The following is a 72089-nucleotide window of genomic DNA, read 5'->3' on the forward strand; positions in this document are numbered from 1 at the left end:
CTCTACATTTCAGAAGATTTAAAAATGTGGGCCCTTGGGCACATGAGAATATATTCCATTTCAATCATCTAATTAGAATGCTGGTGTCTCTTTTTTTCCCATTTTGATCACATTGTTATTAAACCCAATTATAACAAAGACTGCTTTATTCAGAGAAATAAATCATTCCAGACACTTAGCCTCTCTACTGTGAGATCAAGTAATCTAGGACTAATGATTATATCTGTTCACTACCATCTTATGACCAGCTCCATTACAAACTCCTCTTCAGACACAGGGATGAGGATGTCTGATTATCTACTCAACAAACATTTACTGAATGCAACTAAGTGCTCCGAACCTAATGATGCCAAAAAGAGTAAGAAGCAGTCCCCATGTTTTAGAGTGTAGAGTGTAACAGATGAGACCAAGAAGCTACCAGGAAATTTATAGATCAGCATTAAAAATGGCATGAGAGAAGCTTATGTGCTCTGGATACTATGTGGCCAGATGGAAGGATAATTAACTCAAATGGTGGGACAGAGCAGGGGAAAAAGACAGAAGAAGTAGGAATTGAATCCTTCAGGGCAAGTCAACGATTAGCAATGGGATGAGGAATAAAAGGAAAGGAGATGAAAAGAAAAAAAAAATTGAGGATCCTGAGCAAAAGCTGGAGGTAGGAGAAAATGAGGAACCAGACACATTGAGGAAACTCAAAGTAATTTGGTAATCTGGTATGGCTAGAGTACAGAGCAAGAAAGACATGGAAGTGATGGGGCTAGACTCCTAGATGAACACTACATTATGGAGGCATATATGCCAAACTACGTATTTGGTGTTTAGCTGAAGGTACCTTTTTCTTTAATATCTCTACATCACTGAGTCTCTCCCCACCTTATTTATGTCATAATAGACACATGGAGGTTGTTGAATCCAGAGATATTATGTCCAAGCATAATTTAATATTGTCCTTTCCAACCTTGAAGTATTATTTATTTAATCATTCTTCAAAAATAGCTGCTTTGCTAATACATATTTGCTAATTACAGTAGTTGAAGATAAATAATGTTTTGACTTGATGATGTGCAAATGCTCAACTTCTTCCATGATCATTTGCATTCTTTAGGTCAATAGTTGCTTTATTATTTCTCTATTTTTAGATTTATAGGCTTTAGTTTTCTTCTTGAGGATAGACTTAAAATGAGTTCACCCTTAGAAAGTGTTTTAATTGACATTAAATTTTATGTTCTACTCCATTTATTACCAGATATTTCTTAGAGTCGGTTTTCTTTTCCTCTAGCTAAACTGTATTTCTACGAGCAATGGGAGAGGCTTCCTACTGTTTATCTTTTTATTATTGCCTTATTTTTTGCATAACATTCATTCATCCAAACTCTTCCCTTATCATTGAATCTGATATAACAATGCACTGAGCTAGGTTTAGCCCCTTTTGACTCTAATCTTATTTCTGCAAATAACTAGCTATTTGATCCTAAACAATTTACCCTTCTCTTCATCTGTAAAACAAGAGGGTTAGACTAGATAACTCCAAATGCCCTTTTCCCTGAGAGGTTTTATTCTCATGGCTAAACATGCGTATATATGATGGTCCTCATCATGGTTCTTTCCTCTGCAATCTCATGTGTACATTTTGTCATTCATAATACTGTACACCTTGTTTTCTCTCCTTGTCTATAGATTGAGGCTGCTTGAGGGGCTTGTACTGAGTCATCTATTTCCTTAAGTTACCATCAGAAACACTGCTCAATTTTCTCAGCTGGTAGGGGCTACTCAGTGACCGTCAAAACAAAGGCATAGTAGGAGTTATTGTTTGTGCTTTTGTGGCCTTTGTTGTGTGCTTTGGATGTTTCTGTTTTGTTATAAAGTCTAGAAGAGAATGTTCTGTTTCCAAGTCATATGATCCTGTCGCTTCTGTTATCAGCTCTCAAATATTCAGGAAAGCCTGGCTCACCTTGACTCCAAGGTTATAATAGTCTAGCCTACTGCCATGACCCAAATGGTGTGGCTTTAAGGAATGAAACCTGAGGTGTAATTGAGCTAAGTCATATACAAGTGTAAAAAGAGAACCTACTGTGCATTCCAAATATCAACATTGTAGAGTTTAGATGACATCCTCATTAAATGATCTACATCTTTGCTTTCTTCAGTTTGCTTCTCTGAGGAACTTTCATACTGTTTTCCACGGTGGCTGCACAAAATTTCATTCCCACCAACAGTGCACAAGGTGTCCTTTCTCTCCATATCCTTGCCAACACTTGGTATTTCTTGTCTTTGTGATTCTAGTCATTCTGATAAATGTTAGGTGATACGTGATTTTGATTTGCATTTCCCTGATCATTAGTAATGCTGAACAGCATCTTTTCATGTAACTGTTGGCCATCACAGATCTTCTTTGGAAAAATGTCTATTCAGGTCCTCTGCCCATATTTTAATTGGATTATTTGTTTAATCAGTTGTGTTTCTATACACTAATAATGAAGTAGCAAGAAAGAAACTACTGGGGCACCTGGGTCTCTCAGTGGGTTAAAGCCTCTGCCTTCAACTCAGATCATGATCCCAGGGTCCTGGGATCAAGCCCCACATCAGGCTCTCTGCTCAGCAGGAAGTCTGCTTCCTCCTCACTCTCTGCCTGTCTCTCTGCCTACTTGTGATCTCTGTCAAATAAATGAATAAAATCTTTAAAAAAAAAAAAGGAAAAGAAACTACTAAAACAGTTTCATTTATAATTGCACCAAAAAAAGAATACCTAAGAATAAACTTAACCAATGAGGTAAAATACCTGTACTCTGAAAATTATAAAATATTGATAAAGAAGTAGAAAATGACACAAACGAATGGAGAGATATTCCATGCTCATGGAATGGGAGAACAAATACTGTTAAAATGTCCATACTACCCAAAGCAATCTACAGATTTGATGCAACCTTATCAAAATACCAACAACATCTTTCATAGAAATAGAACAAATAATACTAAAATTTGTATGGAAACACAAAAGACCTCAAATACCTAAAGCAATCTTGAGAAAGAACAAAGCCTGAGGTGTCATAATTTCAGATTTTAAGATAAACTACAAATCTGCAGTATTCAAAACAGCATGGTATTTGCATAATAATAAACACATAGGTTAATGGAACAAAACAGAGAGCCCAGAAATAAACACATGCTTTTATGGTCAATTAATCTACCACAAAGGAGGCAAGAATAGACAACAGGGGCAAGACAGTCTCTTCAATAAAAGGTGTTGGGAAAACTGGACAGATACATGTAAAAGAATGAAACTGGACCACTTTCTAACACCATACATGTGGATTAGAAACCTAAACATTGAGACGTGAAGCCATAAAACTCCTAGAAGAAAATTTAAAATTTTGGCAATAATTTATTTGACATTTACCTTAGCAACATTCTTCTAGATATGTCTTCTAAGGCATAGAAAAAAAAATTAAAAATAAACGATTAGGACTACACCAAAATAAAAAGCTTCTGCACAGTCAAGGAAACTAGCCACAAAACAAAAAGGCAATCTACTGAATAGAAGGAGACATTTGCAAATGATATATGCAATAAGGGGTAATATTCAAAATATGTAAGTAACTTATATAACTCAACACCAAAAACCACAAACAATCGAAGTAAAAATGGGTAGTTATTGTTGTTGTTTAATCTTACCAGTCTTTAACTTATTGTATGACAGACAGTCCAGAGCAGAAGGAATTAATTACATGGGCCCAGCCAACAGAACAGACTCCGGCTCTCTGTACATCTTGTCATGTGTGTTTGGTTGACACCATGCTGTCAACTGCTGAGAGTGCTACCAACTGGCAACCCTCCCCTGCCAGTCTTCTCCAGGAATTTCCCTTAGCTGATGAAAGCTGCTTGTTCAATTATCATGACTCCTTCCCAGGGAAAGCCTGCCTCCAACATCTGGTCCTTGTGGGAATATGAAGTTCCACCTCTTCCTCCCAACTCCAGACACCTGTGCAGCCCTCTCTCAGCCTGAGGTCCATATAAGATTCATGGGGACTTTTGTTGTGACCATATCAGGACCCAGTGTTTCCCTCTGCCCAGGCTAGTTTCCTCTCTTTTCCTACAAGTGTCAATCACAAATTCTTCCATTCTAAATGACATTTCACTGTTTACTTCCTAGAAAACTCACCCTGCAGCAAGACAACAGGAATGAAAAAGCCACAGATAAAGGGAAAACAGATAAGCTGTTTCCCTGAGAGGCCAAGCTTTGAGCATAGTCTGTTAATTCTCCACATTAACTAGCAGGCTGCATCACCATGTATAAAAACTAGGGGTGTCCCACATACTCATGATACAGCACATCCCCACGACTCACCTGATTCCAAGCCAGCTCTGGGGAGGCCCAGGCCCACAGCCAGTGTCCCACATCAGATACACTCAGTCCATCGAAATTGGAACTTGGAGATGTAGGGAAGTTTAATGCCCCAAGCAGCAACCTTGCACCAGGAGAGGATGAGTGAGTTGGTGGATGAATGGATAGTCTAACCTTTCCATCCTCTGGTGGGATAAATGTGAGACAAGGTTTACATTCTTTAAGTAATTAAACAGCAATTCAGTACCACTGAGCTTTTGTCTCCACATTATTTGTGTGCTAGGGCTGTAGTCACAAAATGCCAGAGACTAGGGGGCTTATACAACAGAAATTTTCTTTCTCACAGTTCTGGAGGCTGGAAGTCTAAGACCAAGGTGTCAGCGGACGTGGTTTCTTCTGAAGCCTCTCTCCTTGCTTACAGAAGGCCAACTTCTCTCTATGCCCTCACGTGGTCTTTCCTTTGTGCATGAACACATCTGGGCCCTAATCTCCTCTTCTTATAAAAATACTACTCATATTAGATAATGGCTCATCCACATTACCTTGTTTTATCTTAATTAATTCTTCCAAGGTTTTATCTGCAAATCAGTCACTTTCTGAGGTATCAGAAGTTTAGACTTAGAAATATGAATGTGGGGGCACATGGGTGGTTCAGTCAGTTAAGTGTCTGCCTTCAGTTTAGGTCATGATCCCAGAGTCCTGGGATGGAGCCCCAAGTTGGACTTTCTGCTAAGCAGGGAGCCTGCTTCTCCCTCTCCTCTCTGCTCCTGCTTTCTCTTACTATCTCTGTCACTATCTCTGTCTCACTCTCAGATAAATAAATTAAATCTTTAAAAAAAAAAAAGAAATATGAATTTGGGGGTGGGGGACACAATTTAGCCCATAACACCTGAGGAACTGAATGCATACTGTATCAGCATTTCCCTCTTCTGTCTCACTTTTCCCCTCTCATATCTCTGCTTCTGTGGATCACCTCCTAAACTAAGAAACCTCATCTTTGTTTCAAGGTCAGTTTTCAAAGGAGCCCAATCAACTCTCTCTTTGGTTGAAGAGACCAAATTAATAATTCCTTGGGGAAGTTAGGGAAAGGTTAGATATACACGGGTCTTGTTTGAGAAATACATAAACCTCCTCTATAAACACTGTATCATCAATGGAGCCCATCCCTTCGAATCGAATTTTCCAGGCACTCTAACCTAAAGATGAGAAACTGAGACAATCAGATAAGGTAAAGGAACACACACAAATTCACTGACTGCCTCAACCCCGTCAGCAAAATTAACTTTGGTGCAGTATATACAGACATGTAAATGTCTGGACAAGAAAGGAGAGAATGTATATACAGCAGCATAAGCACAACCTGTGAGACTCCCCTGTGGGACAGAGCAAAGCACCTGCAACAATACCAAACATAGAGCCATCCAGGAAGTTTATGAGACTTTTCCCAAAATAGAAAAGTAGGATTTATTACCTATTGACTCCAGAATATTTTTCTCTTTACTATGAATTCTTCTCATTTGAATTTTGAAATGATAGATATGTTTTCAAGCCAAATACTATGGATTTTTAAATCACCCTTTATTCTGCCATGAATTTATAGTTTATTTAAATTCTATAAGCTATTAGCCTAAAAGTAGCTATATTACCTCTAAAAAGCTTACCTAAGTCCAATCTTTAGGATATTCTTCTGACCATTATCAATGACCTATGGGTGTGTATCAGTTAATGAAGACTGAAGCAAAGAAAACAAAACCTAAATAATCATAATAGTTGCATTTTATGATAAATGACCTAACTTGTCCCATCCTTCTAAAGGACATAAATGCAAAGAGCTGTAACTTAAGGAGCTTCTCCTCTGTATCAATCTCTTTAAATCGTTACCACATTTAGTATCTCCAAAACCTTGTTCTCCATGTTTTTAATATAAGGAAAGGGATTTGGAAAATACCACTCAACTATTAAATGACACAAATGGGACTTGAACCCAAACCTGGTTCTAAATCTTTTTACTTCCAGTGATTCTAAATTTGGGTTGAGCATTAAATTTAATTGGGAAGCTTTTAACAGTTACAGGTGCCACCACAGGCAAAAAGTATTTGAGATGGATCAGAGTTCTAAATGTGATAGCTAAAAATAATCAAGCTTTTTAAAAGAAAACATAAAAGACTATACTCATTACCACTGCATAGATTTCATAAGCAAGACTCAAAATACACTGATCAATAAAGAAAAGAATAACAAATTGGGCTTTATTCTTTTGAGGAAGAGAGTGGAAATGTAGGCTACAAACTAGAAAGAGGTATTTCCAACATGTATATCAAAAAACATCCAGTTGGATCCAGACAATAAGCATTTGAAAAGGTGCTTGTCCTAATCATCAGAAAAAAATAAATAAATAAAATAAAATAAAATAAAGCCACTGCATACCTACTTGAATGACCAAAATAGAAAAATCTGACAAATATCAAGGGTTGAAAATACCATAGGAAAAACAGGGGCTCTCTTACATTGCTGATAGGAGTGTTAAATTCTGAAATCACTTTAAGAAACTCTTTTTAAGTATCTTTGAAAGTTAAATATGAACATATCCTAATGATAAGAGTCCCTAATGATGCAGCACTCATCATTCCACTTATAAATACACACCCAACAGATGCAAGTGAGACTTCCACCAAAAAACATACACAAGAATGTCCGTCATAGCTGTATTCATAATAACTAAAACTGTAAATAATCCAAATGTTCATCAACAGTCAAATGGACAAGCAAAAGTCATGTACTAGATTACTACATAGCAATGCAAAAGAAGAAACTACTGATACATTAAATAACTTCTACTTCACAGATAAAGTATTGAGTGAAAGAGGTCAGACACAAAAGAGTACTCATTATATGAGTCCATTTATATAAAGTTTTAAACAGGCAAAATAATCTATTGTGAAATAAATTATCCTTGGAGGAGGGGGAGTTTAGTGACTGAGAAGGATCACAGATGGGTTTTCTGGGATCTAGAAATCCTAATTTAATCTTAGTCTTAGCAATGTTTACACAGTATGTGTATGTATGTATTTTTATATTACCTACATGTATATGCTTAAAAAATCGTGACTTTATACTCAAGATTTACACACCTCTACTGTATGTAAATTATAGTGTTATCTTAAAAAAAAGGTAGAGCTGCTGGATGTCTTCTTTAGGCCTATAGAATCAGAAGTAGGGCTGAGGGAGAAGATATATATATATATATATATATATATATATATATATATATGTTTTTTTTTTTTTTTAAGAGTTCCCTGGGTTATCCAGGTGATTCAGATACATGTCTTTGTTTCAAATCACTTTATCACCAGATTCAGATAATTTAACCACTGGGCAAAAAAAAAAAAAAAAAAGAAAAAAAGAAAAAAAAATCATTCCTCCTTGTGTACAAGTTCTGGCTGTGCAAATAACAAGCTGGGTAACCTTGGATAATGCACCACAAAAAGAATGCTCTGGACTAAATGAGTTCTCAGGTCCCTTCCCATGTTAATGGAAATTCTGTGACATAAATCCATACTAACTGACAGGCATGCACAAATAAACCGAGTACTAAAACTTAAAGGAAGAAGGTGTTGCCCAATACGATATAATAGCAATTCTGGCTGCCCAGAAGTATTTTACATACTGTCTTCAGAAATTCAATCTTCTTCATTATGCTCAGGTACTGGTTGAATGGCAAATTCTCTCAAGATGGCAACACATTAAGATGTTATCAGTCATTAACACATCATTATGGATGTGACAACAGATCATTTTCAATTTGATGGTTACCTAAAATTCTACCTTTAAGAACAGGATATAGAAGTAAAGGCAGTTTGGTGTTTGGTATAAAGAACACAGAACAGAGGGACGCCTGGGTAGCCCAGTCAGTTAAATGTCTGCCTTTGGCTCAGGTCATGATCTCAAGGTCTGAGGTCCTGGGATTAAACCCCGCTTCAGGGTTCCTGCTCAGCAGGGAGCCTGCTTCTCCCTCTACCCCTCCCACAAGCATGCTCTGTCTCTCTCTTTCAAATAAATAAAATTTTTAAAAAAGAACACAGAACTGTGAAACAGGAATGTACTTTCTATTCACACTTATACCACTAATTAACCTTTCCTCTAGACCTCAGACCATCCACCCGTAAAATGGGAGGATTAGAATAGATAACCCCTACGTGTCATGAGGAGTATATAATTCTGTGACTCTTCTTAGGCCCTGAAATGGGGAAGATGAAAGGTAATCTTCAGCTCTGAATGAAGACACCGAGTTTCCTTGTCACTTTGAGGGAGAGAGTCACAAAAACTAAGGATGGTGGCAGGAGGCTGATGAAGAACACTGAGATCATGTTTGTTGTGGTTGTTGTTATTGCTTTAAAGGCAGGTTTGAGCCCTTAGGTAAGAGCTGGTGTCATTGTATTACCTCTGTGTATGGGCCGGCATGGTGTTTGCCACTTACAGAATACTGGCTATCTTGTGTGGTACAGAGAGGTGGGGAAAGGAATACACTGGCTTTGTTCTTAGGACAATGCATGCAGGATGTCTTTATAAGCTACTACAAAAGTGCAGAGATCAGAATCAACTGACTCACCTCCAGAAGCACAGGGTCCTAATGAGCAACAGTTCCCTATTCTTTGCCCCTTAAACTGCTACTTGTGCTCATCCCCTCAAAAACCCCTGGGGCTGGGACTGCCAGGGAGAAACCAGGCATCTGAGAAAGAGCTGTAGTACCGGATGGGAGCATCTAGGCCTTCAGTGGTAGACAACTCAAATGAGGGGAGTCAAGTAGCCAAACAGAAGTACTGCTGGGGGAGGGGGGTGGTATCTGGGAGGGCTCAAGAGGGATAACAAAGGAGTTTATAAGGGCCCTCCCATGTGTGAAAGGGAAATTGGAACTCAGTCACATGAGAACCATTCAACTCTTCACACTGGATTAGCGCCAATTATGCCTGTTTTCCTAATGAGATTGGAGAGGACAACATTTAAAATGGGGCAGCCCACTCAAAGCTGGCAGTGTTAAACTTTGACTTTCTTACTCCAAACAGGCAATCTCAGGACAGTGGCCAGGAGGTCAGATTTTGATAACTGAAAGAATTATAGAGAATTTCACATGTTTCACATATTTCACAATGTACTTTCTTTTGGTCTCAGGAAGTCAGCCCCTACTTCATTTTTCATGGCCTCTTCCAGGAGTAAATACAGCTAACCCAGGAGTCACTAGGCCAGGAAATGCAATCATGTGCACCTATGTTTCCAGGGAACTGAATGGAAACATACAATTTCAAGTAGTCCAGGAAATCGCCATTCAGCTAATAAAGATAACAGGTTGCTACTGATCTCCGCCAGATAGGGGGCTCATCTGAAACTGTAAGTTGGGGAGAGTCTTTCTTTTTAGAAACCTGCCTCATTCTCATCTGCTTTTAATTGTCTCCTCCCCCCCTTCCTTCCCTCTCTCTTCTTCTGTCCTCTTCCTTTTCTTTTTAAGCTCCAGATCTCCCTCCACAACCTTAAAGAAATATTTAGCTTATACTTGTAATGAGCCTCAGGAAGCTCACTGGGGCCCTGCTTGAACATTGGCTGTAATTTAGGGTGAGTTATGTTTCAATTACCTCTACGTTATAGCATACTGGTGAGGGCAGGCATTCTGTCATGTCGGGGATACAGGCAAGAGAAAATACGGAGGCCCCCATTATAGGAGGTGATGGAGCAGTTTTAATAATATTGGGGGGAAATGGAACATAAATGCCTTTCCAGCTACACCATTACTGCACATTAGCAATACCACGTGGCCAAAGTGAGGCAGGAGGAGGACGCAGGGAGAACAGGGTTACAGGTAAGGTGGCTCCTGGAGTTTGTTCTCTGTGTTTAGAAAGAGACAAAAAGTCTTATAAAAACCTTAAAATATTTGTTTTTTTTTCTGTGAATAACGATCTTGCCAAAGATATAAAACACAAACTTTCTAATGATAAAAAAATATCTAATTTCAAGCAAGTTTTTCTGTTTCGTGTGCGAAGGATAACTCTCACATGTGCCCTCATTCTCCCTCCCATCCCCACTCCCTCATTTCCTCAGCCTCTTTGTTTTCTTGACACAAATAGCAGTCATTGCTCAGAGAATGTGCTGGATTAGGCTGCTTTGTAATTCAAACCTTTTATTCAGCTTCCCCTTATGTACTAAAGAGGAAAATATGTATTGGCTATATAGCCTTGTTATAAATGTTTCCAATTGCGAATGGAAGGGTGGTTTCTCCCCCTCAACAAACCTTTCCAAACCATGACTCCATTTATCAGTTACAACGGAATTTAGCTAATGCTAATTTCCACCTTTTACTTTTATTCAAATGGGTGGGGGGAAGCATCTATAAGTATTTTTCTTGGCACGACTGGTTCCTTTAAAAAGAGGAAGTAGCAAAGATGAGCAGTCACAGCCTGATGATGATCTGTACTTTGAGGACTAGTGGTGTGTTAGGTGTTGAGCTTGATGAAATACAGTATGAAAGATGAGAACGAAGTCACCATCAAGCAAGCTGCTCCTTTTAGAAAGCTGTTTACCTTTGTTCAGTTAAAACAAATACAGTCCTTCACAGGTGCCTCCTATTTAACCAATTTTGGAATGCGTTCAGTAACTAAATAGTTTATATGGTTGGTCTAACTTTCCTCTAATCAAAATGACAGGGGAAGCCTAAAATAAAAAGGACAATATGAAACATAGAAAAATGCACAGAAAATACACTGGGAAATTTAAAAAAAAAATTTTTTTTTAAATCAACTGGCATTGGGAAAGATGCACACTAAAGAAAGACATCCATGTATGTGTGCTTAATGACCTTTTTCTCTTTGTAGATGTAATTCAAACTTGGAGAAAATTTGAAAATTTAATATAAATATGAAAAAGCACCCCAGTTATTATTTCAATAGTTTCTACCTTTTTAAAATGATTCTAGTTAATGTTTGATAAATTCATTCATTCAAACAATTATTCACTGACCATTTACTATGAAATGAGCACCACTTTGCTCAATATGAAATGAAAATATCTATCGAACCCAAGTGTGGTAAATTCCCTCCTGGAGTTTACATCCTACCGGCAGTGTTAAAAATAAGACAACAGGGGCACCTGGGTGACTCAGTGGGTTAAAGCCTCTGCCTTCGGCTCAGGTCATGAGCTCAGGGTCCTGGGATCGAGCCCCACATCGGGCTCTCTGTTTAGCAGGGAGCTTGCTTCCCTTCTCTCTCTCTGCCTGCCTCTCTGACTACTTGTGATCTCAGTCTGTTAAATAAATGAATAAATAAATTTTAAAAAAAAATAAGACAACAGCCCCAAACACAGTTGCAAAGACTAAGTCCCACATCATCAAACCAAGGCTTGATTTAGTTCAAGTTCTGGATCTCCCAGAAATAGAATCTTAGAGCATTCCATCATGAATCACCTGGTCAGCAATAGTTAGGTCATCTGCCTAACTAACAGACACCTGTTATCTCCTAGAAGAAAGTAACTGCAATAACCAACCTACTTTCTTGCCTAGTGTAGCTTCCTTGTTCCCTCTCCCTTCTGCCCATAAAAGGCTTCCATCTTATGCTGCTCCTAAGAGCTTCTTTCTAGCTCCTAAATTGAATGCTGCCCAATTCAAACAGATTTTTGTGCAAGTAAACTTAAAATTTTTATATGCCTTCGTTTATCTTTTAACCGCAGAACAAGGTAATACATCAAATACTTGCAGTTTGTGATGCATTTGAGGAAGCAACATGTTGTGTCATAACACAACAGTAGAGATACAACTTTAGAAAAGTCTTCAGCCGGGCATCTGGGTGGCTCAGTTGGTTAAGCATCTGCCTTTGGCTCGGATCATGAACTCAGGGTCCTGGATCCAGTCCCACAACCAGCTCCCTCCTCAACAGGGAGCCTGCTTCTCCCTCTGCCTCTGCCCCTCCCACTGGCTAGTGCTCACTCTCAAATAAATAAATGAAATCTTAGGAAAAAAAAAAGAAAGTCTTCAGGATCATAATTCATATGTGATTTTATATCCCACTTCATTCATTTAACAGTGCTATGAATGTTCTTGTATCACTAAGTAGTCTTTCGAAACATTTTAAATAGCTACGTAGTCTGTCCTTTAAGCAAAACTTAATTTATCTACTGATCTTTTTGTGTGTGTGTTTTTCTTCCATGGCTTTAATGCTTAGAAACAATTTTTTTGTCAGAATACCTATTAAATAATCCCCTATATTTTCTTCTGTTTTTGTTGTCTTTGTTATATTTAATGTTTTAAATTCATCTGATATTTATTTTGATGCAATTGATAGAAAAAATAAAGTTTTCCACATAAACAACGTGAAAACAATAATTCCTGAATCACACATAGCTTCTTTATTATTTTATGATCCACTATTTGCTGCATATCAAGTATTTAAATATATTTGAGTTTATTCTAGGATTAGAAATTCTGTTGTCCTGTCTGTAAATAGTTAACCTCAAAGTGTTTAAAATTTCTTAAGCTATATAATCAATTTTTTTTTAAATTTTATTTTTTATAAACATATATTTTTATCCCCAGGGGTACAGGTCTGTGAATTGCCAGGTTTACACACTTCACAGCACTCACCATAGCACATACCCTCCCCAATATCCATAACCCCACCCCCCCTCTCCCAACCCCCCTCCCCCCATTAACCCTCAGTTTGTTTTGTGAGATTAAGAGTCACTTATGGTTTGTCTCCCTCCCAATCCCATCTTGTTTCATTTACTCTTCTCCTACCCCCTTAACCCCCCATGTTGCATCTCCTCTCCCTCATATCAGGGAGATCATATGATAGTTGTCTTTCTCCGATTGACTTATTTCGCTAAGCATGATAGCCTCTAGTTCCATCCACGTCATCGCAAATGGCAAGATTTCATTTCTTTTGATGGCTGCATAGTATTTCATTGTGTGTAGGGTTAGGTTGTGTACCTGAGACCTTTCTTGTTTCTTGAGAAAGGCTTGTAGTGCTATATATTTTCCTCTCAGGACTGCCTTTGTTGTGTCCCACAGATTCTGAACCATTGTGTTTTCATTATCATTTGTTTTCATGAATTTTTTCAATTCTTCTTTAATTTCTTGGTTGACCCATTCATTCTTTAGAAGGATGCTGTTTAGTCTCCATGTATTTGGGTTCTTTCCAAATTTCCTCTTGTTATTGAGTTCTAGCTTCAGAGCATTGTGGTCTGAAAATATGCAGGGAATGATCCCAATCTTTTGATACCGGTTGAGACCTGATTTAGGATCAAGAATGTGATCTATTCTGGAGAATCTTCCATGTGCACTAGAGAAGAATGTGTATTCTGTTGCTTTGGGATGAAATGTTCTGAATAGATCTGTGATGTCCATCTGGTCCAGTGTGTCATTTAAGGCCTTGATTTCCTTGTTGATCTTTTGCTTGGATGATCTGTCCATTTCAGTGAGGGGAGTGTTAAAATCCCCTACTATTATTGTATTCTTGTCGATGTGTTTCTTTGATTTTGTTATTAATTGGTTTATATAGTTGGCTGCTCCCACGTTAGGGGCATAGATATTTAAAATTGTTAGATCTTCTTGTTGGACAGTTCCTTTGAGTATGATATAGTGTCCTTCCTCATCTCTTATTATAGTCTTTGGCTTAAAATCTAATTGATCTGATATAAGGATTGCCACTCCTGCTTTCTTCTGATGTCCATTAGCATGGTAAATTCTTTTCCACCCCCTCACTTTAAACCTGGAGGTGTCTTCGGGTTTAAGATGAGTTTCTTGTAGGCAACATATAGATGGGTTTTGTTTTTTGATCCATTCTGATACCCTGTGTCTTTTGATTGGGGCATTTAGCCCATTAACATTCAGGGTAACTATTGAGAGATATGAATTTAGTGCCATTGTATTGCCTGTAAGGTGACTGTTATTGTATATTGTCTCTGTTCCTTTCTGATCTACTACTTTTAGGCTCTTTCTTTGCTTAGAGGACTCCTTTCAATATTTCCTGTAGAGCTGGTTTGGTATTTGCAAATTCTTTCAGTTTTTGTTTGTCCTGGAAGCTTTTAATCTCTCCTTCTATTTTCAATGATAGCCTAGCTGGATATAGTATTCTTGGCTGCATGTTTTTCTCATTTAGTACTCTGAATATATCATGCCAGCTCTTTCTGGCCTGCCAGGTCTCTGTGGATAAGTCTGCTGCCAATCTAATATTTTTACCATTGTACGTTACAGACTTCTTTTCCCGGGCTGCTTTCAGGATTTTCTCTTTGTCACTAAGACTTGTAAATTTTACTATTAGGTGACGGGGTGTGGACCTATTCTTATTGATTTTGAGGGGGGTTCTCTGAACCTCCTGGGTTTTGATGCTTGTTCCCTTTGCCATATTGGGGAAATTCTCTCCAATAATTCTCTCCAACATACCTTCTGCTCCCCTCTCTGTTTCCTCTTCTTCTGGAATCCCAATTATTCTAATGTTGTTTCGTCTTATGGTGTCACTTATCTCTCGAATTCTCCCCTCGTGGTCCAGTAGCTGTTTGTCCCTCTTTTGCTCAGCTTCTTTATTCTCTGTCATTTGGTCTTCTATATCGCTAATTCTTTCTTCTGCCTCATTTATCCTAGCAGTGAGAGCCTCCATTTTTGATTGCACCTCATTAATAGCTTTTTTGATTTCAACTTGGTTAGATTTTAGTTCTTTTATTTCTCCAGAAAGGGCTTTTATATCTCCCGAGAGTGTTGCTTTAATATCTTCCATGCCTTTTTCAAGCCCGGCTAGAACCTTGAGAATCGTCATTCTGAACTCTAGATCTGACATATTACCAATGTCTGTATTGATTAGGTCCCTAGCCTTTGGTACTGCTTCTTGTTCTTTTTTTGTTGTGAATTTTTCCGCCTTGTCATTTGTCCAGATAAGAGTATATGAAGGAGCAAGTAAAATACTAAAAGGGTGGCAACAACCCCAGGAAAATATGCTTTAGCCAAATCAGAAGAGATCCCAAATCGTGAGGGGGGAGAAAGGGGATAAAAAGGGGCTCAGAAAGGGAAAAAAAACTATTAAAAATGAAAGCCGATAAAGAAAAAATATAAAAAGGAAAAATAATATATATATATATTAGATAAACTATTTAAAAAACGTTAAAAAAGAAAACGGTAAAAGTTAAAAAAATTTAGCAGAAGAAGCGAAAAAAAATTGAAAAAGAAAAAAAAATTAAATTAACTGCAAGGCTAAAGAATCATGGGGAGAACGCCATGAGTTCCGTGCTTTGCTTTCTTCTCCTCTGGAATTCTGCCGCTCTCCTTGGTATTGAAACTGCACTCCTTGGTAGGTGAACTTGGTCCTGGCTGGGTTTCTCATTGATCTTCTGGGGGAGGGGCCTGTTGTAGTGATTCTCAAGTGTCTTTGCCCCAGGCGGAGTTGCACCGCCCTTACCCGGTGCCAGGATGAGTAATCCGCTCGGGTTCGCTTTCGGGAGCTTTTGTTCCCTGAGTGCTTTCCGTAGAGTTCCGGAGGGCGGGAATGAAGATGGCGGCCTCCCAGTCTCCGGCCTGGAGAAGCCGAGAGCCCGGGGCCCCACTCCTCAGTGCACTCTCAGAGAACAGCGCCCAATGACTCCCGTCACCCTGGCCCCCAGCCGCGCTCCGAGCTGACCGAGCCTGCGACCGGTTCAAGGTAACCCCGAGCTGAGAGTCACTCCTCGGCTCTGTCTCTGTAGCCGGCTTCCCCGTTCTAATACCTGTAAGCTCTGCGACACTCAGAGACCCCCAATCCTTCTGTGACCCTGTGGGACCTGAGGCCGCGCTGACCCCGCCTGGGCTTCACCCCGGTGAAGCCTCCTGAGCGATGTCCCTCAGCGGAACAGACTTTTAAAAGTCCTGATTTTGTGCTCCGTTGCTCTGCCGCTTGCCGAGAGCCGGCCCCTCCCCCTGCGGTCTATCTTCCAGTCGCTTTGGATTCACTTCTCCGCCAGTCCTACCTTTCAGAAAGTGATTGATTTTCTGTTTCTAGAATTGCTGTTCTTCTTCTCTTCAATCTCCCGTTGGATTTGTAGGTGTTTGCAATCTTTAAATAAGCTATCTAGCTGATCTCCTGCTACCTGAAGTAGTCTCAGCCTGCTACTTCTCCGCCATCTTGACTCCTCCCCCTATATAATCAATTTTAATGTGAAGTAAGACGAATACTCTACCTCATTTTCCAATTTTTGTCAGCTGTATTCCTACCAGTTTATTTTATAAGTAAATTTTAGAAATATGTTTTCAAGACTAACTACAAAAAGAACAAATATGTAGAATTAAATCCTCATTACTGATGGATTGCATATATGCAAATTCACTTATTCACTAAGATTTATTTGTAGCTCCAAAATCAATTCTCCAAGTGCTTTCAGGGTTCTTTATAGACATGAGTAGAGTCACAAAAAACTTGGCTTGCCCAACACACATGATCCCAGCTAAAGTTGAATAAGACACTGCTTCTTGTGTCAGCTCTCATACTGTAAACAAGTACCTCTCTGTGCCCTATTAACTGTCATGTTTTTCACATTTTTGTGCTTTTTGCAAATAATTTCATTGTTTAAAATGGTCCCCAATGGTGCCTACTTCATTAAAGCCATGATGTATATTACAGAGAAAAATAAATGTGTTAGATAAGCTTGGTTCAAAAGCACAAATGACAGTGCTATTGGCGAAGAGTTCAATATTAATGGATCAACAATATATATTAAATAAGGTGTCTTTAAACAAAACCAGACATAAAATTATCATGTTCTGTTTGGTTGGTGAAAAAGTTGTGACCAGAGGCTCTCAGGAACCTAATCATACATTTTCCCCTAGGAACAATGGTTCAGAATTCTCTATCAGTGTTCATAGCAACTTTATATCATAACTATCACAAATAATGAGATGAATTATATTCTTATAGTTATTGCTTTAAATCAAGGTAGATTGATTTAGAGAAGGATTCATTTCTTTAAAACGAACTTCTCATGAATAAGTCACCAGAATAAAAGATACAGACAGCATAAGGAATATAGACAATAATATTGTAATAGCATTGTGTGGTGACAGCTGGCTACACTTGTCATGAGTGTAACATAATGTATAAAGAAGGTGAATCACTATGCTATACACCTGAAACGAAAGTAACAAGTGTCAGTTATACTCAATAAAATTTTTTTAAATAAAAGAACTCTCATCCAGAAATATATTATGTTTCACAACTTCTTTCATAATGCCCTACTCATTTGATTATATTCATTCCCAGGGATTGTATTTTTATTATTTGTTACTGCGAATGGAACTTTTTTTCTCTTTCCCTTATCTTCAAAGGAGTTACTCCTGGTTTATAGAAGAGCTATTAGTTCCCCTAAAATTATTTTGTATCCATCCAATCCAGTCACTTTGCAAAAGTCTTATCAATTATTATAACTCAAAGCTGATATTTCTCCACAACAAAATACTATGCAAAAAAATACTAATTATAACCCCATCCCAATCATTTTAATTTGTTTCTGATTTTTCATCTTGTTTCACCGGAAAGAACTTTTAGAGCAGGCAACTTCCTCCTGCTTTTGATTAAAATGGGACTATTTAGGGGGGCCCTGCTGGCTCAGTCAGTGGAGCACGTAATTCTTGATCTCAGGGTTGTGAGTTTGAGTCCCACATTGGGTGTAGAGATTGCTTAAAAATAAAAAATCTTTCTAAAAAATGGGACTGGGGCACCTGGCTGGCTCAGTTGGTTAAGCATCTGCCTTTGGTTCAGGCCATAATATAAGGGTCTTGGATTGAGCCCAATGTCATGCTCCCTGCTCAGCAGGGAGTCTGCTTGTCTTCTCCCTCTACCCCTCCCTCTGCTTGTGCTCTGACTCTCTCTCTCTCTCTTTTAAATAAATAAATAAATAAATAAATAAATAAATAAACCTTTAATAAATAAATAAATAAAATGGGACTATTTTATGGTCTCGAATTCAAGTATAAATTGGATCTTGATTAACATGTTAAGAAATGTTTTTGGGGCATCTGAGTGGCTCAGTTAAGCATCTGCCTTTGGCTCTGGTCAGGATCCCCAGGTTCTGGGGTGGAGTCCTGTATCAGGCTCCCTGCTCAGCGAGGAGTCTGCTTCTCCCTCTCCCTCTGTCCCTCCCTGCTGCTCCTGTTCTCTCTCAAATAAATAAAATATTTTAAAAAAGAAAGTTTTCTGGGGCACCTGGTGGCTCAGTAGGTTAAGTGTCTGCTTTCAGCTCAGGTCATGATCCCAGGGTCCTGGGATGGAGCCCCACATCACGCTCCCTGCTCAGCAGGGAGTCTGCTTCTCCCGCTGCCCCTCCCACTTTCTCTCTCTCTCTCTGAAATTAAAAAAATAAATAAAATCTTAAAAAGTTTTCAAAGTATTGTGATGGAATGGATGCTAAATATAATCAGAAGCCTATTTAATACTTAAGATAATCATTATCCCCTTTGGTCTCTTGATCCAATTAATTGATCTCTTAATATTAATTCACCATTACATTCTACATATAAATGTCACAGTGTATTTATAGATTATATTTAAGGTATATTTGGATTCAATTTATTCATAAATTATTTAGGTTTTGCCTCTCTATATAAATGGGTTTTTATTTAAAGATTAAAAATACAGGTAACTATGTGGTACAGATATATACATCTATCTTTTTTCTGCTTTTACTATTAGATTTGTTACCTGAATTTGATAACTTATTACATTAAGTCAGTAACTTTATATGTTTTTCTACATTCTAGTCCCTAAAACTTTTAAAAAACTGTCATACATATAAACATTGAAAGCTGAAATGTTAAAAATATATTTTTATAATAAATTTTTAATTTGCTTAATTTTTAATGAGATCAGGCTTTTTCCTAGGCAACTACGATAATTAACAGTTTTTGGAAAATTGTTCATTGCATTTATATTTTCAAATTTATAAGCATAGTGCTATGGTTTGAATGCATACCCCAAAATTCATATGCTGAAAAACCTTATGCCCAAGGTGATGGTTTTAAGAGGTGGGGCCTTTCGGAAGTGATTAGGTCATGACAGCAGAGCCCTCATGATGGGATTAGTGTCTTTATAAAAATGACTACAGAGAGAGCTCCTGCCCCTCCACCATGTGAGGCCAGGAGGAGAAGTGGGCAGTCTGCAACCCAGAAAGGGTTCTTCACAAGAACACACCAATGCTGGCACCACGATTTTGAACTCCCACCTTCCAGAACCACAGGAAATGAACTTCTATTGTTGATAAGCCACCCACTCTACGGTATTTTGTTACAGGAGCCTGACTGGACTAAGGAACCTTATACCGCATATAGAACCATTTGCTCATTCTAAAAATTCTTTTCTCTTTTTAAACTTCCTTTCCCATGTCTAATTTTCATTTTATTTTACCTTTGCTATTATTATTAATCTTGCCAGAATATGTCTAGTTTTTGTTTTTAAAATGACCAATTTAGGGCGACAATCAGGAATTCTCCTAAGAATGGTTGAGGACATTCTTTAATAAAGGAGTGGGTGTGGATGGGAAGATAAAAGTCTAAGACTGAGCACAGCCTAATGTTAGGGGGTCATGAAATTAGCACTTGGAGTCAGGAGAAGCTGGCAAGCTCACTTCTCTGGAGGCATGGAGACAACAGATGAAGCATGACATTCAGTTATGAAACAGGAGTGGGCATCTGTAATAGTGATAAATAGTGTGCCACGTTAAAAGCTTCAGCAAAAGAGGAAGGACCAACATTACGCAGTCTTAAATTATTCTAGAAGGAATTCATGAAAAGAATTACAGATCAAGGCAGGAAGGGCTTTCCAGGAGGCTATTAAAGTCCTGGCCAAAAGGATGAGTAGGAAGAAAAAGATAAAAGACTCCACAGTTCTGGGAAAAATGCGCTGCTTATCCGAAAAGAACACGTTCATCCGACAAGCATGAAAGTATTTGTGGGGATGTCTGGACCGCAGTAGCTTTCCCCCAAATCTGGATATTCTTCTTTGGGTTCCCAAAGAAAAAGTTGGTAGGAAACAACTTCTCCAACAGAACTTTGAGAAGTTGTGTCCAATACAATCAGTGTCCTAAACATGCTGGGACAGGAAAGAGAAAGAAAGAGAAATGTACTCAGAAGTTTTATGTAACAATGAAGAAGGACATGGGAAATACTGAAAGTTTAATGGGAGGAAAAAATGAAGTACTTTACTGATTTAATAGGTTTGGGGAATCTACATGTAATTTCATGTTGAGCTGCCCTGAGGTGATTACCAGGCACAAGTATGGGTAGAAGGAGGTGAGAAGTTAAGAATAAGAAAATAAAATAAAAAGTTATAATAGGGGCATCTGGGTGGCTCAGTCATTAAATATCTGCCTTTAGCTCAGGTCATGATCCCAGGGTCCTGGATTGAGCCCGCCTCAGACTCCCTGCTCAGCGGGGAGTCTGCTTCTCCCTCTCCCACTCCCCCTGCTTGTGTGCCCTCTCTCACTGTCTCTATCTCTCTCTGTGTGTCATAAATAAAATCCTTAAAAAAAGAAAAAGTTATAATAATAATAATGTCCCATTATTATTCCATAGGTATCATTTTGGGATGATTGTGATGTTACAGACCAAGTGCTATTTTACATGCCTTCTCTAGTGTCACTGTCCCAATAATAACTGAAGGTAGATTCTACTACTCACACTTTAGAAAAGGAAACTGAGGCTTGATGAATTAAAATAAAAATAACCTGTTTGAGTCCCCACAGAGTATGACTGGAAGAAGCAGTGTCCAGCTATGCCCAAGGCTTTTAGCTCCAGATCCTGAGTTCTTAATCACCATTTTACACTGAATCATTCAGATCAGGCAGTAATTTAGAGGAGGAAAGAGGAAACAGATAAACTATCTTCAGGAGATAAAAGATAGGATTGAGACCTCAAGCCACATGCATGAACAGAAGAGAAAGAAGGGCTGTGAACTAGTCTCCATACAGCTACAAATGAATGAAACCCAGAGAAGCCTTAGAAATTAGTCTTTTCAGTTTTATCATTGCAAAAGAGTGAAATTCCATATTCATCCTATCAGAGTAAAAGGAAAAATAACTACCTTTATATACATCCATAAGATCAAGTAATATGATACATAAAAAGAATACAATAGACATTAAAGATACTAACTCATCCATATATTCATTTATTAAACAAATATGTATTAAGCATTTACTATTGGGCAGACCCAATTCCAGGAGTTGTGGTTTTAACAGCAACTATGAAGACTTATGTGACCTTCAGGGAGTTTACAGAATAGTGGAAGAGTAAGACACCAATCAATAACCACACAAATAAATATATGATTACAAACTGGCTTACGTGTAATAGAAGAACAGTATCAACCCTATAAAAAGGAGCCCTGACTGAGTCTGGCAGGTCAGAGGATTCTTTCCAAGGGAAGTGGCATTTGGGCCACAAATAGGAATTCCCAGAGAAAATGAAAAGCCCAGATGTGCTAAGCAGCAGACCAGCCTGAAGAAATCCTGCAGCAGGGGAAGCATTGCAGGTATACGAGAAAAGAAACCATGTGGTTGGTGCAGAGTGAAGAGGAGAGCAGCTGGGGTGAGACAGTAGTTCACATGGGGCCTTGTAGGCCATGCGAAGGAATCTGCTTTCTGTTCCAAGAGAAATGAGAAGCAATTGGAAAGTTTTCATGAGAACAATGTGTTCAGGCTGAGCATTAAAAAGATCTGTGTTGCGTCAATGTGGAGACAGGACAGAAGGAGAGCCCAAGTGGGTGTTGGAGTCCCAGGAATGTGTGCTGTGAGAGCAGGAGAGATGACAGCAGCTCCAACCGGAGGGATGGCTGTGCTGGCAGAAAGGGAGGAAGCGACAGATCGCAGAAACACTGTGAAGAGAAATTCAGCGGAACTTGGTTTAGCTACAAGGGTGAGGCTATAAGAACAGGACATGCCAAAGAAGACTAGTGTTATGGTTTTAAAACTGAATAAGTGATGACGCCATTCATCGAGGTAAAGAGCAGTTTATTGAATACTTACCATGAGCTAAGGACCCTGCTTTTTGTGTCTTTATTTTTGTTTGTTTTTGCCTCAGATGTACAGAACAGTATCATTTCCATAAAACATCATGTTAGGCACATAACGGCATTTAAGCCTTACCATCGACTCCCTGTTGCCCGCCCCCCCCCCCCCAAATCACTGTAAGGTAGGCAATGTTATCACCCATATTTTATAGATGAGGAATTAAAACTGTGAGGGAGTGAAACTTGCTCAAAGTCACACAGCTTGTGGATTGTGGCGATCTGTCTTACTCAACACTGCCTTAACAATTACACTCTATACATGCATATGATTAAAAGCAAGCTGATTGCTCCTGGTTTGACCCACAATTGAGAGGTCAAGAGGAGGGAAATCAAAAGCAATCATGTGGTCATATAGCAGATGGGAATGGTGTAATTTGGGCCACAGAAAGCAAACTGAACATTATAAACCAAAAATAAGTAAACAAATAGGTATTTTTAATAAAACAAAATGAGTTTCTTACCCTTAAACTAATTTGTAGTCAACTTTTATAGTAATTTTAGAAATTTTTACAAAGTTTTTAATAAATACATCAGAATCCATGCTTTGAGTGATTTATTACTTCCCTAAAGTCTCACTTGAAAAAAAAATCTGTTGATATCAAAATATGGATGTTTTGTGACACATGGAGAAAAAAAAATACAAACAGGTTCTAATGGTTCCAGGAGATATTTTCCAAAGTCTGTTTTACTTAAAAATTGTATCTACATATTTATGTATTATTTTCTCCCTAGATTTTCCTTCCCTTCCACCTCTCACTGGTCTCAACCAGAGCCTATATTCCCAAGAGTCTTCCCTGGGTAAAAGTCTGAAAGTCTGCTTATTGCTATCACAATTACCCAGCAAATAAGGAGAAATTGAGGGCCTTTTTCCCACCATTTTCCCCCTTCTCTCATGAGGAAATCAAGCCCTGCCAGCGCTGGTTCACTTCTCCCTAGTCTAAGGCAGGACACTGCAAGGCAATATATTTTCATCAAGGCTCAAGCGCGATCATGCTCTAGAGGATTGGGGTTTAATGTAATTTATGGGGAGCCACTTCCAAAGGAGATCAGGGAACCTCCAGTTTAATTGAGGTGATCTGGAAGGCTTGGCATCTGTCAATAAGCAAAGAGACTGGTGATGCATGAACAGAAATAGGAATTGCTCTGCTTACCCTCCTTATTCTCAGGGCCTTTTCTCTGAAGCTCCTAGCTTTGGTTTTTTCTACTGATTTTCTGCTCTTGTTTTCTTTTTTAATTTGTATGTGATTCTCTTCTATTCTTTATCAAACATGTATACATGGGGAAGCTAACTTTTTTCTGGGAGTGGGAGCCACCCCCTTTCACACAAAAGTCCCAATGGGAACAGATGGGAAGGGGCTTGGTAACACGGTGCTAGTACCCTCAGCAACTGAAAAGCAGCTCTGATTATGTATGTGGTATTAATTAATTAATTCAGAAAATATTAATTGAGTACTTACTATAGGCTAGACACTATTGCAAGTCTGTAGGATATAAAAGTCAATAAAACAGATTATATTCCAGTGAGGGATTAAATAGAAGCAAAATTTAAAAAAAAATAAAATATATAGCATATTCTTTGATGATAAGTGCTGTACATAAAAATAAAGCAGGAAAGATGGTTGGGCAAAATGGGGTAGGAACACCAATTTTAAATACTGTGGCTGGGACTGTCCCAGTGAAGGTATTTGAGCAAAGATCTCTGGCAGTGGCTAGGTAAGGGGAGAGTGTCCCAAACAGAGGGAATTGGTGCAAAGGTCCTGAGGCAGGAGAATAACAGGAATAACAAGGAGTCCAATGTGAATGGAGTTAAGAGTAAGTGAGGTGGTAGAATATGAGATGTGTGAAGTTGGGGTGCAGATCACAGAGATTCTTGTGGGCCACTTAGGACTTTTTGACTTTTATTTGAGATGAAAACCATTTCATGTTTTGAGCACAGAAGAGATGGAAACCAATTTATGCTTTGAGTGTAGAAGTGACACAATTTGACTTAAGGTAGAACAGAATAAACAGAGAATATTTTCAAGGTAAACTGAGAATATTTATTGAGGTTGAAGAGTATTTGGAATTTTCTTTGTGCCAGATACTGTGTAAGAAACAAACTTGCATAAGAAAGTGCTCACTTTTTCAAGGAGTTGTCCTCTCTCAAAAGAGATGAAATACTTGAAAAGCAGTCAGTGCTGCAGAGAGATGAAAGATTACAATCCTAAGTTAAAGTTTTTGAACCATTAAGAAGAAGCCTAACGGGAATCTTCCAGAAGTTTCAGCAGAGAAGAAGGAACAGAGCCCAGACTTCAAGGAGTGAAGAAGTGAGTAGACAGTGGAAAAGGATTCAGCAAATTCGGTCATTACGCCCATGATTTCTTTGATAGTCCTCCCCACAAAAGCAGGTTCTTAAACTTCTTCCATTGAATGTGGAATAGACTTAGGGACTCCATTTTAGCAAATAGAATATGGATGAAGTGGTAGGAGGTCAATTCTGAGATCAGGTTACTAAAAGACTGCATTTCCCATCTTGGGTGCGCTTTCTTACTTGCCTACCTACGCTTACTCTTTTCTCCTTCTTCTCTCTCACTCTGATGAAAGCCACTTCCTGAGCCACCCTACAGAGAGACAGTGTGGGGCTGAAGTGAAAGCTGCTAACAGCAGCCACAAGTCTCTCAGAGCTCTCCACAAGCCGAACTTCATATCCCCATTGCACTGTTGCACCAAAGTGTCTTACGAATGTTATCCCAGAAACTGGAGGAGGTAAATTTTAAAGCCAAGACAAAATTTGCATTATAGGTTTGTCTTTCAGAGACAAAATGAGTCTTTTTTCCCCCCAATTCAAGAAATTCCACCTGCTTTCCTGCCCCCTGAACAATAGCAGTTGGTAGTAAAAAGCAAAACCCATCCCAGGTTGTTCTGAAGCTATCTCTTTACCTGAGAAAATATCTGTATCATAACAGAAATAACACTTTCAAAGCTTCTTCTTATTTCAGATTAATATTTTTTTCAGAAAGTGACACATCTTTTAAGGAAGTCAAAGTACAGATAAGAAAACTTAAGAGTTAGCCATATCATTTCATCCAATGATAATCATTTTTTAACATTAAGCAAGCATCATCCCAGATAGAAAAGTGGATATAAAGTTGGATGAGAGATGGATAGATAGAGATAAAGTAATTCCATTAAAATGGTGTCACACTAAAACACGCCACTTTTTAATTTGTAATAAAAACAAGTAAAGAAAAAGACACAAGTAAAACTGAAGGACTTACTGGAATTTTCATAAATATCTAATTTTTAAGATAGGAGGTTTTTCCCCCTAAAAGATAAAACCAAATTCAAGATGGAAATAAAGGGAGAAATATTAAGAAGTTGGAGTCATTATGGGTCTTCTGGACTAAATCTGCCAAATTTAGTCAATGTTGATTGATTACTTGTTCTGAAAAATGGGGAAATTAGCACTCCCACCCACCTGCCCTGCCCCATCTCCAGATTTTTATTATGTTATTTTAATAATACCAAGTTATACATCATTTGCCTTCTGTTCTGAAATGTATTACCAGCTTCCTCCTAGTTCTGTATTAATGTGGACTCAGTATTTACACCAATATATTTACCACAACATTTCCATTCTGAGCTTTTTAAAAATTTATATTTCAATTGGCTGTATTTCATCAAGTACTTCTTAAAAATGATATAGTCCCTGAGTTCTTGCATGTTTAGGGATGTCTGCTTCGTTTTATACCTAAACAATAATTTTAATGGTTATAAAATCCATAGATCACACTTTTCCCACCTCAGAACTTGATAAATTCTTTCCTTCCTTCACTTCTGTTCCTTTTTTTTTTTCTGCTCTTTTCTTTTTTTTTTTTATTTTTGGCATTTAATGTTGTTTTAGAGAAATCTGAAGCCTATAGATAACTTGTTTTTCTTTCTTTCAAAATCTATTTGCCTAAGGAAATTTTTCTTTATCATCAAAGAGAATCTATTAAAATTGATGAACACTATCAGAGCACATATAAAGTATGAACAGGGCTTCCCATATTAAGCATGAGCAAGATAAAAATATTTTGTATGGAAAACATCTGAATATTAATAATAATAATAATAAAAGTGAAAGACGTGATGAAGGCAGATTGAGAACCCAATTTGTAAGGCAGCATAACTCAAGGAGTAAATAGTGAAGTTGGCCATATCTACACTTTGTTGTTCTTTCCCATGTTCTGTCATTTTTGGCACTTTTGCTACATTTTATTCACATGACCCTAAAACTAAAACATGGTTTAAAAACACAAGTTGTAAGTCTAGTCATTTTGCCATTGTGTTTAGAGATGTTGCAAAATTTGGCAAAGATAAAGCTGTCCCCGTGCCTTCTTGGGCTCTGACAGCCAAAGATGAGCACTGCCTATATTTCAGTCACCAGCCCTGAGTGACTTTATAAATATATTTATGTTATATGTAATATGTATAATATGTAATATATATATATAAACATATATTTATAATATACATATTACATTGTATTATAATATGTACATGACATAATACAGTACATATAACATATAAGTGTAAAATATATTTATTTACAAAGCACCTGGAGATGCTGACTCACTCTACAGAAAAGAAACAAACCATCCCCATGCATAGAGGGCCACAACCAGGCCAGACTTAGAAAGAAACAAGGTGAATACAGAGTGCAAATTGACAGTCCAGCCAGAGCCCTCCACTCTGGTGACTCTGTCACTAACGCTCGTGCATGCAGCCCAGGGATAAGAGCCAGCTAGTCCCAGTGCAGCACCACTGTTCATGGCCAGAATCTGTTGTGAATGGGCAATGCCTATGCTATCTTAAGAAATTATTAAATATTCTGAAGAGCCCCCTGTATTCATTTTCTATTGCTATGTAACAAATCATCCTAAGCTTACCAGCTTTAAACAATGCCCGTTTACTAACTGCCGTTCTATAGTTAAGAAGTTCAGGTGAGCTCAAATGTGTTCTTTGCTTAGGGTTTCACAAGGTTTAAATCCAAGTGTCAGTCAGGCTGGGCTCTCCTCTGAAACTCTGGTTTCTCTTCCAAGCACATACTGGCTGTTGGCAAAATTCAGTTCCTCAGGATATAGGACCATGGTTCCCATTTTCTTGCTGACTGCCTGACAGGGGTTGTTCTCAGCTCTCAGAGGCCACCTTCTTGTTCTAGCCATGTGACCCTCTCACAACATGGCCAGTTACTTCCCTAAAGCCAGCAAGAGAATCTCTAGTAGAAATATCTCTATCTCTAGTAGGTGTGTATTTATGTGTAAGGTAGTGTAACACAAGAGATCCACACTCAAGGGGAGGGGATAATACGAGGCACATATAACAGTACAAGAGAATTTTGGAAGATTTCAGAATTCTGCCTGTCACACCCTCTGCTATTTTGGTTGTTTTGATTCCTTGCCTGCTTAGAATCGTAGGATCATTGGAACCATTCCTGTTTAGCTGGACTTCTATGTCTGACCCTTCCCTGACCAGCTCTGCTCTGCACACTGACCACTCACAGGCATAAACATGACATTTACTTGGCACATGTAACAAATAAAATTATGTCTAAAAACAATATCAAATATCTGGGGGAAAGACCAAAGAAAATGAGCAGTATGTGAAAATGCATACCACTCTACTTCACTATGATGGCTATAATTAACAAAAAGAAAGGAAGTAACAAGAGTTGGCAAGGACATGGAGAAAGTGGAGGCCTCGTACATGGTTGATGGGAATGTAAAGTGGTACAGCCACCGTGGAAAAGGGTTTGGCAGTGCTCCAAAATGTTAAACATAGACTTGCCCTATGACCTAACGATTCTACTCTTAGGTATATACTCAAAAAATTGAAAACTGATACTCCAGCAAATACACATATACCCATGTTCACAGTGGCAGTAATCACACTCACCCAAGATGGAGACACTCCAGATGTCCATTAGTGGATGAATAGGTACACAAATGACAGTTATTACAGTTTATTCACACAAGAATACTACTGATAAATGTTACTGCATGGATGGACTTTGGAAACATCATGCTAAGTGAAAAAATTCAGACACCAAAGACTACAAATCGTATGACTTCACTTACATGAAATATTCAGAAAGGGAAAATTAGAAACAGAAAGCAGATTGGTGATTGCTAGAGGCTACAGGGAGGATTTGGGGAGCAACAGCTTAATGGACACAGGACTTCCTTTGGAGTGATTACAGTTTTTTAGAATTAGATACAGGGAGTAGTTACACAACATTGTGAATTTACTAAATGCAGCTGAATTGGTCACTTTAAAATGGTTAAGCTGATGTTATGTGAATTTCATGTCCATAACAAAATGAAAACCAAAAATTGAAAAAAGAAATATCCATTGCGGGGGGGAAATCAAGTCAGTGAAAAAATTCTTCATAATTTTTGAACTGTTTCTCTTCCGGTGCTTCTTTTCCTAATTGGGCTGAAAAGGAGTAGAGCCACATAGGAATCTGCCATGTAGGTAACAGAAATGAAAGGATAAAGTGTTTGCTAATAAACTTTCTTGTCCGTGATGAACAGCAAGAGAAATTCTGGTAGGCATGTGAGCCTGTGCTGTTGCAACACATACAAGCAGCAAGCTTTTATACTTCTCTACATTTAACATAAACATGATTCAGTATAAGCGAAGTCCCAGAAGAACCAAGATGAAGAGAACCATGGAAGTTCCAAGGTGAGTTTTAAGAACACACCCAAGAATGGAGTGAAAACAGAAATAAAGGGCAATTGAAACTGGAGAAAAGACAACCAGCTGTGCCTAATGGTGGCATTTCTGTTATTCTCTGACATGTCCTACTTTAGCCAAATGTAATATGCAAATAGACTGACACTTATATTTCTATTTTAATGATGCTTTTTAATGGGGAAAAAATAATTTTGGCCAGATTACTCCTCTTTATTTATGCTGACACCTTTAATCCACTTTTATGTATTAAAGTTGGATTTTCCTTAATTAGTTGAGGCATTTCAAGATATCAACGCGGAAATGAGCGTTTCCACCAACAATCCTGTTTCGGCAATGTCACTTTGTATTTCTACCACAAAGTCTGAAAACAACTGCAAGGATATATCCTAATAATTGCACTTCACTTCACACAGGCTGAAGGAGTGCTTGGGAGATACCACAGAGCTTGATGAGGTACAGAGTGGAGAAGGCATCCTAGTGGCCGAGCCCCACACCCCTTTCCAAGACCCACCGTCAAAGTAGCTCCACTCTGAATCTACCTTCTACATTATGATTCCTGACAAGATGGTACTTGGCAAAGGATTGAAAAATTCAACATGTAATTTATAAAAATGAGTGGAAAAATATAAAAATGTACATTTTGGCGATAAGACTCTTTCATAAAATTAGTAATATAGAGACATATAGTGTGAGATACAGTGAAAGCAGTGGCTCTTAGTCTCAACTGGTTACTCATTAATTAAGTTAAATTGATCAACTGGGAGTGAAGCCAATGAAAGAAGTTTTTTTTTTTCTTTTTAATGTATAATGCACTGAAAATATTTCCATGAAGATTATACCTGGAAGACAAGGTCAAATGACAAATTTTATAATGTTTTGTAACTCTGAGAAGCAAAATCAGCCATAAAACATGCAAGTTTGTTAAAAAGTTTGATGGGCTGAAGTTGAACAACATAGTCTCAGAATGCATTATGCACAAAACTAAAGGACTAACTTCCTGTTTCTCAGCCAGATGAGAGAAAGCATAACCCCTACATCTTGCCTCAGTTATCCAGCTGACCCACCTGACACTACTATCCTTCTTGTGTCAATCATGCTACTAATAAGCCAAGAACCCGAGGAAAGTTTTCTACAATACTTGGCTTTTGCCTACTCAGCACCAAAATTCTTTTTTTCTTAAGGAAGCTTGGTGCTCAACATGCACCTTGAACTCCTGACCCCAAGACCCCAAGATCAAGAGTCGTATGCTCTACCTTATGAGCCAGCTGGGTGCCCCAGCACCCAAATTTTTGTGCTATCTTGCACTATTCCCTACATTTTATTAAGTCTTCTAAGGCAGAGACCACTGCCTACGTGTCTGGGTCCCCACACTGCCCCACCAAGTATTGAGCACAAGCCTGGTTCTGAATGAATGACCACTGACCATGAAACACAGTGGACAGTGTGCTGATGTCAGTGATCCTGGTCACAATGACCATGGTAATGGAAAGCACAAACCTCAAAATGGAAAGTCCCAGGTGAACTCTTGCTATCAACTTGAATAGAGACAAAATGCTGAATATGTATGAACGCTCAACCTGACATCCGCAGGAAACCCACAAACTTGAGCAAAAAATAAATCTCTCTGAAAGAACAAACATGTGATGCTACAAGGATTAAAACCTTTATCCCTAAAAGTCCCAAAGCAGTCACAAACAATACAAGTGACCAAGTGCTGAAAGCACAATTTGCTGCTGAGAGCAAAGATTTAGGACTAGGGAGAAACTCTGGCCAGATTTAAATAATGACAGAAGGATCAAAAATAAGAGAAGGTAAAGGATCAATCGATCAGCTAGCACGTTGATCCGCAATGCAGAATGGAAAAGATGCCAACAGCTAACTTTGAGTCCGGTTATTATAAAAACAGCACTTGCAGCCATCAAAAGAAACAAAATCTTGCAATTTGCAATGACATGGATGGAACTAGAGGGTATTATGCTGAGCAAAATAAGTCATTCAGAGAAAGACAATTATCATATGATCTCTCTGATATAAGGAATTTGAGAGGCAGGGAGGGGGCTTGTGGAGGGTAGAGAGGGAAAAAATGAAACAAGATGGGATTGGGAGACAAGCCATAAGAGACTCTTAATCTCACGAAACAAACTGAGGGTTGCTGGGGGGTAGGGTGAGCGATAGAGTGGTTGGGTTATGGACATTGGGGAGGGTATGTGCTATGCTGAGTGCTGTGAAGTGTGTAAGCCTGATGATTCACAGACCTGCACCCCTGAAACAAATAATACATTATATGTTAATTAAAAGAGAGAGAGAGAGAGTGCATTGGGTTTAAGTTTCCATGACAAGTGTTATTCTGAAGGTTACTCTGAAGTGTAAAAGGTAACATCAGGCAGACAGCTTTAAAAATATAAAACTTGGCTTAAGCAGATGAGGTAGAGTGTTTGGTCTTCACTAATATTTGATTTCTACTGGGTTCAAATATGAGACTGTTATACATTTTCCTGTGGTTGATCTTTGAATTATAAAATGTGCATGTGTCCAAGTATATGCCTTCATTTAGAAACCTGTTTGGGGAAATTTTTTTTGTTTGAGTAATTTTAAGTCTGGACACAAATATTTATGCATTATTATACAACAAAATTTATAGAATGTTCCCTTAGATATTCCCATAAGACTTCTAAATATGGAGTCAAAGAAAATAATTAAAGAGACCTTCATGTTAAGCTAGTAGCAGGTTAGAATAATGATACAAGTCCTTTTCATTACTAATTTTAGAGCTCTTATTATGGACCAAAGTGAATTGTTTTAAATGAATTGTTTTATATAACCATCACAGTAACATGGGGAGGTAAGTAGTTATTACCCCTGTGTTACAGATGAGGCATGTAGATTTACAGTAGCTAAGTAACTTGCTAATAATTAGCTAATTAGAAGGTAAATCTGAGTTTGGACTCAAACTTTCTAATTTTGGAACTCATACTTCTAACCATGGGGCCATCCTGGAAGTCAGAGAGAAAGATCTTCACTAATACCAGGAGAATACATTTACCTTATATTTGTCATTTTTATTTTAAAAGATATATATCTTTAGTGATGTAATTTTAAAGGCCAGATGTATTAAAGCTAGATTTTATAAGCACAGAGTCTTCTCTCTCTCTCTCTCTCACTCTCTCATACACATACACACACACACACACACACACACACACAGAGGCAATGAGAGAAACAGGAATCCCTATATGTAAATCCATTCTACAAAAGGATTTTCAAGCCTAATCACTTAGTGAGCCTACATAACCATTTGGACCATAAAATCCTCCCCATCCCCTCACTCTGCATATCTCATATTTCTGATTTTCTTTCAAATACCAGAACTCAATTCTTGCTTCATGACTATGTTTGGAACTTCACTGCTATGTTTTTGGCCCTCCTACACAACCAAGAATGGTGGGCTGGAGCCTTTTTCATTGATAATCTCATTTGTCATGGCTCCTACTTGGAGCAATGCTGTCCCTAAAAAGCAACCTGGTCATTTCTTTTTCTATAGCCTCTAACACTCTAGATTTTCTAGATTTCCCTTTTTTTTTTTTTTAAAGATTTTTATTTATTTATTTGACAGACAGAGATCACAAGCAGGCAGAGAGGCAGGCGGAGAGAGAGGAGGAAGCAGGCTCCCTGCCTAGCAGAGAGCCCGACGCAGGGCTCAATCCCAGGATCCTGGGATCATGACCTGAGCGGAAGGCAGAGGCTTTAACCCACTGAGCCACCCAGGCGCCCCTAGATTTCCCTTTTTTAAAATTTTTTTTTATTATTTATTTATTTATTTATTTATTTATTTATTTAAGATTTTATTTATTTATTTGACCGAGAGAAATCACAAGTAGGCAGAGAGGCAGGCAGAGAGAGAGGAGGAAGCAGGCTCCCCGCTGAGCAGAAAGCCCGATGTGGGGCTCGAACCCAGGACCTGGGATCATGACCTGAGCCGAAGGCAGCGGCTTAACCCACTGAGCCACCCAGGCGCCCCATCCCTTTTTTTTTTTTTAAAGATTTTTATTTATTTATTTGACAGACAGAGATCACAAGCAGGCAGAGAGGCAGGCGGAGAGAGAGGAGGAAGCAGGCTCCCTGCCTAGCAGAGAGCCCGACGCAGGGCTCAATCCCAGGATCCTGGGATCATGACCTGAGCGGAAGGCAGAGGCTTTAACCCACTGAGCCACCCAGGCGCCCCTAGATTTCCCTTTTTATACGAGCCCTTTTCTCTAGTCTCTTTAAAATCCCTTTCCAAATTCACCTTCAGAGAACTGTCACCAATGATAGTTCCATGACTCATTTTATTTTATTTACCTTTCGCAGTCCTAAATTGTGTGTCCTGTGTAACAGGATGCTCTGACTGGGTTTGCTCCTTTTTGATTTCTGGTTCTTGACTGGCATAAAGACACCAGGTGAGTCTGGCCAGACTCCTTCTTTTCTGTCACAGTTAAGGACCATGGCTACCAGTGGGGTTATCTATGGCCAGTTCCCTGCTTCTCCTCCAGTGACAGACTCTGTCACTAACATCCCACAGGATACTCAGAGTTGTCTTTGGAGCCTTCAGGCATGGACTGCTATAGGGCTTTCTCCCCTTCCATGCCTGACCCCCACCTTCTTGCCACTCTGTGACTTTCCGATTTAAAACCAAAGTCAGAGCTTACTTTCAGATGAGCCACTTGTGGCTCTCACACTGAGACCACTGGCACTGAAGGACTTTTCCCTTTCCCCTCTTTTCTTATCTTTGTTCTCTTAGTTAGATTACAGTTTTCAGAGTCTCCTCTTACATCTCCCCTCATGGTGCGTGTTTACGTCCATGCGTACTTACATACTTACATGCACAGGTGCACACACACCTTCTCCCCTGGTGTGGGTATGGGGAGAGTGTGGAAAGATGCCCGCCCCCAGGATTCTCGCTGTCCACACCTAATCTCTTTGAAATGTAGAGAACTGAGAAGTTTCCTTTGATATTCATTTGAGTGTCTTTATATCTTGGTTCCTTTTTGCTTTTACATCTTTTATTCATGTGCACTCTAAATACTCCCATTAAATTATATAATCATCGAGGATAGGGACAGCATCTGTGATTCCAGTTGGGGCTTTTTTCCTCTACTTCTCAGGCTGTGGCTCTCATGCTGAGCTCTCCTGACTTCCTTTGTCTGGGCAACTTTAAATATCCAGAGGAATTGTGAGCCTGGCCTCCAGACAAGGCGCACAAGTGAAAAGAATGGGGACGCTCAAATGACAAGGACCCCATTTGGAAGGAGGGATGATCTGGACTATGGGTCCTCTCAGATTTAAGTGACTTAACACTGACACCTACCTTGGAAATACCCCTCTTCTAGTCATTAAAACCATGCTCAGAGCCCTAGATGGTAGGATCTAGTCCTGCCTTAGTCACTTCCCAGCCCTACACCCTGAAGCAGATTATTTAACATCTCAGGGACTCAGTTTCCCCATCTGTAAAATGTGAATAATAAGGATGCTACTTCAGATCTAAATCAGATCATGTGAGTTTATGACCCATATTAGGTGTCCCAAAAATGTCAGAGATTTTTACAATTCATGGATCCTAGAATTTATGGGTCTTTTTGCCACTCTCCAAGACCTTAAAGGTAGTTAAGAAGTATTCCAAACAGTGACTTTATCATTATAGAGATTTTATCACAAACAATCTAGAAATGCACAATGAAACTCATGAGTAGAATATGGTCAAGTTTACATGGTAAGCAGCCTTTCTGGCAATTCAGCAATAAAAATGCTCTAAAGGGGGTCAGGGTACCATATGAAAAGAAAAAAAAAATCCCTTTAAAATAACGATTTCATCTTTTGTTCTGGCCTATCTCAGGGTAAAGAAAAGCCAATTCGGAAAGTCCCTGGAGCTAAGCAAATTTCTCCACCATCAGTTCCTGGGCTGTGTCAGCAAAGCCAGGTCGGCCCACAGGGAACTGGAGCCCAGAACTCTCCAGAAGGCTGCTCTGCTTCTGCAGGAGACCTCAGCAGAGGGCATCAAGACCACCGCCAGGCCCGCCCTCTTTGGCATGGAAACCTGGGCTCTGCTTCTGTGGGGCAACCTCCCTCCTTTCCTTGTTCTTTCCCTCCTTTGCTCCCTCCTGGATATTAAGCTTATACTGTGGTTTCATTCACTTTATCATCTCATTTGCTTTCTGATCTGATCCCGGGCTGCCATGTGGCTGATCAAAGGCAGATGTGAGCTCTCATCTTCACAAAGAAGCCCCTGTATTCAAACAAACATGTTAATTTATCTCTTCTTGCCTGCAGTTACCTTCCCTTTCTCCCTCCTACCATTTCTCACTATATTCATTCACTCCCTATGCACCCTCCCGCTATTTACACTTTCTTTCTCCTCCCTTTTTATGACCTTTTTATTCTCATTTGTTTTTAAGACTCTTTGCCTTCTCCAGCTCATATTCTATTGTCGTTTAAAATAATAAAATGGCTTTTACCTCCCCTCTCATCCTTCTTATATTTGAAAGAAAAAAAAAAAAATCACAGTTCTGTTTTTTTTTTTTTTAAACCTAAGACATGCTCTTATTTTCAGCAGCCTAATTTGTTTCTAATAGGGGCATATGTTATAAAATTCCAGTGCTGCCTCTTCTTGCCTGCCTTCCCCCCTTCTTCCATCATTCCTGCCTCTCTACTCTCCCACTCCTTGTCTGTCCCTCCTGCAGGCATGCGTCCTTCTCCATTGTCTTTCCTTCCTTCTATCACTCTGTTCTTTTTCTGTCCCTTCCCTCTAGGACAAAGTCGCCCTTTGGCTATTTCTCCAAATTCTGCCATGCCACTGCTTCCCTCTCTGCTGACTTTATGCTGAGTTGTTACTTTCAAGGTTATGAAATTCAGTAAATCCTTGATAGTTTGCCCTAATTTGGAGAGAAGGTCAATCGGAAATAATAAGCCCTTAACGGAATATTTTACAAATGGTTGAAGGATATTAAGTGGATACAATACAACTGTTGACAAAGAATCAAGAAAGCCATTCGCAGAACCACCAATAACAATTTGCTGAGTTCCCAGGGCTGTGGGTGGTTCAGAGGTGAGCAAGGCTTGCCCCCTGCCCTCGGGGAGTTTAAAATACTCTACAGAAAATACAGCAGGCTTGTATGTGACTGTAATAAAGGCAGAATGTGTGAGAAGCTGATTCATTTGACAAATATTAACCCCTACACTGAGGTCAGAGCTGTGGAAAACTGGAAAGAGAATCCATATGATCTTTGCCCTCACATCACTTAGACTCTATGGAGGATCAATTTACAGTTAAATGATGACCCTGCAAAGCAAACAAACAAACAAACAAAACCCTAAAGACTTAGGATAATAAGCAGTTCCTGAAGAAAGTGATCCATGTAAGTAGGAAGGTAGGGACTGTGTCATACAAGGATGCCTTAGCCTTTGAAAGTCGGCACAGAGATCAAAGCAATGCAAGAACCACATGGAAAACTGGGTTTGTCTTCATGGCAACTTTCGTTCACTGTGAGACTGCGGGAACCCTTAGTTGAGGATTCTAGGTCTGAGTCTAGGCTTGCTGAGATAGTATGTGAGCTGTTATACTCTGATGAGTTAGCAGTCTTCCCTTTGGACTCAAGCAGGGGAAGTAGAGTCATATGTGCCTGCATGTGACTTCATGCACCAGGGAGACAGCAATGCACAAGCAAGGTTCAGACATAGGAAAGTGGCTGGGACTTTAAGAGGGGAAAGGGAGTGACCCAATGTGGCTGTTGGAGAGACTGCGAAGGGAGGCAGTGGAGGTGACACTAGGAAGGCAAGTGCCACATCGTGGAGGACACCAAAAGCCATGTATAAAGACTGAACACATATGATTTTTGAGCCGAAGAGGACAGAACCAAATTTGTGCCAAGTCTATGGGAAAGGAGAAATATTAGATGAAGAGAGACCAATCAGAAGGTTGCTACAGTAACTCAGCAAGTGATAATAAGAACTCATCTATTAAGTATGATGGTAGTGGATAGAGGGATTTGATTTAAGCAATGCATCTATGATAGCATCTCTTCAAGAGAAAGGGAAGGAAGAATCAAAAGTTAAATGAAATTGGCTAGAATGGTGATGATGCCAGTAACTATGAAAGGGAGGACAGGAGCAGGAGTTTTTAGGAGAGACGCTGATAGATTTGGTTTCATTCATACTGAATTTGGGATATTGGTGGATAAAGAAGCGATAGAAGAAAGCAGAGAAGAGGATTAGACCACCTGCACACATTTTGGGGGCAAAATTATATATGCTCAGAAGCTGAAAATCCATACCTTCATTCAGCAAATATTTACGGAGCCCCTATTATTTGCCAGAGAGAAATAACTATTGGCCCTAGAAAGTAGGATCTTGATAAAACGTCAATGGCTGGAAAAGCGAGCAGGAAAAGTTGACAAATACCTACTATGAGCCAGTTGATTCCACCAGAAAGGAAACCATCTCAACGTGTTCCAGAGGCTGTGAAAGATAAAACTAAATAGGGAAAGAATAAGAGGAAAAAGACGGGAGGAGGCCCAAAGGGTTTAAAGAATGAAGCAATTCATTAACAAATAGGTAAGAATCAGTTGTGCTTAGCAAATGTATTATTTAAATGCAAATGATGCTGCTAATTGTCTTCACTCAAGTAGGCTAAAGAGGAGGCCTCTCCTGCCTAAGAAGGCAAGCAACCAGGGGGACCTGGTTTTGTAATTACTCTGCCACTTACTAGTAATATTCCTTGGGCAAGTTACTTAATAACTGAGTCTCTGTTTCCTTCTCTACAAAACAAGAAAAGTACATTTACTTCATTGTGTTATTGTGAGGATTAAAATTAATGTATATATAATGCCTAGAACAATAAATGGCAGCTATTATCATATATATTTTTTTTAATTTGTTAGTCTAACACTTCTTTCCCTGCTTTGAGTCAAGTTCTGTTACCAAGTTTCTATATGAGTAAACTATTTGCACATCCTAACAAATAGTATCTAGTAACAGAGCTTTGTTGATCTGATGATAATACGTCCTCTACACTGCTAGTCCCTGACCCTGTCCACCTGGCAATAATTCTGTACTACAAAAGCATCATTATGCAGTTTCATTAGAGGAGAAGATGGGGAGAGTGAGTTGAGCCAGAGCAGAATCATTCTTTGTTTTCAAATTAAGTAACAATCGTTCAACAATTCTCACTCTGCTCTACCTCAGAAAGTCAAATCAAATTCTCATAGAAAAATTTCTGAGCCCTTATATTATCCATCACCTGTACTTCCAACCCCCACCTTCACCAACTGAATGTACTCCATGTACCCTCCCCATATTCTTGAAATCAGCTCACAGCATCCTAACATTCATGGCACCCCCTCTTTCTCATGGTCCCTTTAAAGGGTTCTCTTGAATTAGTTCCTGTGTCCCACTCCTATTCTGCTACCCTGTTCAAGACCATTGTTACTTTGAACTAAATACTAGGCTACAGTCTGTTCTCCATTCCAGTCTGCCCTTCACACTACAAAGGAGATCTAATTATGTCATTCTGTCACTTGCTAACTTCCATTAGCTCTGTGCATTGCCCAGAGGATAAAATCTATACATTTTAGTTGAGCTTGATGGCCCTTTATATTCCCAACCTAGCTTTCCAGTCTATCATTTGCTCCAGTTTCCCAAATATGTAATATTATTTACTAACTCAAGTCACTGCACATATTCCCCTCACATGTAACACCTTTCCACAACTTGTTTGATATACAAACTCCTACTTATCCTTTAAAACCCAGTTTAAGAGGCACCTGAGTGGCTCAATTGATTAAACATCCTACCCTTGGTTCTGGTTCAGGCCATAATCTCAGGTTTTGGGAACCAGCCCTGCATGGAGCTCCATGCTCAGTGGGAAGTCTGCTTGAAGATTCTCTCCCTCTGCCCCTCCCCCCACTCATTCATGTACATGCACGAGCACTGTCTCTCTCTCCCTCTCTCTCTAAAATAAATAAATAAATCCAGGGGTGCCTGCATGGCTCAGTCAGTTAAGCATCTGCCTTCAGCTCAGCCCATGATCCTAAGGTCCTAGGATCAAGCCCGACGTCGGGCTCCCTGCTCAGTGGGGAGCCTGCTTCTTCCTCTCCCTCTGCTTGTGCTTGTTCTCTCTCTTTCTCTCTATCAAATAAATAAATAAAATCTTTTTAAAAATTAATAAATAAATCTTTAAAAAAATAGATAAAACCAAGCTTAAATGTAACTATTAGTAATAGAGATTGATGATAGTTCTAGAATACTATAGTTCCATCCTTACTTAGCCAATCTTTGAGAGGTTCTTAAGGAAACTACCATGTAAGTTAAGGTCAAGCAAAAGGACAGTTTATAACTTGGCTTTGGCCTAAAACCCTAAGGGAAACCCCTGGGTTGGCTACCCTGAACAAGGCTGTTTTGAACTCAATTATTTCACTTGGACAGCATAGCTGACTTTTTTGGTAGGATTTCACTTTAGTTTCTAGCTGCCTTTCTAAGAGTCTGAGAGAAAGGGAAGGGTGGGAGTTCTCTTTTCTAAAGCAGTAAGGTCATGAGCCCTTACTTATCCTCACAATCTCACAGGACAATATAGGGCTATTAACCCTAATAGAGGTTCATGTTTTATACTTGACACACTAAGACTTCATCCTATAGGAAACCTAATCCAACAAATGTCCCTGATCATGACAAATCTATAGCAGCTCTCCTTCTCCTGAGGATGAAGTGATATGCCGAGAAGATAACAACAGAAACTTCCCTGGAGATTTCTTCCCTCTTTATACTCCCCACTGCCCTGTATGTATGAATTGCTCTTTCTTTCATCTAAGTTCCTTTAGTAACCTGTTCATCCTGCTCTGATAGTATGCATATTTTCTATAATCATTTTTAAATATATATCTTTCCCACTCAACTATCATTTTTAAGAAGGCAGGAAGAGTATTTATCTTATAGCTCTACATATCTAGTGCCTAACATAGGGAAACCACTAGCTCATATGGTGCCTTAATACAACTTCCTCCCAGTGGATGTGGCCTGTGCTTCACAAGGAGACTGTGGACTCTATTTTAGTTCCCCTACCCTTATAGTCAGGACACCTGGTATAGGCCACAACTTGGACAACTGTATCCAGAACCCTATAACAGCACATAAGAGGAACTCTTCAAATATTTTTGAATAAGTGAATAGATCATAAAGGAATTGTTTTGGAGTGTGAGGAATACAGTGGCAATGTAAAGGCTGAAAAACTATGAGGCATAAAAATTAACAGAATTTGTGACTATGATCATTAACAAACCATAAGTTTTAGGAAGCTCTTAAATATGTGAAAGCAAGAAGCTCTTAAATCTCAAAGAATTTTGTAACTGGAAGTACAGCAGCTATATGTTCCAGATCTTCTAGGATAATCCATATTTCAAATCTCCCATCATATTGTCCCCATAAGGGTAATTGTACCTGTCTGAGCATATGTCCTAATATGGGGCTCAGGAAACATGGTCACTAACTAGAAGGTATATTTGATTTATTTTGCTTGATCTTCTTATTTTATAGATGGAGAAACTGAAATCCACAGAAGCTAATCAGGTCACCTTAAGTCACAGAGGAAATTAATTATAAGACCAGGATTTAAAACTAGTCTCCTGACTCCTAATTTATTGTTATTTTTTATTATTTTATGCTATAACTTAACATAGCCCTCCAAAAAACTTTCATTTGTAGCTAAATGGATATCCCACTCATACTAGAGAATCTTTTCCTGGGATAGGATACACTGCACTACCACAACAATACAGTCTTTCTACCTCCAAATTATGAGGAGTTTCTGATGTTATATATGGAAGGGTACCTGAGACAAACTAAGCCTATATTTTTGGGCAAGATTGGGGAGGAGATAGTGAGTGCCTTCATTAAGGCTGATGGTATAGAAGAGACATACTAGGTGATGCTTCTTAATCACTATCTTCTAAACTCTATATCTCAAAACCCCATGATTCCTGGTGTCAACATCCTCCAAGGTGACTTTCCAGGATAAAAGAGGAACGTGAGAACATCTGGTAGCGGATGGCTCAATATGAAAAAGTACAGGGAATATCTAGCACCCTACCTGAAAGTGCTATTTATAAAGAACTTATCACATAGGGAAAGTGCATATGAGTTATTAAGAAATAAGACAGAGGGCATCTGGGTAGCTCAGTCATTAAGCGTCTGCCTTCAGCTCAAGTCATGATCCCAGGGTCCTGGGATTGAGCCCCACCTCGGGCTCCCTGCTAGGCAGGAAGCCTGCTTCTCCCTCTCCCACTCTCCCTGCTTGTGTTCCCTCTCTAGCTTTGTCTCCCTCTGTCAAATAAATAAATCTTAAAAGGAAAAAGGAAAAGGACAGAAAGAATACGTAAGTTGAGAATAATTAATACGAAGATATTGTGGATTATGCGGTACAGAAAAAATAGTGATGTGCTTAAAATCAAGGTGAACACACCAATACTACTGATTGAAGGGCTCAGGCAAGTTAAAAACTTGAAAATGTAGGGAGAGTAGTTTAAAAAGGAAGGAGTATAGGCAGAAGGGAACGTGAAGTTGTTTCCAATGGTATATAATGGGAGAACAGAGCTCAAGCCTTCAAATGAAGTTGATAATGTGACTTTGAGCAACTTGTTTACTTTCTTTGGGACTTAGTTTCCCATAAACACAGGAATTGGGCTCCATGAACTTTAATCCTCTTTTCTAGCTCTAATTCTTCATGATCCCAATTGAACTCTGATTATCCTTCACTAACTTGCAAAAAATGTTATTTGTAGTAAAGTGTCTAAAAATATGGAGGGTTGTGTTTATCAGATGAACAGAACATTACAATTTCTAGTGTATATTCTGGTCTAGTGACAGGCAAACTTTTCCTATGCAGAGCCAAACAGTAACGATTTTAGGCACTGTGGGTTATACGGACTCTATTATATAAAGTACTCAATTCTGCCACATGAAAGCAGCCATAGGCAATATGTAAAAAAAGGAATGGGGCTATGTTCCAGTAAAAGTTTATTTACAAAAACAGGTAGCAGACTGGATTTTGTCCACAGGGCTTCGTTTGTCAACTAGAGTATGGGAAATGGATTATACATCATTTAATGTAATTATTTTTATTATTGATCTCCATATATTTATATATTATACATGGTAAGAGAGCACTAAACTTTTGAAAAGAAACAAGTATGCATATCCATATACACTGCCGCATTACACAACTCTAGGGGCCACCTTTCACAATGATGTTATAGGACACTCTAGAATTCTCTATAGTATAATGTCAGTGGGAGGCATGTAAAACATCTAGGGCCCAACTGGTGGTACAGTAACACTAACAGCCTGAAAGTAGAAACTGGTGTGAAGGAAGGAAAGGAAGATTCTGAAAAAGGACTGCAGTGGAATAGAATTCCTACGCCCCTCAGGAGCTCTAAGCCTGCCTCCTGCATCCTATTTCTTCCCCACTCCTCAAACCAAAGGTTCTTATCGCAGGAAAGAGAATGCATATCAGTCATCCAAACCTGAAGTGACTTTAACAATAAGTTAGCTTTCTCAGAAATGTTTTTTTATTTGGAGATTTCTTAACTACTGGAGGTAGTCCAATGAACATTAGAGGACTTCCTCAAAGTATACCACCCTAGCTGCTTGCTACTTGCTCCCCGCTTTATACATTTACCTGTTATTTAGATCCCTTCTTTCAGAAGAGCATTTATTTCTGAGGTCTTACCCCCACAGCAAATCACAGGTCCCAGTAGAAGTTACTAATGAGAGTAAACTTAAATCCCTAACCATAGCTGATCAGTTCAAGGATGGACGTGTGACAAAAAACAGGCTAATCAGAGTTCTTCCCTAGGATATTTCAAACCAAAATTCAGGGAAGAAGAATAAGTGCTTTCTCTGGTAGGCAAAAGTAAAATGAGCTCCCTGTCGCCAGCCATGTGCCCTACCATGTGCATGAGGCAGGTTGGAGGGAATAGGGCCAACATGCAGTGAAAAGTTGAGAAAAGAAATAAAGTTTGGGGGACAGCCTTATCAAAATTTGTAGTTGTGCTTCAGGACCCTCTTGCTGCACCCTATCTTTGTCAGATGGTGGGGAGGGATGTCCTCAGTGTCTTTCTAATAAACTCTCTTTTTGCCCAGGCTAATTCAAATAGTTTTGCTACTTGTGACCAAAATGGATCTGAAAAATACAGTCCTATAACTACAAGGGTTGTTTTGTTGTTGTTGTTGTTGTTTGTTTTTTAATTTTATCTTTTTCTTTTCCCCTCAGATCTGTACTCTTGTCTCAGATCTGTAGGCTTCCTTATCCTCCTTTCCCTGGTATTATCCCAAATCCTGCTGATTGAGGAAAAATTAAATTCTCTGCCACTGTGCATCATGCATCAACCCTACCCCATACTTATGTCCACATGCTAAATAGGGATTTTGTGGTATGGGTACTTTTCTAGTTTGACAGAGAATTCTTTATCTACAGACTTTGGGTATGACCACAAAGATTTCAATCTGCACCCATTCCCCCAACGGCCCTCAGATATGAAAGACCCACAAATAGCAGCAACTAAACACAGGACAGGTCACCCACTTCACCAAAGGGCAGGGAAGAAGCATTAGTACTTCAAAAGCTTCAGTAATCAAATTCTATGTTTGCTAACTGTAGAAACACCAAGGTCCCAGAAAGGTCAATCCCACCATTTTGTTATATTCTCATTGCTTAATTGGTTAATTGTCATTTTAATGAGCATACATCTGCATGGCACAACCTTGAAAGGTTACCAAAGTGCTTATGGTGAAAAGCAGATCTCCTCTTACCCCTGTCCCATCCCCTGGCCAAAAGTGATCCTCCCTAATGGCAACAGCCCTTATCAGTTTCTTGAGTGTGTTTCCAGAGATATTTGGTGTATTTATAAAGACATACATGCACATATACAGTTTTGTATAAATGCTAGTATGACAACACATACTATTTTGTTCTTTGCTTTTTCATATAACCATTATGTCTGTTCTCACTGCTTGGAATGAGGCATATGCTATCTGAAGAACTGAATCTTCCGGTCACAAGCTTGGGAGTAATTCATATAGCCAGAGAGGAACAGAGGTAAATACTTTCCGAGGTCTCTGTTAGACACACTCTATGTTTTCCCTTAGCACTGTTATAAACTGAGACATATTTAAATTTTTAAGAGCTTTTTAAATTTTTTTTTTTTTTAAAGCAAACTTGGATTTGAATTGGGCAGCATTGAACAAGAAGTAGTTAAGAACACTCTACTTACAGGAGCTAGAAGAAAGACTTTAAGAGAGAAGATATGAAAGTAAAACAAGGAAATCATTTGATTGGCTACAGCAGAAGTGGTTGTCTTATTTGAGAATGCATACTTGGCTGTTTGTGATTGGCTGTCCTTGGTTTTGCTTTCCTACACCTTGAGAAATTTCAGGCTTATTGTTTTGGTTTGCTTCCTAGGCTTTCAAGACATTAGAGCCATCTCAATCTGATGGGCTCCTTGTTTAATTAATTTAATAGCACCAATGGCAGTTCACCTAGAGGAGGAAGCTCAAATGGTAAAAATACAATATTGAAATCTGGAGATTACGGTAAATGTCTAGCTTACCAGATCCCAAGTGTGAACCTTGTTTCTCAAGAGTTTAAAGTCTGAAGCAACAAATTTCTTTATACAAGTAAGCTGTGGATTTCAGTCCCTTATGGAATAGAGTAAGCTATGGCTGCTGGGTTCCAAGCCATTTCATTAAATTAACAAAGAACAATTCGATGATGGATTATTGAAAAAATGTTAGTTTTCTTCTAAACTTATTGCGGTTGACATCATGAGAGAATAATCTCCTTGGTCATAACCAAACCCAGGATTAGATGAAACATTGGTTTACTCTTATATGATCATTCATTTGTAGGTTCTTTTTAAAGATTTTTTTTTTTTATTTGACAGATAGATCACAAGTAGGCAGAGAGGCAGGCAGAGAGAAACAGGAGGAGGAGGCAGGCTCCCTGCCGAGCAGAGAGCCCAACACGGGACCCGATCCCAGGACCCCGAGATCACGACCCAAGCCGAAGGCAGAGGCCCTAACCACTGAGCCACCCAGGCGCCCTGTAGGTTCTTTTTAAAGGGATATAACTTTCTGCCGCTCAAGAGGCTTATAAGAAAGTCTGAATGACCAATTTTAAATGATTTTTATCCCCTCTTTGGAAAAGACAGTTTGAAATCTTTCTCTTCCATTGGGCAAATCACTCTATAAAGGAGGACAGCTGTGACATTTATCATCATTTAGATAGATTGGAGTTTCAAAGCATGCACTGTCCTACATCTAAGTCCATCATAAATTTTGCATAAGTTTCTTTGTCTTCTCTGAGAAGCTAGTCAGGCCCTTGGTAGTGCTATCCCTGGTCTTTCCTTTTCATTCCTCCCTTACTTCTGCCCTTCTCTCCCTTCATTTTAATAGTCTTGTCTTTACCCTAATTAGCCTTACATAAACCATAATAATTGAAGAGTTACTTTAGAGTCATCGCCATGAAAGTACTAATGGCTGCCTGATTATGCTAGCTCTATGGAACCTCTTACCCAGTCCATCTCCAAAGAAAATTATGTTCTTTCACCTTCCTTCCCTCTTTGCATCTCCCTTTCTGTCCATGCAACACAAAGACCTCCTGTTGCCTTGGACTGACTGGAGTCCCTCTCTGTAAGGCTTCAGGTAAGTTTGCATTCCCTCCCATGGAAATAAATCTAGACAAATCTCTCCCTTTCCTCTCTACCCTTCCTGTATTTGTTAGGTAACAAAGTCAACTGAAGTCTCCCTCAGCATGGTTCTATTAGCACTTGGAATAAGGGAAATACTGAAGTCATGGTGTGTAGATTACCCCTCTGAAGACAAGGCCATGAGATTCACAGCTTCTTTTCCCTCCAGCAGTGTTCCACAGTATAATCAGCTCAGGTGCATAAATTGTGTTTACTGCATTGAGATAGAATCTTTGTGTTAACTATACTGAGATTATAGATATCAGGTAGATAGTCTTATGTTTCTAATTCATCTTGGCATTCATTTAAACATGAACCAGTTTCTCTATTCCATATCATTTTCTTCTAGGCAGAAAGCTCCCACTCAAGGACACTATACTTTCTAAAGCCTTTGTGCTCAAAGTCAAGCTGTTTCCTTTAGCTCCCTTTTGAATCAAGGGAAGCAGTGGTCCTTCCTCTCTGAGTCCCCAGATCTATTTTTCTGCTGAAGATTAAAAGTATTTACAGGTTCCTAAATTCCTCTATTTAGCTGGTCCTTCTCAGAATCTACTTCCCAAATTTTTGAATGTGTTTTTCCTCTTTCCTGAGATGCAGCATGCTACAAAGCACAACTAAGCTCAGGCTCCAATCTCTGAGTTTCCCTTCTCCATGATGACATCTCCCCCAGTAGTCCTTTCACTAAATGTCCCCTCCATGAGACTAGCTAGCAAAGTCCTCTCATCTTAATTGACCTCTCAGAGGTTCACTTTTCTCTAGGTAGCCCCAGGGTCTCTCAGACTCCCACTGTTCCTTCTCAATAGCCCAGCCAGCATCAGTAGCCCACCTGGATACCACTTAGTTCAGAACTGCACAAGCATGAGCATAGTAAAGTCCAATTATATCTATAGACACTCACCGCCCCCCCCCAGTAGTGCCTTTCCCTGGCAACATTTACCATTTCAGATTCCACAATTACATTTTGTCTCAGCTGCTCCAAAGTCCAGAGGAAGCCAAATGACCTTGGGAAAGTTTTTTTTTTTTTTTTTTTTGAAGATTTATTTATTTATTTAAGTGTGTATGTGTGTGTGTGTATGTGTGAGAGAGAGAGAGACAGACAGACAGGCAGAGAGCAAGGGAAGGGAGAGAGAGAGAGATGGAGAGAATCTCAAGCAGACTCCCTGCTGAGTGTGGGGCTGATGCAGGGTAGACCCCATGACGCTGAGATCATGACCTGAGCTGAAATCAAGAGTCTGATGTTTAATCAACTGAGCCAGCCAGGCACCCTAACTTTAAAAAAGTATGGATATTTGTTTACCTTCCTGAGTTATTCCCAAAAAGTTTGTATAATCTATTTTAAATATCTGATAGACTAGTTCATGATAAAATGCTAATAACTGGAAACAGGCTGGTCAGAACTTTATCTTCATATAGACCTGGCTTCTAGTTTTGGTTCAGCTACTTTCCATTGGTTTAAACTTGGGCAAGTTAGGGAACTTCACTGTCTTCAGACCCATCACATGAAATGAACATACTTGCTTCTCATCTCTCAGCAGCAATAGCAATACATCAATGTTTCACGTAGTAGATATTCAACAAATGTTATGTCCCAACTTTCCTCTCCAGGGTATTTGTGCTATTTTAAGGGGGATAGAGTGTCTTCCTCAATAGGATGATTCCACAAAGGTTCAGAAGGATTCTGTTGGAGGTCTAATTTTAGACCAAGTCCTTGCCAATGTTTCTGACATTAGGTAACACCTTACTCAAGTTATTAAATGAGGACAGCTCTGCTGTCAAGACCCTCCCTGACCACTCTTTCCTATCATTCCTATCATTTCCTGTCATTGTCGAACAAGTAAGTTTTTGCAGTTTATCTTCCTAAAGTTTATGTTTCTGATTATATATTTGCAATAAATATTTCAAAACTTAGAATTTCAGACTTGCTATGCAACTGAAGACATTATATCATTGGACAATCAAGCTGCATTCCCCAATGTAGAGAAGGACTCTACTACACTGATTTCTTCGCTACTCCTGCAGCAACCACTTTATTTCTCTGTCCAGAACCTACTCTATCTCTTCTGGCAGTAGATTCTGTGCTGTCCACCACAGGAGGGGGCAAGTGAACCAAGGCGAATCAATAATATTGCCCAGCTGTCTAGCCACTGAGACTGGCTTGGGATAGACACATGACCCAGGCAGAGACCTGCTCCAAGATATTTCTGGTTTGAAGAAGCAGAAATCATATCTTTCCTCTGTGGTAACAGAGCCTCTGGGAAGAGAGTTCAGGGATGAAAGCACCTATGTTCTTTGCCATATGGAGAAAACTTGTCTGTATTTGGAAAAGATGAGGCCTACATGTGAGAGAAACTGACCTGAGATAGAGAGAATCCTGACAGCATCACAGGCCACCAATCCAGCAGTTCTTGAGGCTGATGCCCCGTTTTCTGTGATGTGTTCCATGAGCAATAAATTCTCCTTTACCCTCAGTGAGAATCATGTAATTCGCAAGTAAAAAATTCTTAATAATAAAATTTCCATTAACGCGCCCCAGCTCTTTAAGAAGAAACAGAACCTCCATCAAAATAAATAGACTCGGGGTACCTGGGTGGCTCAGTGGGTTAAAGCCTCTGCCTTCAGCTCAGGTCATGATCCCAGGGTCCTGGGATCAAGCCCTGCATCAGGATCTCTGCACAGCAGGGAGCCTGCTTCCTCCTCTCTCTCTCTGCCTGCCTCTCCGCCTACTTATGATTTCTGTCTGTCAAATAAATAAATAAAATCTTTAATAAATAATAAATAGACTGGTTTATGCTATGAGAATCCACTCACAACCCTGAGCAAGAGATGACCTTGTCCTTTCCTACTAATCTCTTTCATGATCCTCTCTCCTTTCTTCTGCTTGCTCACTTCATCAGTTTACCCCATCTTCTATCCCTTCCCTTCCTTTAAGTGTTTTCATCTCTATCCTCAAACAGTTTTGGTTTCATCTAGTCTAAAAATACCTTCCTTTGTTGCTGCCTAAGCATACTATGTCATCTGGTCTGGGTATACTGCAAGAAGAAACAACATTGACATCTCAGCAAATAACAAAGGCTTATTTATCGCTCATAATAAGTGCACTACAAAGCAGGGTGACTCTCTAGAACAAATTATCTTCCACGTTGACAACTCAGTGTCCCAAATAAAGAACATTCCACCGTACTGTAACTGTACAGTATACAGTAATTGTAGCATACGCAGCTTCTGTGGCTAGCAGCAGCAGGACACAAAAGAATGGAGAACTGCACACCAGCTCCTTAAATGCTCCTGCCTCAGTACTGGTATATGTCACTTTTGCAGACATTTTACTCGCCGAAGCAGTGTCTATGGTCATGGCTAACTTCAAGGATTTTGGTTGGAGGAGACAGAATTGGATATGGGTATTTGATGTTGCCAATGCATTTCTCTCCTTTGTTTTACCACTAGAATTCTCAAGAAATTATACTAAAATCAATGTTAAATTTTTCACAAACACTCAATCCTTAACTCCTCGCAAATTGCTTCTGTGCTGCTAAGTTGAATTAGTCAGTTTGGGTGAAGTAATAATCTCCCACCAAGCCCCCCAAATCCCAGTCATTTACAATAATAAATATTTCTTTCTTTCTTATGTCCTGTAAGGACTGCAGGTTGGCTGCAGTTCTGGGATCAAAGCTGAAGGAACCACACTCATGCTTCGGCTTAGACATGACATTCTTCACATGTGTTCATCTGCCATTAGGTTCACCTGCCATTAGGCAAAGCACATCGCACAAAGCCAATGAGGCTGAGATGTACACTCCCACAGGAGGCACAAAAGGTCACGTGTCAGTGGATGAGGATTTGCATACGAGGAAGCAAGTGGCTCTCACCTTTTCTTAATACGGTCCCTCTTCTCATGTGGCTTTAACTACAACATCTATAAAAATAGCATATAGGTTACATTCCTGATATTACTATTTTCTCTAAAGGTGCAATTTAAAATTTTAATTACCTGTTGGAAATCCACATGGTTTACATTACAATTCCCATCACCAGATTCCTAGACATGCCTTAAACATATTCTGTCAGGTAAGTACTCTTTGGTACATTCCTATTTCTGTCTGAACCAGCATTATTTTCCTAGTCCATCCTGTGCCTTATAACATCAATAGCATTCTTAAGTCTTACTTATTTTTCACTCCCCCACATCTTCTGAGTCCTCAAGTGCTACCCAATAACTTTCACTAATATTCTGTTCTTTCTCATTACCTAAATCTAGTCTGATTCAGAAAATTCTCACCTAGACAATTTCTATACCTTTCTTGATGTTGTATCTCATAACCTTGCCCTTAAGAATTCTCACATTCGGGCACCTGGGTGGCTGGCTCAGTGGGTTAAAGCCTCTGCCTTCAGCTCAGGTCATGATCTCAGGTCCTGGGATCGAGTCCCACATCGGGTTCTCTGCTCAGCGGGGAGCCTGCTTCCCCCTCTCTCTCTGCCTGCCTCTCTGCCTACTTGTGATCTCTCTCTCTCTCTCTCTCTGCCAAATAAATAAAATCTGCCAAATAAATAAAATAAAAAAGAATTCTCACATTCACAGAGGATTTCAAGAGTTTTCACTTCAGGGGCGCCTGGGTGGCTCAATGGGCTAAAGCCGCTACCTTCGGCTCAGGTCATGGTCCCAGGGTCCTGGGATAGAGCCCCGCATCAGGCTCTCTGCTCGGCGGGGAGCCTGCTTCCTCCTCTCTCTCTGCCTGCCTCTCTGCCTACTTGTGATTTCTGTCTGCCAAATGAATAAATAAAATCTTTAAAAAAAAAAAAAGAGTTTTCACTTCAGTATAGATTGGAATAACAAAAAACTGGAAAACCATGCTCATGCCCATCAACATGATAATTGATCAATTCTGGCATATTCATAGAGCAGGATAATATACAACAGCGAAATAAATAAACTAAAGCTATGTATATTAACATGGATGATTTTTACAATAAAAATATGGGCTAAAGTAACAACATCACAAGAATATATTCAGCAGGGACACCTGGGTGGCTCAGTCAGTTAAGTGGCTGCCTTCGGCTCAGGTCATGATCCCAGTGTCCTGGGATCGAGTTCCACTTTGGGCTCCTGGCTCGGCAGGGAGCCTGCTTCTCCCTCTGCCTCTGCCTGCCACTCTGCCTACCTGTTGCACACACTCTCTCTCTCTCTCTCTGACAAATAAATAAAAATAGAATCTTAAAAAAAAAAGAAAATATATTCAACATGATATCCTTTTGATAAATATTTCAAATCATATAAATAATATCATTGTTTAGTAAAATAATTTAATAAAATATTTTTTTAAAGATTTATTTATTTATCTAGAGAGAAAGAGCAAGAGTAGAGTTGGGGGGTGGCAGAGAAAGAGAGAATCACAAGTAGACTTCCTGATGGGCACAGAGCCTGACACATGGCCCAATCCCATGACCCCTGAGATCATGATCTGATCCAAAATCAAGAGTCAGATGCTTAACCAACGGAACCACCCAGGCACTCATAGTAAAAGTATGTTTTAAAAGCATGGAATTAATAAATACCAAAATTATCATCATGGTTATCCACAGGGGACAGGGAATGGGAGTGAGAAAGGGAAAGTACCCAGACAGGGGTATACGGAGGGGTTCAACTTTATTTATCTTTTACTTCTTAAGGTGGACTATGGATACACAGTGTTGTTTTTTGTTTATTTTTCACTCTTGACAACTTTAATCAGTCAGAAATAGTGATACACTATAAAATGTTTAAATATCTACTAACTAATTTCTCTATTCTAGACTCTTCCCATGACAAAGTATTCTGCACATTAGGAAAACTAACCTTCCCAACACACCGCTTTGCTTCATCTTCTATTTGCAAGTCTCCAACTATTCTCTAAGGCATGGATGATAAACTCCATGCTCTTTGCATGCCACCCAAAGTTCCCAAGAACCTGGAATTCTCCCTGTCCCCATCTTCCTTATCCCTTACCTGAAATATCCTTTCCCTTCCTGCCTATTTACTTAAATCTTACCTGAAATATCTGGTCCACCTTTCCTTTGCCCTTCAAACCTGCCTCAGCAGGTGGAAGAGATGGTCCTCTCTCTTATCTGGAGCTATTTCTCCACAAGCATCTCTTGGCCTTTTCCTCCAACACCCCCTGGGAACACATTCCATCAACTTCCCCATATTCTTTTAACTCTCTGTTTTCTGCATTCCTTTATCTCCTTTCAAACATCCTTCATCAAGTCTCTCACAGTCTACCTTGGGGGTTGAGCATCTACCACTTTGCATTCTCGGTATATTTTTTAGGTAATGTCAAGAATTGTAAAGATTTTACCTTACTTGCAAGCTAACTGGTTAAGTGTCCCATGGTTTCATCTATATTGGCAGAAGACATGAGATGCCTAGTCAAAGACAAAGTGTTATTACTCAAAGTAAAAGGAACAGCCAGAATATCCACTTTCCTAGTGCTGGTTCCCTGAGCCCCAATTCCTATTGGATGATGCAGAAGAAGGTCATGTGACACCAGAACACCCGCTGGTGTTACATTATAGGAAAGAAACCCTGGTGTTACGTTATAGGAAAGAAACATTGGGAACATGAATCTCTTATAATAGTCGGTAAGCATACCTGTTCTTTCCTCTGGAGGAAGATAATATCTGTATCTTCCAAGGCTTCTTGGTATGCAACCTTCCTTGAAAAGACACAGCTGATAAAAAGGCAATCAGTGTCTACCCAAAAGATAGACAGAAACATGAGAGACCCATGGAGAACTGTCTTCCAAAAGTAACTAGTCCTATTTCCCAACTACACTGAAAAATCCTTGAGAGCAGGATTTGGCAAATATTTTCTTAAAGCACCATACAGTAAATGTTTCAGGCTTGCAGATCACAAAGTTTTTGCCATTATACCTCAAAAGGAGCCAGAGATAATATGTAGAAAAATGGATGTGACTATATTCCAATAAAACTTTATTCATAAAAACAGGTGCTGGCCTCTACTTGAGAACAATGGAACACATCTTATTTATGTGCCACAGACTGTTCTGGATGCTGGTGATACTTCAGTAAATAAAACAGATGAAATAACCACCATATACTCTACTCGAAAAAGACATCAGCAAACAAAATAAGTAAAAGATGGCTTGCCAAATGATAGTGAGTGCTATGGGGAAAAATAAGGCAGGAAATCCACGACACTGAGGGAAGTAAAATTCTGCATTAGGGGTTAGAGAAGGCATCCATTACTAGACAAACAATATTGCTGTATAAATAATTCTCAACAATAGAGAAGGTGACCTAGAGAAAAGACCTGAAGGAAGTGTTAATATTGAGAAGAGCCTTCCAGGCAAAGGAAACACACTAGGCTGACAGCATTTCTGGCAGGTTTGAGAAGCTGAAGGGAGGTAAGGGAGGTGAAGCAGAGTGAAGAAGGGGGAGAATGGTGAGAGATGAGCTTGCCATTTAGCTGGAGGAGTGCATGGAGGAATAATCTGTAACGACTTGAATTTTTAGAGATAAATCTGCAGCTGTGGGAATAATCTGAAATAATCTGCAAAAGTGGAATGGAAATAGGATGACGATGATTCAGGGTGCCTATAACGTAACCCAGGCAATGACAATTGCTCGGACTAGAATGATGGCCACTAAATTCTGGAAAAGCTTTGGAAATAAAGCCAATAGGACTTGCTGGTGCTTGGAGGTGGTCTGTGAGAGAAACAAATGGAGTCAAGGGCTGCAGCAAAGTTTTTGGCCTGAGCTACAGAAAGAAAGGGATTGTTGCCATGGACTGAAATGGGAACTTGAAGAGATGGGGGTTTGGGGGCAGATCCGGAGTTAGGCTTCTGAATGTTAAGTAGATACTTAGTAATATGTTAATGATGGCAAGCTACCTACTTAAGAGACTTGCCTCAAGCCAGCCCCGCGGCCCAGCAGTGTATCAGAAAACTGCAATTGCTTCATTGCTTAGTAGCCAGCATCCTCCCCTCCCCTCTCCAGAGTCCAGCCTGGCGGCCTCTACAGATGGGTCAGCTGGAACATTAATTCAGATCGCTTTTCTGGCCAAATAAACACAGAATGATGACAAGGGTCCTTTGTCCAGACTTCATCTGATGAAGGACAAACCCAGTAAATGAAGAAGAGGCTGTCTGCCTATCAAAATGCATATTCATTAAACTCTTTATCAACTGTCAGCCCGGAAGGGGGAATGACAGATTTTTAACAAGATAGTTTGAGGAACATTCCCTAAACATATTGAACTAAATTGTCCCTCCTGTATCTGGGCTAGTGCCAGCAGTTACTGTCCACATCTTGAATTCTCCCCCAGGCTGCTTCACGGGGTCATCTGAGGAGTCCCCTCATACTGCTTAACAATCAGTGCACAAAGCTTACTTTGAAAAGAAGGCAGGGGTGGCTGGCTCTGAAAGGGAAAGCATCCCAACACTACAGCTGAGTTCTTTACAGCCCAGTCTTTCACAATCAGGCAATAGGCCCCTAGGCAAAAACTCAGAGTAGAAGGTAACTTGGCTTGGCTCATGCTTGATTTTAGGCAAGCATTTCTAAGCAAAAGCAAAGCCCCATTTCGTATGTACGAACAAAAGAATCCACACACCTAATTTCACCTTGTCCTGCCAAGTGGTTCATTCTTATGCATCTCCTCAGCATTTCTCATACAGTAGAAACAGTGCTAATTTTGCGGAGAATGTTCCTACATGCAGAATTCTGACCTTTCTCCAGCCTCCATGTTGGAGGAGGTCAGGCAGCCTCGTCACCAAAGTGAGACTGAATCTCAGGCAAAAGATTGGATGCCTCTTTGAAATATTTGAGGAGAGAGAGTGTATTCACCTGGAGGGAAAAAATAAAAGCTCCTTGATGTAGAAAGAAGATGTTGGCCAGGATTTGACAGAACCATAATGGGTCTCAACCCAGGGGTGAACTAAGTTGACAGTTTTAGCACTGGAGACAGACAGAAATGGAATGGACAGAAGAGAAAAGAAAGTTTAGTAAGTACTGAAGGAACAAAGGTATACTTGTTCCTTGAGAAGAGAGGCCATCAGAGCTATGCCATAAAATGTCTGCATAGAATATGGGTGATTGAACCCAAGAGGCGATATGCATACCTTGGAAACATTAAGATGCAAATCAGGGAAGTATACCTTTCCATTGGGATAAATTTTGAGGCAAGTAACAATTCCTGAATGAAACTGATAATAAGGATCCATTATCTCAAATAATAAGAAATACAGGGTTAGAAGGATTCAAAAGTTGGTGTGGCAGCTTAACAATGTTAAGCTTAATGCTGATTTTCTGCTCTACATAACTGTTCATGTGTTGGAAATTTCTGTCATTATCACAAATTAGACGAAACAACTCTAGCATCCTATTCTCACAAAACAGTATCTAAAAAATAAGGAAGTGGGCTGGAACACAAAAGGCGTGCCTCTTTTAGTGGTGGTGGTCTGGTGGAAATAATTCCAATTTCCCAGAAGACTTCTTTCTTTTTTTTTAAAGATTTTATTTATTTGACAGACAGAGATCACAAGTAGGCAGAGAGGCACACAGAGAGAGAGGAAGGGAAGCAGGGTCCCCACTGAGCAGAGAGACTGATGCGGGGCTTGATCCCAGGAGCCCGGGATCATAACCTGAGCCGAAGGCTGAGGCTTTAACCCACTGAGCCACCCAGGTGCCCCTCCCAGAAGACTTCTTATATCCCACTGACCAAATATGAGTCATCTATCAGAGGAAATAGGATAGTTCTATTTTGCTTAAATTAATCAAAATCTCATCTCCTGGGGTTGAGTACAGTTGCAAGAATAAAATTGAGGTTTTATTTATAAGAAAGGAAAGATATCCGTTGGGTAGAAAACCATGAGTTGCCATATTTAGCTCCTTGCATTTCCCATATTCTCTCTTAAAAAATACTTCTAAGAAATAAATACTTCTTCAGGGGGAAAGTCTGAGAAACTGAGATTCAGATTCACTCTAAGAGAAAAAAAGAAAAAAAGTCAAATAAAAACTTATATTTCTGGTAAAATGGTCTAAGTAATTGAGATGCAACACTCCAAAGGAAATAACAGTTTAAAAAAAAAAAACTGGACAAAACATTAAAACCATCACTTTGAAACTATCAAGAGCTAACAAAACAATAAAGAGTTATGAGGCCACAATCTAGAAGCAGATGGAAATGGATAAAGACAAAGCAGGCACTTAGGAACACTGTATCTGCCAATTCTGAAGGAATTAGCTAAAAGGCTCAGAAGCCCTGAAGGGACACAGGGCTTGGGAGTCAGAACCTTCTCTGAGAAGCTAGATAAAACCACTAGGCTTTGCACTAGTAACATATAAAGGGTCAGGCAGCAGAAAGAAGGAGTAAATCACATATAGACCTGGCCTCGCCAGGTCTTCAACTTCAAATCACCTCATTCTGGAAACTTCAGTAAGGAGATCTCAAATGACTGGTATCTCTTTTGTCCGGCAGAAGCAAACGATATTCTTTGGAGGAAGATAACATAACTTTAGGTCTCTAATTACTCATTTTCTCATATTTTTAATTTGAAAAGATTTATACACAATGTCATGCCTTTTCACCTATTGGCAGGTGATCAAAACATCCTGACACATGATGAGATAAGACAATAGGACCGAAAAGCAAGAACAACAGGCAACAAAAACCAACCCAATGGGATCCAGAGAGTGAAGATACCATATATAGAATTTAACTGTTTATTGTCTTCAAGGTAAAAAAGAAAATATCACAAATTTTTAGAGAAAAGAGGAATTTTTAAAAAAAGAGTCAAAGGGAAACTGTAAAATTAAAAAAAAATAGAAATTAGAAAAATTGATGGATGGGTTTAATAGCAAATTTGATACAGCTGATTACAGAATTAATGTACCAGACACAAGTCAGAAGAAAACAGCCTGAATGATGGAAAAGGAAGAGGATGGGACATATAGAAGAGATTATGCAAAATAAAGGAAACAGAGAGAGAAACCCTTAATTGAGTATAATTAAAATCCTAGAAAGAAAAGAGAAAAGAGAATAGGCAAAGTAATATTTGAAGCAATAATGGCTGGGAATTATGCAAAACTAATGAGAAATATTAAACTATAGATGCCATAAGCACCATCAAGAGTAAGCAGAATAGGGGGTGGGAGTCAAGATGGCGGAGAAGTAGCAGGCTGAGACTACATCAGGTAGCAGGAGATCAGCTAGATAGCTTATCTAAACATTGCAAACACCTACAAATCCAACGGGAGATCGAAGAGAAGAACAGCAATTCTAGAGACAGAAAATCAACCACTTTCTGAAAGGTAGGACGGCGGAGAAGTGAATCCAAAGCGACGGGAAGATAGACCGCGAGGGGGAGGGGCCGGCTCCCAGCAAGCCGCGGAGCAACAGAGCACAAAATCAGGACTTTTAAAAGTCTGTTCCGCTGAGGGACATCGCTCCAGAGGCTAAACCGGGGTGAAGCCCATGCAGGGTCAGAGTGGCCTCAGGTCCCGCAGGGTCACAGAAGTATAGGGGGTGGCTGAGTGTGGCAGAGCTTGCAGGTATTAGAACGGGGAAGCCCAATTAGAATTGGGCGCTATTCTCTGAGGGCGCACTGAGGAGTGGGGCCCTGAGCTCTCAGCTCCTCCAGGCCGGAGACTGGGAGGCTGCCATTTTCATTCCCGTCCTCCGGAACTCAGGGAACAAGCGGATTACTCAGCCCGGCCCCTGGTAAGGGCGGTGCAATTCCGCCTGGGGCAAAGACACTTGAAAATCACACAACAGGCCCCTCCCCCAGAAGATCAACAAGAAATCCAGCCAGGACCAAGTTCACCTACCAAGGAGTGCAGGTTCAATACCAAGGAGAGTGGCGGAATTTGAGAGGAGGAGAAAGCAAAGCACAGAACTCATGACTTTCTTCTCCCCATGATTCTTTAGTCTTGCAGTTACTTTTTTTTTCTTTTTCAATTTTTTTTCTCTCTTCTTCTGCTAATTTTTTTTAACTTTTACCCTTTTCTTTTTTAACATTTCTAACTAGTTTATCATATATATATATATATATATATATATATATTCTTTCCTTTTTTATATTTTTTCTTTATTCGTTTTCTTTTTTTTTAATTGCTTCTTTTTTTTTCTTTCTTTTTTTTTTTTCCTTTCTGAACCTCTTTTTATCCCCTTTCTCCCCCCATCATGATTTGGGATCTCTTCTGATTTGGTTAAAGCATATTTTCCTGGGGTCTTTGCCACCCTTTGCTGCTGCCCCTCGGAACAATTTGTTACTTAAACTGTAACCCCTGGAGGATTTTACTAGTTGCCAAGCACATTTAGATATGGCCTTAAGAAATACATATACTGGCAAGAGGTCTTTGGGGAGAAGGACGATAAACGACCGTGAAGCTGGGCAGCTGGGGATGCCCGGCTTGCTCAGGGCAGAAGGCCGCCCCGTCACAGAAGCCGGGCAGCCAGGAATGCCCGGCCCAACCAGGGCGGAAGGCTGCCTGCTTCAGGGAAGCCAAGCACCCGGGAACGCCTGGTCAGCTCAGGGTGGAACGAAAACCGCCTGCTTCCCTTTTCCGTTATCGCTCCTTTCTCTTCCCAGAAGTGCCTGTTGTTAGTTAGATGAGTCCTTTGAATGTGCTTGATTAACTATAAACTTTATCCTCCTCCTCGCTTGTCCACAAGACGTGACTAACATTTGACCTTCATCGGTCCTTCTGTTGGCTATTGTTTCTATCCAATAAAAGTGAGACTGTGGAGTTGCTCGTGGCAGCAGTCCTTTTCGATTGTTGTCCCTTGCTCCCAATCTCTTGCAGCTGACTTGTTTGTGCCTAATTCTTCTACCGTCGCCTACTAGAAGTGGCAACCTGTTTAGTATTTTACTTGCTCCTTCACATACTCTTATCTGGACAAAATGACAAGGTGGAAAAATTCACCACAAAAAAAAAGAACAAGAGGCAGTACCAAAGGCTAGGGACCTAATCAATACAGACATTGGTAATATGTCAGATCTAGAGTTCAGAATGACGATTCTCAAGGTTCTAGCCAGGCTCAAAAAGGCATGGAAGATATTAGAGAAACCCTATCTGGAGAGATAAAAGCCCTTTCTGGAGAAATAAAAGAACTAAAATCTAACCAAGTTAAAATCAAAAAAGCTATTAAGGAGGTGCAAACAAAAATGGAGGCTCTCACTGCTAGGATAAATGAGGCAGAAGAAAGAATTAGCGATATAGAAGACCAAATGACAGAGAATAAAGAAGCTGAGCAAAAGAGGGACAAACAGCTACTGGACCACGAGGGGAGAATTCGAGAGATAAGTGACACCATAAGACGAAACAACATTAGAATAATTGGGATTCCAGAAGGAGAAAGAGAGAGGGGAACAGAAGGTATATTGGAGAGAATTATTGGAGAGAATTTCCCCAATATGGCAAAGGGAACAAGCATCAAAATCCAGGAGGTTCAGAGAACCCCCCTCAAAATCAATAAGAATAGGTCCACACCAGGTCACCTAATAGTAAAATTTACAAGTCTTAGTGACAAAGAGAAAATCCTGAAAGCAGCCCGGGAAAAAAAGTCTGTAACATACAATGGTAAAAATATTAGATTGGCAGCAGACTTATCCACAGAGACCTGGCAGGCCAGAAAGAGCTGGCATGATATATTCAGAGCACTAAATGAGAAAAACATGCGGCCAAGAATACTATATCCAGCTAGGCTACCATTGAAAATAGAAGGAGAGATTAAAAGCTTCCAGGACAAACAAAAACTGAAAGAATTTGCAAATACCAAACCAGCTCTACAGGAAATATTGAAAGGAGTCCTCTAAGCAAAGAGAGAGCCTAAAAGTAGTAGATCATAAAGGAACAGAGACAATATACAGTAACAGTCACCTTACAGGCAATACAATGGCACTAAATTCATATCTCTCAATAGTTACCCTGAATGTTAATGGGCTAAATGCCCCAATCAAAAGACACAGGGTATCAGAATGGATAAAAAAACAAAACCCATCTATATGTTGCCTACAAGAAACTCATTTTAAACCCGAAGACACCTCCAGGTTTAAAGTGAGGGGGTGGAAAAGAATTTACCATGCTAATGGACATCAGAAGAAAGCAGGAGTGGCAATCCTTATATCAGATCAATTAGATTTTAAGCCAAAGACTATAATAAGAGATGGGGAAGGACACTATATCATACTTAAAGTATCTGTCCAACAAGAAGATGTAACAATTTTAAATATCTATGCCCCTAACGTGGGAGCAGCCACTATATAAACCAATTAATAACAAAATCAAAGAAACACATGAACAATAATAAAATAATCGTAGCGGACTTTAACACTCCCCTCACTGAAATGGACAGATCATCCAAGCAAAAGATCAATAAGGAAATAAAGGCCTTAAATGACACACTGGACCAGATGGACATCACAGATCTATTCAGAACATTTCATCCCAAAGCAACAGAATACACATTCTTCTCTAGTGCACATGGAACATTCTCCAGAATAGATCACATCCTCGGTCCTAAATCAGGTCTCAACTGGTATCAAGAGATTGGGATCATTCCCTGCATATTTTCAGACCAAATGCTCTGAAGCTAGAACTTAATAACAAGAGGAAATGTGGAAAGAACCCAAATACATGGAGACTAAACAGCATCCTTCTAAAGAATGAATGGGTCAACCAGGAAATTAAAGAAGAATTGAAAAAATTCATGGAAACAAATGATAATGAAAACACAATGGTTCAAAATCTGTGGGACACAACAAAGGCAGTCCTGAGAGGAAAATATATAGCCTTTCTCAAGAAACAAGAAAGGTCTCAGGTACACAACCTAACCCTAAACCTGAAGGAGCTGGAGAAAGAACAAGAAAGAAACCCTAAACCCAGCAGGAGAAGAGAAATCCTAAAGATCAGAGCAGAAAACAATGAAATAGAAACAAACAAAAAAAAAAAAATAGAACAAATCAACGAAACTAGGAGCTGGTTCTTTGAAAGAATTAATAAGATTCATAAACCCCTGGCCAGACTTACCAAAAAGAAAAGAGAAAGGACCCAAATTTATAAAATCATGAATGAAAGAGGAGAGATCACAACGAACACCAAAGAAATATAGACAATTATAAGAACATACTATGAGCAACTCTACGCCAACAAATTTGACAATCTGGAAGGAATGGATGCATTCCTAGAGACATATAAACTACCACAACTGAACCAGGAAGAAATAGAAAGCCTGAACAGACCCATAACCAGTAAGGAGATTGAAAGAGTCATCAAAAATCTCCAAACAAACAAAAGCCCAGGGCCAGATGGCTTCCCAGGGGAATTCTACCAAACATTTAAAGAAGAACTAATTCCTATTCTCCTGAAACTGTTCCAAAAAATAGAAATGGAAGGAAAACTTCCAAACTCATTTTATGAGGCCAGCATCACCTTGATCCCAAAACCAGACAAGGATCCCATCAAAAAAGAGAACTACAGACCAATATCCTTGATGAACACAGATGCAAAAATTCTCACCAAAATACTAGCCAATAGGAGCCAACAGTACACTAAAAGGATTATTCACCACGATCAAGTGGGATTTATTCCAGGGCTGAAAGGTTGGTTCAACATCTGCAAATCAATCTGATACAACACATTAATAAAAGAAAGAACAAGAACCATATGATACTCTCCATAGATGCTGAAAAAGCATTTGACAAAGTACAGCATCCCTTCCTGATCAAAACTTTCAAAGTGTAGGGATAGAGGGCACATACCTCAATATTATCAAAGCCATCTAAGAAAAACCCACTGCAAATATCATTCTCAATGGAGAAAAACTGAAAGCTTTTCTGCTACCGTCAGGAACATGGCAGGGATGTCCCTTATCACCACTGTTATTCAACATAATACTAGAAGTCCTAGCCTCAGCAATCAGAAAACAAAAGGAAATTAAAGGCATCCAAGTTGGCAAAGAAGTCAAACTATCACTCTTTGCAGATGATATGATTCTGTATGTGGAAAACCCAAAAGACTCCACTCCAAAACTACTAGAACTTGTACAGGAATTCAGTAAAGTGTCAGGACATAAAATCAATGCACAGAAATCAGTTGCATTTCTATACACCAACAACAAGACAGAAGAAAGAGAAATTAAGGAGTCCATCCCTTTTACAATTGCACCCAAAACCATAAGATACCTAGGAATAAACCTAACCAAAGAGGCTAAGAATCTATACTCAGAAAACTATAAAGTACTCATGAAAGAAATTGAGGAAGACACAAAGAAGTGGAAAAATGTTCCATGCTCCTGGATTGGAAGAACGAATATTGTGAAAATGTCTATGCTACCTAAAGCAATCTACACATTTAATGCAATTCCTATCAAAATACCATCCATTTTTTCCAAAGAAATGGAACAAATAATCCTAAAATTTATATGGAAGCAGAAAAGACCTCGAATAGCCAAAGGAATATTGAAAAAGACAGCCAACGTTGGTGGCATCACAATTTCAGACTTTAAGCTCTATTACAAAGCTGTCATCATCAAGACAGCATGGTACTGGCACAAAAACAGACACATAGATCAATGGAACAGAATAGAGAGCCCAGAAATAGACCCTCAACTCTATGGTCAACTAATCTTTGACAAAGCAGGAAAGAATGTCCAATGGAAAAAAGACAGCCTCTTCAATAAATGGTGTTGGGAAAATTGGACAGCCACATGCGGAAAAATGAAATTGGACCATTTCCTTATACCATACACGAAAATAGACTCAAAATGGATGAAGGATCTCAATGTGAGAAAAGAATCCATCAAAATCTTTGAGGAGAATACGGGCAGCAACCTCTTCGACATCAGCCGCAGCAACATCTTCCTAGGAACATTGCCAAAGGCAAGGGAAGCAAGGGCAAAAATGAACTATTGGGATTTCATCAAGATCAAAAGCTTTTGCACAGCAAAGGAAACAGTTAAAAAACCAAAAGACAATTGACAGAATGGGAGAAGATATTTGCAAACAACATATCAGATAAAGGGCTAATGTCCAAAATCTATAAAGAACTTAGCAAACTCAAACCCAAAGAACAAATAATCCAATCAAGAAATGGGCAGAAGACATGAACGACATTTCTGCAAAGAAGACATCCAGATGGCCAACAGACACATGAAAAAGTGCTCCATATCACTCGGCATCAGGGAAATACAAATCAAAACCACAATGAGATATCACCTCACACCAGTCAGAATGGCTAAAATTTACAAGTCAGGAAATGACAGATGCTGGCAAGGATGCGGAGAAAGGGGAACCCTCCTACACTGTTGGTGGGAATGCAAGCTGGTGCAACCACTCTGGAAAACAGCATGGAGGTTGCTCAAAATGTTGAAAATAGAAGGGGGGTGGGGTTTTGGACACTGGGGAGGGTATGTGCTATGGTGAGTGCTGTGAAGTGCGTAAACCTGGTAATTCACAGACCTGTACCCCTGGGGATAAAAATACATTATATGTTTATAAAAAATAATAATAATAAATTAATTAAAAAAAATACATGGACATTTTGGGCGCCTGGGTGGCTCAGTGGGTTAAGCCACTGCCTTTGGCTCTGGTCATGATCTCAGGGTCCTGGGATTGAGTCCCGCATCAGGCTCTCTGCTCAGTAGGGAGTCTGCTTCCCTCTCTCTCTCTGCCTGCCTCTCTGTCTACTTGTGATCTCTCTCTGTCAAATAAATAAATAAAATCTTTAAAAAAAAAAGGAGTAAGCAGAATAAGTAATAAGAAAATTATACCTATTTACAGTATAAAAAAAACTGCCAAAAATTAAGATGAAGACAAATTCCTAAAAGCAGCTAGAGAAACAACAAAATACTTTAAAAATCTAATAATAATAATGGCTGACTTCTCAAAAGAAATTTAACAAAAACCTTCAAATTTCTAAAAAATGTAATTGCCAAGCAAGATTTACATAGCAAGTGAAAAGGAAAATAAAAACATTTTCAGAGAAGTAAAAACCAAGAGCATTTTCAACATTATACTTGCGATAAAAGGAAATACTAAAAGAAAGGAACAAAAAGTGTTAAATATGTGGGCAAATTTTTTTATTGGCTAAACATATAAATAAGGCTTCTAGGTTTTTAAAACCATAGAGAATTGAAATACATGAAGCCATAATATACAAGTCGAGCGGGAAAGGAAAAGTTTTTAGTTTCTTGCATTTTGCAGGAAGAGGTGAAAGTCTTAATTCACATTAGACACTGATAAACTAAAAAAAAAATGTTGTAATCTGTAGGATACCACTGAAGAAATTGTTACCAAGAGTATGTATGACCTTATTCACAGATGAGATAAAATTTGATAATAAAAAAGAATCAATCCAAAAGAGGGGGCATTTCTTTGTCATCCACCATAAAAACAAAATAGAGGAGAGAAAGCATATGATCACCTCAGAAGATGTAGCCGAATGCATTTGGTAGCTTTCAGTATCCATTTGTGATGGAAAACCACAACCAAATTAGAAAACAGCTTTATTGAGTTACAACAGACGTACAATATACTGCACATACTGAAAGTATTTGATTTGATAAGTTTTGACATGTACATATTCCTATGAAACCATCACCACAGTTAAGCTAAGCACATCCAGCACCTCCCCAAGTCTCCTGGAGCCCTTTTGTAATTGTTCTTTCAGCTCCCTCCCATAACCACTCCAGAACTAGCCCATCACTCTACTTCTCTTGGTTGTTAGAGTTTTGTTTGCATTTTTTAGATGTAAATTGAGTCATAGGGTCTGGCCTCTTTCACTCAGCCTAATTATTTTGAGATTCATATATGTTGTTTTATGTATCCAAGGTCCACTCTTTTTTATTGCTGAGTAGTATTCTGTTGTATGGGTATGCTACAATCCATTTATACATTCATCTGTTGATGGACATTTAAATATTTCCAGTTGTGGACTATAACAAATAAAGCTGTCATCAACATTTGTGAACAAATCTTTGTAAGAATACATGCTTTCATTTCTCTTGGGTATGGACCTATAAGCAGAATGGCTAGTTCCTATGGCTGGTAATGTTTAACTTTTTTAGAAATTGCCAAACTGCTTTTCTAAAGTAGTTTTACTGTTTTATATCCCTACCGGCAATGTGTAAGAATTCCATTTCCTCCACATCTTTGCCAAAACTTGGTTATTTCCAGTCTTTTTTATTTTAGCCTTTCTAGTAAGCAAGCAGTGTTTTTAATTTCCATAATGATTAATGATGTTCAGTATCTTTTCATATGTTTATTTGATGTTCATTTATTTTTGGTAAAAAAAATCTTTAAATCTTTGTGTATTATTAAATTTTATTTTAAACATTACTGTATTTTGAAAGTTTCTATGTAAATATAAATATAAACTGAGTATAATTCCTTTATCAGATGCATGTTGGGCAAATATTTTATGCTAGTCTTTGCTTATCTTTTAATTCTCTTAATGCATCTTAAAGAACTATTTAATTTTGATTAAGTTCACTGTTTTTTTTCCTTTTAAGGATTATGTCTTTGGTGTCATATCTCAGAAATCTTTGCCTAACCCAAGATCACAAAGATGTTCTCATGTTTTCTCCTAGACCTTTCAAGTTTCAGATTTTCCACTTAAATCTGTGATTCATCCTTAATTAATTGTTGAATATATTGCAAGCTATGGATTTTTGCATTTGGATATCCAGTTGTTCCTTCATCAACAGTTAAAAATATTACTCTTTCTCTAATGAACTGCCTTTATATAAACCTTGTCAAAAATAAGTGGTTCAATATCACATTAAAGGCATCTCACTGGATACAATGGGATACAGGAAATTATAAACAGAGGAATCCCACTGTAGTTGAATTGACTAGAACCTAACTGCTCTATAGCTTGACTCTACTATACTACATGGTCCCAAATAATGTTACAGTGTAATTAGAGAGATGAGAAGAATAATTAGCATTCAGATATTTTAAAAGATGCCTATTAGTTTTCTCTGTAGCTTTGGCTTTTCCTCTATTGACAACTTGCAACGAAAATACAATATCTGGGTAGCACAGCCAGGAAGGCTTTCAGTTTAGTGCCCTAGAGCTGGACATTTAAGAATATCTATAAGAAGACCATTAATGGGGCGCCTGGGTGGCTCAGTGGGTTAAGCCGCTGCCTTCGGCTCAGGTCATGATCTCAGGGTCCTGGGATCGAGTCCCGCATCGGGCTCTCTGCTCGGCAGGGAGCCTGTTTCCCTCTCTCTCTCTCTGCCTGCCTCTCTGTCTACTTGTGATCTCTCTCTGTCAAATCAATAAATAAAATCTTTAAAAAAAAAAAAAAAAGAAGACCATTAATGAAAAGCAAATTATATCTGTTATTTGTGTCTGTTTGTGTGAATAGTCAGTGAATGCTGTTATTTAGCTGTTTATTTATTTATAAATAAATATATATGTATATATTTATTAATAAATATATATATGTATATGTATATATTTATTTATTTATTTAGCTGTTACAGGAATGAATATACTGGCTTGGGAATTTGTATGTGTGCATATTTACATGTGGGTAAATGCCATTGTTTATTTTGAGTTATATGGTTAAAAGTTCTTAATGTCTTCAAATGTACATTTTTTTTTGTTTTGAAAAATAACTAACTACTCACTGCCAAAGAAACCCAAAGTATCCATATATGTATGGGTTTATTTCTGGATTCATTATTATTTTTCATTGATCTTTTTGTCCCTGTTGATGTCAATACCACACTTTTTTTTTTATTATTGCAGTTTTAAAATAACTTGAAATCAGGAAGTATCAGCCCCTCAAGTTTATTCTTCATTTTCAGAGTTGTTTTGGCCACTCCAAGGCCTTTGTACTTCTGTGTTAAATTTGGAATCAACTTGTCAGTTTCTTTGAAAAATCCAGTCAAGCACAAAGTAATATACAGTGGCTATTTAATATACTTGTTAATGGTAGGAAAAAACCATTATCTCATTGGGATGAAACTACTGGGCTCACCCCCTCTGTGGCTCACATACATCTACCTTACTCAGCACAAAATTCAAATATATGTTTACAAATTACTAGATTATAATAAGAAGTGAACATCACTATGTGCTAGGGACTATGCCAACTCTTTGTTATTCCATTTAACACTCACAACAGCCAGCAGGAAAGTAACTATGATTCCTCTCTATTTAATAGATAAAGACATTGAGGCTCAGAAAGGTTAAGTAATTTGTCCAGAGTCACATACCCTTGATTTGACTCCAAATCTAGTTTATTGATCATATGGCTACACTGCCTTCTGGGACCCACGAGATCCATTTAGATCATTAAATACATGCCTTATCTGCTCTTTACCAGTCTATAAACCCCACAAAGACAGAAAGACCAGTGCTCATACAGCACCTTGAATATAATTATATGGTAGGCATCTAATACATTTTTTTTAAAGAGTAAGTGAATGAACAAATGAATGATTAGGTGAGGAAAAAAGAAAAAATAAGTTTGAATTGAGTTGAGGCATACAGAATTCAGATGCATTTGTCTGTAAGGCTTCTTGTAACGTTTTGTAATGATCTAGAAAAAGGTAAAACCTGGACTGCCACTAAAGTCAAAGTCAAAGAAATCAAAGAAGCTGTCCCTATGGAAATGAAAGCTGACAGTCCCAGTTGTAGTGAGAGAAAAGTCTGGCAAGTCTTGCAGCCCAGTTTTGACCACCCAACAGGTATTGTAGAATAAGCATCTGCACAAGAAAGTTCAATGACCTAGGAAATACTTTTTGTAAGTTAGAGATCTGGATTACTTAACTAATCATACCATTTTAGAATTTTGAATGCTAAAGAGACCTTACAAATCATTGATTCTGCCTCCCCATTCCAACACAAAGAAATGGAGCCCAAGAGAGACTGGTGGCCCTATATAATGTCACCTGGCTTGCTCTTAACAGAAATCCAAATAACTCTAATTCCCAGCCCAATACTCTTCTACAACACATAGTCTCAATGCGTATCCAGTCAAAGACGATCTCACACTTTTTATGATCTGTAGACTAAAGAGGGATTTCTGCAGACAGGATTAATATCTTCACAGTCCTCTAGAGAGAGAATGGTAAAGGCCTAATAGAGGAAAGGAGAGCAAATAAACAGGGGTCCAGGAGGCTTCAAGAACAAGCTGAAAACACAACGGTTCCCCTCCTGTTAGCCTTCCTGACAGTTTCAGTGACAGCAGTATTTCCATAGTATTTATAAGAGAAGCAAGAAATTCTCTTCAGCCTGAGCTGACTCTTATTTGGAATATTTTCCTATGGCAACTCACTGCCATTTGGCCAAGTTACTTCACTGTGTTTGTGACCAATTCACTTTGCCCAACTACTTTCCTCTACCCCAAGGATAACCATCTACTGATAATATCTTCAACTAGGTACCAGTACTCAGTACTCATATTCATTATCTTCACTTTTCCCTATCACCTTGCAAATTAGGGGTGACCGTCAGTCTTGTTTAATAGATGAAGTAACAGAAGCTCAGAGTACATAATGCATCCTAGGCAACACTATTAAGAAGACACAAGACCAGAAATCAAACCCAGGTCCTGGGGATGCTAATGCTTTTGCTCTTCCCACACAGAGCAGAAAGACTGATTGAGCCAAATGATGCATTCCCAGCCAGCACATACTATTGACCAAACTGATCAGTAAGTGTTCTGGTTTGTTGGGCAGAAAGAGTGTCCTTCATGGGTGTTCAGAATAATCAATAGTTGGAAGAATCACTCACTGACTAATAGAGGTGGGATATAAAATACAGGATGAGAGAGTCAGAAAAAATAATAGTAATTAAAAATAGATAATTTGTGGCAGACACAACTCCACACTCTTTACAAAGTATATTCTTGCTTAATTCTTACAACCACATTAGGAAGGGTTTCTCTTAAAGATGAGTAATGGGAGCCTTTTAGACTTAGGTGACCTAACCAAAACCATACAGCTAGGACAAGAGTGAAAGTCTTACTTCAGAGCCCACTTTCTTAACCCTGGAAGGTTAAAAAATTCCCTGAGGAGGAAAGAACAGAGAAACAAAATACTAGGGAACTGGAAGTGTCAAAGGACAGAGTGAACACCACATTAAAATAAGCAAATTTTGAGTCACCTGCTGGAAGCTCAGTCAGTTAAGCATCTGACTCTGGATTTTGGCTCAGGCCCTGATCTCAGGGTTGTGAGATCAAGCCCCATGTCGAGCTCTGCACTGGACCTAAAGCCTGCTTAAGATTCTCTCTCTCCCTCTCCCTCTGCCCCTTCCCTCTTGCTCTCTCTCTTTCTAAAATAAAATAAAATACGCAACTTTTACTTAACAAAAATAATTGTTGTTAAACATCAGCCTCAAAGATCTCTAAAGTACCTTCCTAAATTCTACAAAGCTAAAATTGTGTTTCTTTTTCCTGTGTGAGACTTTATATAAGTCTCCAGATATAAATAAGAAATTATGTTGTCTCTATGCAATATACTTTGTTTAGTGTGAAATTGAGCAGTGCAATAGTGTTTACTATTAATGATTAGAAAACCAATTGTGTGATTCACCATAAATGATAATGGAACATGAAAAATGTATGACCACTCTTCAGTCTCTAGAGCTAAATCAGATGGAGAACAACAGTAAGATAACAGTGAGAATGAATCTCATTTCTGATCTGCATAAGAACACTGGGTGCTTGCAACTTCCTCCTTGCGTGCAGGGGTGACCTAAAGCCTTTGTTCAAACAAAGCAGCCTTGTGGGTTACTAAGTACACTTAGCTACTCTTTATCTTGGCCTCTCTTCTCAAATTAAACAACTCATCATGAAGCATCTAGGTGCCCAGGAGGCACATGGGCTCTGAGGAGACAGATCAGATTTGATTCCTGCCCCATCACTTACTAGCTGTTTGTAACATTAGATGACACATTAGGAACATCTGGTCGTGCCCCAGTATCCATTCTAACCTTTTGGTACAATAACAGAATTTTTAGTTGGGCACACTGCCACTCAGAATACAGACTGTGTTCCCTAGCCTTCCCTGTAGCTAATTCTCTTATGTATCCCATATATCTAATTCTGTCCAGTTTGAGAGTCCTATGAGCAATTCCTAATAACTTTCCTGAAAAGAAGGCTAATACACTCTCTGCTCTTGTTATTCATTCTTTCCTCAATTCTACTGCCTAAAACATGGACTCACTGAACGATGAGGTTGAAGTTAACACCCAAAGGATGAACAAATGGGGAACTGATAGGGGTCTCAGTCTCTGCAGACTTGAGACAGAGCCACAAGATGCCATCCGAACCCAGGACAAATACCTCTGCACGCTGATAGAGAAATGTACTTCTGACTTAATTGTTATTTTGAAGGTCTTTTCATATTTGGTATTCAAACCTAATCTGACTAATACAGACAAGTTGTATAAAATGAGAATAATAATAGTATACACATAGCTCAGAGGTTTATTGTGAGGATTAAATGAGAAAATGCATGTAAATACAAGGCCTGGATAATAAGAATTAAATATTTGTCATTATTATTAATGATAGTATTTCTTGCCTAATGAGGACAATTTTCTTGTCTTAGGCCTTATACAGGAATTACGATATTTGAGGCACTTCCTCAAACTAAAACATTATAAGAAAAAATATAAATGGTCTTACAGAATCACTGTGGTCCTCATACCTAAGGCCATTTCTTTCTCTATACTAAGACGCAATTTTATATAAGGAATAAAGGATTAGGGTCTAGACAGCCCAGAAGATAAACTACCAGGTTTTTTCTTTCCAATTCCTCTTCTCTAGTATTCATTACCAGTCATTAAGTGCTCTTGTCAATTACAACATTCCCACACTATGCTGTCCAGTTTTCAAGAATTCAGTCTATTTTAAACCAATTATGTTTTAGGTTTATCACTTCCTAGCACCTTAAACTCATCATTAAATTATTTCCAAATCAGCATAAAATGGGATTATTTCTAGGGAGGATTCTGAATATATGTGTTGATTTTCTTGCCTTTGTTACTAAATAATTTGAACATAACTTTCCTCTCCACTCATCACAGAGGTAAAATATAATAACTAGAAAATGAGTAGTGGAGATCATGGGAGAGAGAAAATCCTGAGAACTGCATGTGCCCAGGAAACTGCCATTGAAAAGATGAAGCCTAAAAGAGCAAGATTAAGATTTACAAAAAAGAAGAGGAAAGGGCTTTCTAGAGAAGGGGCAAAAGAACAGGACAGGGCAAGGAGTTAGTCCTTCCAGGTAAAGCAGAGAACTCATGTGGCAAAGCAGGTGAGGGTATCAAAAAGGCTGAGTTTAGGACATGAAGACCCCCAAATACCAAATAAAGGAATTTGTACCAATGGGTGCTGAGCAGAAAAGTGAATGTACAAAATGATGGGTTAGCTCATGGTAATGAGCTGAATGGATTAGAAGAGAATAGATAACAATCTAGGAGATTTTTGGATGAGATATAATTCACATAATATGCAATTCACACATTTAAAGTATCCTTGAAGTCAAGGATTTTTTTTAGCATATTCAAAGGTTGTGCATCCATCATCATGATCTAATTTTAGAACATTTTTGCTCCTCCCTAAAAACAATCTTGTATCCATTAGCAGTCAATCTTTATTCCTTCCCATTCCTCTCTAGCCCTTACGCAGATTAATAAACTAATCTGCTTAATGGCTATATAGATCTGCATATCCTGGACATTTCATATAATTGGAATGATATAACATGTTGTTTCTTGTGACTGGCTTCTTTCACTGAGCATAATGTTTTCAGGGGTCATCCATGGTATAGCATGCATGGGCCAATACTTCATTTCTTTTTATTTCCAAATAATATTTCATTTTATGGATATATCACACTTAACTTACCAATTCATTAATTTTAAGATGAACATTTAGGTTGATTTGACTTCAAGCTATTATAAATAATGCTGCTATAAACATTCTTGAAAGAACTTCTTGTGTAGACATATGTGTTTATGTCTCTTGGGTCTATACATAGGAGTGGAACTGCTGAGTCATATGGTAACTTTACGTTTAACATTTTGAGGAACTGCCAAATTTTCTCCAAAATAGCTGTCCTCTTTTACTTCCAAACAGCACTGTATGAAGGTCTGAATTTCTCCAAATCCTTGCCAATACCTATTATTGTCTTTTTTTTTTTAAAGATTTTATTTATTTATTTGACAGAGAGAGAACACAAGTAGGCAGAGAGGCAAG

The 72089-nt window shown here is 39.0% G+C and overlaps 1 long non-coding RNA gene across 1 annotated transcript; it reads left to right on the top strand.

Annotated features, from left to right (window-relative positions):
* Positions 1 to 35407: 35407 nt before the first annotated feature.
* On the top strand, positions 35408 to 58699 carry LOC125078785 (uncharacterized). Its single transcript, XR_007120979.1, has 4 exons — positions 35408 to 35417; positions 36032 to 36036; positions 52655 to 52660; positions 58540 to 58699. It is a non-coding gene; the product is annotated as an uncharacterized LOC125078785 (long non-coding RNA).
* The last annotated feature ends 13390 nt before the right edge of the window (positions 58700 to 72089 follow it).

The sequence above is a fragment of the Lutra lutra genome, chromosome 1 (genome assembly GCF_902655055.1).
Source record: "Lutra lutra chromosome 1, mLutLut1.2, whole genome shotgun sequence".
NCBI lineage: Eukaryota > Metazoa > Chordata > Mammalia > Carnivora > Mustelidae > Lutra > Lutra lutra.